The 67,115-nt window shown below is 43.0% G+C and overlaps 1 long non-coding RNA gene across 1 annotated transcript; it reads left to right on the forward strand.

Annotated features, from left to right (window-relative positions):
- Positions 1–29,043: 29,043 nt before the first annotated feature.
- On the forward strand, positions 29,044–59,926 carry LOC140116710 (uncharacterized). Its single transcript, XR_011852929.1, has 3 exons — positions 29,044–29,130; positions 58,964–59,061; positions 59,711–59,926. It is a non-coding gene; the product is annotated as an uncharacterized lncRNA (long non-coding RNA).
- Positions 59,927–67,115: the final 7,189 nt, after the last annotated feature.

The following is a 67,115-nucleotide window of genomic DNA, read 5'->3' on the forward strand; positions in this document are numbered from 1 at the left end:
TTATTCTGGCACACTGATTATTATACACGGGCAGAGCGCTTATAGTGCAGTTTCCCACATTCTTAGTAAATGTGCCCCAATGTGTCTATCGTGGCCAGGGCCAGAGGGTCCCTGCAAGATGAAGCACCTCATTCCGGATCCAGTTTTAGATAGGTTCATAAATTCATCCCGTTACTAAACCAATTCCAATTCTGGTCAAAAACAAACCAATAAATAATAATACCACCATACTGTTACCAAAGAAAGCTAACATAAGACTGTGCTCATACATATGCAACATCCCCCACCGGGGCCTAGCCTTTCCTGGAGGCAGCCGGGGCCCAGAATACCGAAGTGGCTGGCGGTTGCGGCCTAGGCACGCTAGTGTCACGGTGCTTGGTATGGGGACCGGAGGGCTGTCCCACAGCCTGGCAGGTCTTCAGTCGGTGGTGTGTGCAAGAAATGATATAGAGGGAGAGGCTGTAGTACTGGTTCTCCCTGGGGCAGTTCTTAGAGTCTGTAGTATGTGTCCCTGGTAGATGGATGGGGCGCCCTTGATGTTACAGCCATAGCAGGGACCAGTCGGAGGCAACGTTGTGCAAAAATAACTTACAGTTCTTTATTCGAACCAACAGCGTCAGCAGGCAATGTGCCCAACGATTCCTTACAGAGTTAGGATACTGGGAGTGCTCTTGGAGAGGGAACCACAGGAGTCTGTTCACCAGCCTGGATGCAGGGGCAGGCTGGGATGGAACTGTGTCCAATGTAGGAAGCTTCAGCTTTTATCCTGGAATGGTTCAGTGTTAGCCCTGAAGGTGGAGTGACACTCTATTGAGCTGCTCAGGCCTAGGGGCCTGTGGTCAGAGCACACGCTCTGAGGTGGTGCTTCTCAGTCAGAAGCTGGGTCTCAACTTTGCTTTCAACTGACTTCTGGAACTTTCCTGATCAGGGGTTTTGTTACACCTCCTAGTTAGGTGGTTGCTCACTCTCCAATTACACTCCAGTTCACAATTAAGTGCATTGAGGCATATCATTGGATGGTAACATGAAATAACATTTAACCCTTGCCTATCCAGGAAGAATCTATCGTTGCACAATGACCTAAATATATGTGTGGTGTCCTGCAGAGGAGCTGATCAGACTTTCTATGAGGGGAACACACATATTAGGGGCTTATTCGCAACAACTCCTCTGCCTTGCATTGGCAGGGATGTTGCACATATATATCATATATACCCCCAAATATATCCTATATACTCTTCACACCACAACTGATCATACTGTGCCCCCACATATATCACTCATACTAATAACTGACCATACTATAAGTAAGTAACTATACACATATGTGTCACTACACAAACTGATATCACAGTACAGGGGGTTAATACACACATGCCATAATACAAGGGGTGTCAAACACGGTAATGTCAGAATGCCGGGGGGTTATATACACACACAGTGATGTCACAGCACAGGGGTTGAATACACCGTGATGTCAAAGCTCGGAGGGTTAATACACAGTGATGTCACAGCACAGGGGGGTTAATACAAAGTGATGTCACAGCACAGGGGTGGGTTAATACACAATGATGTTACAGCACAGGGGGTTAATACAGAGAGATGTCAGAGCACATGTGGGGTTAATATACAGTGATGTCACAGCACATGGATGGTTAATACACAGTGATGTCAAAGCACATGAGGGTTAATACACAGTGATGTCACAGAACATGGGAGGCTAATACAAATTGATGTCACAGCACATGGGGGTTTAATACACAGTAATGAGGGGGGGTTAATACACATGGATGTCATAGCACAGGGAGATTCATACACATTGAAGTCACAGCACAGGGTGGTTAATACACAGTTATGTCAAAGCACAGGGGGTTAATACATAGTGATGTCACAAAACATGGGGGATAATACACAGTGATGTCACAACACAGGGGGTTAATACACACACCATGTTGATCTGTTCCTACTAGTGATGGATCGTTTGAGAACGAGCCAGCACAAAGAGCCAGTTCCTTAACGTGAATGACAGTAGTCGGCTCCCTACAGTGTGCCGATGGCTCACTTAACCCCACCCTTAAATGGCTCACCAATCCCCATTTAACTCGATAATATCGAGTTAAAAGTGGAACGGCGGGGGGAAACTGACTGGCCTGCGGCTCCCTGTTATATATTTAATAGGGAGCCGTTAAGGAGCCAGAAGAGCCGGACTTACCAGCACTAGTTCCTACTTTCTGGCCTTCCAAATGCAGATTACCACATGTGAGCTCCTCACTCACTCTACCAGGAAGGGGGAGGGGTGGAGTGATCAGTGAGGTAACATACCTAGCACTGATTGGCTAGGTTATGGCTGGCAGCCAGCTCAGCCAATCAGTGCTAGGTATTTAGCATGCAGACTGACCTGTAGTAGGGACAAGCGTGAGGGCCCTGTGCACCCACCCTTTAATCACTGCCACTATTGGAGCTCCAGACAGGCCACTCCTGAAATAATGCAGATTGAGGGGCCTGGCGATGATTTATATATATAGAATTTTGTACTGTATCTATGTAGAATTTTTGTTTGCAGTGGTAAGCTGCTTCTTTCTGGTACTACATCTATGTTGTAATATTGGTTTTGGTTCCATATCTATGTAGTAATCTTTGTTACTTGGCTGTATCTATGTAGTAAGCTTGGTTCCGATTCTGTAACTATGTAGTGAGATCCGTCAAGGTGCTGTATATATGTAGTAATGTCAGTTCCGTTGCTGTATGTAGTCTATTAAGTAAGATTGATTTTGGTACTGTCAGGCTTCTGGGATAGTGAACCCCCTGACCACCGAGGACGATGAGACAAGCTGAAACACCTGGGACCGAAATGTAAGTGGCACCCGGTTTTCACCAGAGCCTGCCGCAAAGCGTGTTGGTTTTGCTGCGATGTGGTGCCACCAGGTCGTTCCACAGGTGCGACTTGTCCATGGAGGCAGCCATGGTCAAGGTACAGAATCTCGTGGTCGGAAACAGGCAGATGGTCAAGGCAGATGGCAACGGTTCTAGGTCTGGGACGGAGCAGGATGTCAAGGCTGGCAGCGTAGGAGCAAAGTCAGGGACAGGTCCGGGGTCCGGAGGTCAGCACACAGGAATAACTCACAGGAATCTTTCTCTGAGGCATATAGCTCAAAGATCGGGTGGGGAAGTGGTGTGCTGGCCCTTTAAATTTGGGAGTGCCAGTGCGTGCGTGCCCTAGGGACGCGTGTGCTGGAAAGCTGGGACAGAAGCAGGAGTGTGGAGAGATGAGTGAGGATGGGGGTCGCAGGAGCACCTGTGACAGATACTTTCCCCAAATAATACGTTCAGTTACTTTATAGTTTCTTCTATTCTACATATATATGCACTAAACGTTGCAAAAACTCCTGTCCATTTGGGAGGCCACAATCTCTTATAGTCTTATAGTCTTATGTATGTAATGTGATGTTGTATTATAAGATGAGAAACTAATGTGCGGGGAGGGGGTATTACATTATTTTTTATTTCCCTTCCTAGAAATTCCTAAATCTTGGACACCTGTAATAAAGGTAAAATTAAGGTGGGCCCCAGGAATCATTTTCACTGGTGGGCCCTAGTCCTACACTGTTTATCTACACCCAGTAAAACTTGCTACCATGCAGTTACAGTACATGAATTCAGGCTTCTAATTTACAGTACAGCTTCTCTGAAGTTGTATATTCATTTCCCATATTGATTATTTTATATCTCCCAACATTTCAAGTGGACAACTTGGATTTTAGTAAATAAATACACATTTTTCGGCTCCTCATGCAGACTGGACATTGCTTCTACGTATTTGTCTTTTTCCCGGTGCTGGCGCTGCGGAGATGCAGAAGGCAACATGCTACACATATGGTGGGAATGTCCCCCGATATATGACCTTTGGCAGGAGATTTTTAAACTATTCAAGGACATTTGTCCCCCTGGAATCCCCCCCTCCCCCGAACTGGCCTTACTATCAATGTTTCCAGGAACTATCTCTAAATTAAAAAAAAGCCTGCTCCGACACTTCCTTGTTGCAGCAAGGCAGATAATTCCAAAGCTATGGAAATCTAATATCCCTCCTACTAAGGCACAATGGGTAGAAGCACTCAACACAATACTACACATGGAGGAGCTTAAGGCTAGTGATGAGGGCAAATATGACCTCTTCCACAACACCTGGAGCCCCTGGATCACCTTTAGATCCCTTCCAGCTATGGAGACATGGTTGACAGTTGGGACATAATGCTGGGACACAAAGCCTCTGTTGTCCTTACCGGCATATCCCTTCCCCATCCTACCTCACTGCCCCTTGTCTAGTATCCCTGCACTGTTTGTAACATGTTGGTAGCAATATTGTTTAAGGTACTTTTTGGTCTGTCGTAGCTCCTTGATTCAAAGACCTTTGGATATTATAACAGACCTAATAACCCCTCTATGGAGGCATAGGCTCTCACTTTCACAACCTAATTGCAACATTCCATCCTACCTAAGTGCATTACATACAATGCTAATTTAATATTATAAAGTAAACCTTTTCATGCACCTTCTCAACCAAAACATCTTCCCCACCAACCCCTCCACATCCTAACCCTCACTCCCTAGTATGTCTGATGTCTATTCGTCTTTTTGTTGCTCTCAAGTTCTGAGCATTAGTTGGCCATCGTTGGGCCACTTAATTTCTACAATACACCTCTTTTGTAGTTAATTGATTTAAACACCATAATGACTTTTGTGCAATTTGCCAACCACTCTACGCAACATATATGTGTTGTTTCTTTAGCGATGCAATGTTTGTGAAAATGTTCACCCTTAACATGTATTATGCGCAATACTCAATAAAATATATTGAACCATAAAAACTGTTCGTAATGTGCAGACTATTCTCTATGGGGACATGGGAAAGACAGAAAAAGACCTCCTGATGACAGGTTCCCTTAATACAGTGTAGAATTGCATATAGTCAGATGACATTATGGAAGTTAATAGGGGGTCATTGTATAGCCTATATCTATAAGACCATAAAGAAAGTAGGTAAAATATAGGCACAATGATTGCCTCATGGGCAATGGGCTTTAATCTTACAGTATAATCATTATATATGTTGGGATTATGTTTTAGCAGATATATGTTGTACTGGCATTTGTAAAACTGTTTAACATGAATGGAAGTTTAATAACACACTTAGTATACAACTATTGTGTGAACATATTGTGGGGAATTGCTCTGGTAGTTGACTGGTAGCAGTGCAGGAAGCAGTGACACACGCAGGTTTAAAAGTCCAACTTAAGTGTTTATTCACACTTGCAAAACAGAACACAAATTCAGCCTTGGCTTAGGCACATGCAAAAACATTATAAAAGTAATTCCTGCCCGGCTAGGCGCTGTCTAATACATTTTGAGGACCCTAGCTATCCGGGTACCAGGCTGCCTGGCACACGCTCTTGGCCAGCAGCCAGACAGGAGACCCTCAGTTACCTTTGCTGTGAGAATGCAATCTCGCTTTCATCTCTCCAGGTAGGGCCTCTCCTACTGCTTCTGGCCTGCAGACTAAATCAGGCCCTAACGAGGCCTGTGACCTGCACCTGTGGGCTATACAAAAGCCCAGGACCGAAGCCCGGGTGGAGTAGGAGTCCCACTACCAGCCTACCCCTACTCCATAATAAGCAGGCCCAGTACGGACATTACCAATGTGTCTGTGTTAGCTAGGCCAACACAGACAAAACAGACTATTCCTGCTTATCATGTCTGCATTAACCCTTGGGTTACTGCAGACAAACCCAGGGCTTTTACCACCAGCATTTCATCTGCCTGTAAGACAGATAGCGGTTTTCCCACACAACACCTCTCACTTTCTCACATACCCTCCCCCTCAGTTCAGACCCACCGGGGCGAACTCCTGACATTAAGCAATGCGTTCGGGACAAGGCATCCGCATTGCCCTGTAGCTTCCCGGCTCTGTGCTCCACCATGAAACTGAAATTTTGGAGGGACAAGAACCACCTAGTGACCCTGGCATTCTTCTCCTTAGTTCTACTCATCCACGTGAGAGGAGAGTGGTCAGTTATGAGACGGAACTGTCGTCCCAGCAAGTAGTACCGTAGGGACTTTAATGCCCACTTTATCGCCAGACATTCCTTCTCTACGATACTGTAATTTTTTTCAGCTGGCGTGAGCTTCCTGCTCAGGTAAGTAATGGGGTGTTCCTCGCCATTCACCTCCTGAGACAGGACAGCTCCCAGTCCTACATCTGACGCATCCGTCTGCACAATAAACTCTTTCTTGAAGTTTGGCGCAATGAGGATGGGAGATCCACACAACGCAGACTTCAATGCCTGAAAAGCACCTTCTGCTTGTTCATTCCACCGCACCATGACAGGCCTTTTACCCTTCAGCAGGTCTGTCAGGGGAGCGGACATGGTGGCAAAGTTTGGTATAAACCGTCTGTAGTACCCTACAATGCCCAGGAATGCCCCGACTTGCTTTGTGCTCACTGGTTGAGGCCAACCCTGTATAGCGTCAATCTTGTTGATCTGAGGTTTAATTATACCTCGACCGATCACATACCCCAAATAGTGTGTCTCCTCCATTCCCAGCGCACACTTCTTGGGGTTTGCAGTCAGGCCCGCTGCCCTTAGAGAGTTCACTACGGCCTGTACCTTGGCCAAGTGACTCGCCCAGTCTTGGCTGTAGATGATAATGTCATCTAGATAGGCGGAGGCGTATCTCCTATGTGGCTTTAACACTATGTCCATTAACCGTTGAAAGGTAGCGGGGGCCCCATGAAGCCCAGACGGTAATACAACATAGTGAAAAAGGCCCTCAGGGGTGATAAAGGCTGTCTTTTCTTTAGCCCTATCTGTCAGGGGTACCTGCCAATATCCTTTAGTTAGATCCTGGGTGGTGAAGTACCGAGCACCCCCTAGTCTCTCAATAAGCTCGTCCACCCGGGGCATGGGATAGGCATCAAACTTAGACACCTCATTCAATTTTCTAAAATCGTTGCAAAATCGCAACGTCCCATCCGTTTTGGGAATTAGAACAATTGGACTGGCCCACTCACTTTTGGACTCCTCAATAACCCCTAGCTTCAGCATCTTCTGAACTTCTTCTGATATGGCTTGTCTACGAGCTTCAGGGACTCGGTACGGCCTTAATCTTACCTTTACCCCTGGCTCAGTGACAATATCATGTTTAATTACAGATGTGTAGCCTGGCAACTCTGAGAACACATCTGTATTTCTTGCTACAAACTCTCGAGCCTCTCGCTGTTGCTCTTTGGTAAGGGTATCGGCTATTCGCAGTTCTGCCTCCGGCACAGGCTTATCTGCAGCCTGTGAGGGTAGCGCAGGAGGTGGACTAGCCAGAACCATCTCTGTATGCAGACTCTCTCTGTCTTTCCAGGCCTTCAACAGATTTACATGATAAGTCTGCTCGGGTTTTCTCCGTCCGGGCTGACGTATCCTGTAGTTCACCTCTCCTATTTTCTCTATAACCTCATACGGTCCTTGCCATTTAGCGAGAAACTTACTTTCTACAGTGGGGACTAGCACCAACACACGATCACCGGGATTAAAGCTCCTTACTTTTGCTGACCTGTTATAAACCCGGCTTTGAGTTCTTTGTGCCTCCTCCATATGCTCTTTGACAATGGGCATGACGGCTGCCACTCTGTCCTGCATATCTGCGATATGGTCTATTACACTTTTGTGGGGGGTGGGCTCTTGTTCCCATGTCTCCTTGGCTATGTCCAGGAGACCCCTGGGATGTCTGCCATACACTAACTCAAACGGTGAGAACCCAGTAGAGGCTTGTGGGACCTCTCGGATGGCGAACATTAAATATGGCAATAGTACATCCCAGTCCTTCCCATCCTTGTTTACCACCTTTTTTAGCATACTCTTTAAAGTTTTGTTGAACCGTTCTACCAATCCATCCATCTGAGGATGGTACACAGAGGTGCGTAACTGTTTAATATTAAAGAGCTGACATAGCTCCTTGGTGACTTTTGACATAAAAGGAGTCCCCTGATCTGTGAGGATCTCCTTGGGAAGTCCCACCCGGCAGAACATGGCAAACAACTCTTTAGCAATTAGTTTCGCAGAGGTGTGCCGCAGTGGGATGGCCTCAGGATATCGGGTAGCATAGTCCATGACTACCAGGATATGCTGATGCCCCCGAGCAGATTTAACTAAAGGACAGACCAAATCCATGGCGACCCTTTCAAAGGGTACCTCAATAATGGGCAGAGGTACCAACGGACTTCGAAAGTGTACCATGGGAGCATGCAATTGACAATCAGGGCAAGTTTCACAATACCTTTTTACCCTATCATATACTCCTGGCCAGTAAAAACGCTGCAAGATGCGTTCCAGAGTTTTTGTGGTACCTAGGTGCCCTCCCATCACATGCTTATGTGCAAGGTCTAACACCATCTGACGATATGGCTGAGGTACCATTAACTGCTCCCGGGTTTCACCGTGGACCTTATCAATGCGGTACAATAACTCCTGATTTACCACCACACGAGGGAACAACTTATCCGCACCTGGGTGCTGAGGTACGCCATTAATTTCTACCACATTTTCTCTGGCGCGGACCAGAGTGGGGTCCTGGAATTGGGCAGTACCAAAGTTGTCACGGGATACCTCCAAATCAGACAACTGCGGTCCTGTCACTACCTCCTCAGTTTCGCCTGCCATAACATCTAGGGGAAACATTACACTTCCATCTTCTGTGGCGGTCACCCCTACGGCAGGATCTGACCAGACAACACAGGAGAACAACCCCCCAACTCTTGATTTCCCCGCCATAGAGTCCAGAACATGGGGAAGTCCCGTCCCAAGATAAGGTCATGGGGCAAGTTCTTGACAACCGCTGCCTCATGTAGTGTCTCTCCACAAGAGGTCTGGAAGTTAATAACTGTGGTGGGGTAGTCCTTTACGTCCCCATGGATGCACAGGACTCCAATTGTGCGCCCTGTGACCGCCTTGGGGTCTGTGAGGGACCCATTAATCAAGGTCACCCGACTGCCTGAGTCCAGCAGGGCCAACGCTGGATGCCCTGCCACAGTCACCCGGCACAGGTGGCGCTCATCAGCAGAGTCGGGGCTAGTAGCTGTGTAGACAGGGGCAGCATAGAGAGAAACCCTTCTGGCGGAACTGCAGTCCATGGGCTCTGAGGAATTGGGGCAATGGGCTGCAATATGACCTGGCTCATGGCAGGTCCAACAGGTGGGAGCCTCCCCCCTCCTCCTCCCCTGGGGTACTTCCCGGACATTGGGCGTTGTCCTGCCCCGGGAATTTGTGGGTGACAAGACCTTCCGTGCCTTAAGGCCTGTCTTGGTATAAGGGGCTTTCTTTGTTAGGGCCTGAGTGGCACAAAACCTCTCCACCAACCCCCCCAGCGCATCGGCATCAGACGGGTCCCCGTGTCCCATTGTTGGATCTCACCCGGCAAGGCCCTCAGGAAACGGTCCAAAACAACCTTCTCGACCATCTGGGCTGGGGTGGATGTCTCCGGCTGGAGCCACTTGCGGACCAAGTGAACAAGTTGGTGCATCTGCCCCCTCGGTGGTAGCGCCTCCTGGTATCTCCAGCTATTCACTCTTTGAGCGCGTAGATGCTGATCCACTCCTAGTCGGGCCAAGATCTCTGCCTTTACCTTGGAGTAGTCCCGGGCATCCTCCTCGCTCAGGTCGTAGTATGCCTGCTGGGGATCAGCGACGAGGAAGGGGGCCAACACCTCTGCCCAGTGTTGCTGTGGCAACCTCTCTCGGGTGGCCACCCTCTCAAAGCCTGTCAGATAGGCCTCCACATCATCCTCGGCGGTCATCTTGGTCATAGCTTTGCGGACCTCTTTCCTGGCGTCCTTCACCGTCATTGCTGGGACAGTCCTTTGCTGAGCAGCGGTCAGGGCTGTTATCTGCTGGAGCAGCAATCTGTTTGTCTCTTGCTGCTGCACGTTGGACTGGACAAGCTGCTTGATTAACTCCTCCATGGCTGTGGCTTGCAGCTTCAGTGCTGTCAACTTCCAGGACATGCACTAGTGTATACTTCACTGCACTTTGCCCGCTCCAATCCACCATATGTGGGGAATTGCTCTGGTAGTTGACTGGTAGCAGTGCAGGAAGCAGTGACACACGCAGGTTTAAAAGTCCAACTTAAGTGTTTATTCACACTTGCAAAACAGAACACAAATTCAGCCTTGGCTTAGGCACATGCAAAAACATTATAAAAGTAATTCCTGCCCGGCTAGGCGCTGTCTAATACATTTTGAGGACCCTAGCTATCCGGGTACCAGGCTGCCTGGCACACGCTCTTGGCCAGCAGCAAGACAGGAGACCCTCAGTTACCTTTGCTGTGAGAATGCAATCTCGCTTTCAGCTCTCCAGGTAGGGCCTCTCCTACTGCTTCTGGCCTGCAGACTAAATCAGGCCCTAACGAGGCCTGTGACCTGCACCTGTGGGCTATACAAAAGCCCAGGACCGAAGCCCGGGTGGAGTCCCACTACCAGCCTACCCCTACTCCATAATAAGCAGGCCCAGTACGGACATTACCAATGTGTCTGTGTTAGCTAGGCCAACACAGACAAAACAGACTATTCCTGCTTATCATGTCTGCATTAACCTTTGGGTTACTGCAGACAAACCCAGGGCTTTTACCACCAGCATTTCATCTGCCTGTAAGACAGATGGCGGTTTTCCCACACAACACCTCTCACTTTCTCACAATATCCTTAACATGAGTATTATAGAAATTTCTCACCCCTCCCTTCTGCACTCGACTGTTTGCTTTGCCCAGGTATGGCCCAGGTGTGCAAGAAGTCTAAGGCTGAATAGCAACAGCCACTCAAGGTCAAATTTAATAAATATGATATTTTCTGCTGGAATTGGTTAGTGCAAATCTTTAATACATCTTATCATATATTATTGAACCACATTTTTAATAGCGACAGTTCATTTGCCTTCCTGTCATTCATGCCAATATGTGGTGTCATTTTTTAGGTAAAGCAGTAGACCCATCCAGCAAATTCCTTGTTTCCTGGGAAACCAGGTAAACCCTAGCATTGGCAATGCTTCAGCTGACATTCACAGGATACATCAGAACGCAGAGAGAAAAATCCAATATTCTCTGTTACCACACCAAACAGCTGATGACTGTAAAGAAGCTGTAAAGCGAATCTGAGGAATAGTTTCATAGCATAGTCAATATTTAGCACACAAACAGATAGTTGGTGGAAAACACATTTCGTTGTCTGATCAAAAAGGATTAGAAATAACTTATAAAAGCCCATAGTTTTGTGTTGAGTGAACGCTAAAAGGGGCTGGCCACTTTTCAGTAAATCTCGTCCATTAAAAATGTCTCAGCATGTATATTTACCTGTTCCTTTGCCTCCTTTCATAGATTCAGCCTTTCCTTTTTCTCACCATGCTGTCCTCTGCATACACAACTTCCCGTTTATCAGTCTGTACTGATGGCGTAACCCACTGTACCTCTTTCTCTCACAGTCTGTCTCACTGACAGACACAGGGAGTTGGAATGGGACGACAGCAGGGTGAGTCATAATCTCCTGCTGCAGTCCCTCCTCAGGGCTCAGACATGTAGACAAAGACTCATGGAGGGTTTGCAGACAGCACAAATGTAAGTATCAGGAATTCTAAATGACTTGAACATGCATGGATTATTATAAAGGCAGTAAAGGCACATGGCCAACTTATGTAAAAGAAAAGTGGCCAATGTATATTAATAAAAATGTCTTTTTTGTTGCCAGTCACATCCACTGCTTCTGGATCAGGAAGGAAGTAAAAGAATTGCTGGTATCCTCTTTTAAATCATCATGAAGCACCTATCTGGTTTTCCACATTCCACATTCAGGTCAGGTCAGGTGCATGTGCACTGTTTGTCAGGAGCATTGCCAAGTTGGTAAAAGATCTGGGGTAGGGGCCCCAATGCATGTGTATCGCACCTTAAGTCCTAATGCCCACTCCTGTACATAATCCCCTTACATTTGCTTGTGCCAATAACAACTTTACTGAGTGTATAAACAGCTACAAAAACCACAGGAGAAATTCCTACTTGTTACATCCAGTGACTGCAGGTGACTCGTCCTCCTTCTCCATTAGTCATCACCACGTCTTTTGTTCCTCATTGACCCTATATCTTGGTTCCCTGACAGTGGTATCTTGCTGCCGTCCCTAACATTCTCCCCAAATACTGTAAGGCTGCGCTCACACGTTTGCCAAGTAATGTCCCCCACACAGCCCCACAGTAAGTAATGTGCCCACACAGCACCCCAGTAAATAATGTGCCCACACAGCCCCAAAGTAAGTAATGTGCCCACACAGCACCCCAGTAAGTAATGTTTAGGAGTGACTACTAGGCAGTAAAAATGCTGCAAAAGCATAGTGGGTTGAGTACTACAAAGCATCCACAACAGAACGCACATAAACACTTTGCTGGAGGTTTAGTATCATTGTTACATGAACAGGGTTTGCAGTCTTCCCTCTTCCCCAACCTCATATGAAACGCTACTGACCAGCTGGAGCCAGCGCTGTCAAGGACTTGATAACAAACCCGCCTTCTCCTCTCTTCATTCATGTATCAGCCTCACCATTTGGAAGATCCTGTGTCTCCAGGCCATACATAACTTACATTAGCATGCACAGTCCAATGCAAGGCAGTAGAGCAAAAAAAAAAAAGGCCGTGAAAAATAAATGTGTCACATCTTCTCCGTATAGAACATAAATCTGCTTCTAATTGCCACAGGGCAAGAGATAAACAAGAGTAGTGGTGATGTGCATGCTCGTAAACCAACAGATACACAATGTTCGGCTGATAATGTTAGGGGCACAGGAAGGAAAGAACAAAAAAAACCTGACTGTTTATATAAGGAGAAAAAAAGCCATTGTGATCGGCGCTTTGAGGGTAAAGGTCGATTATTTCCTAACACCACTGATCATAAAGGATCAGAGTGATATACTTATTAGCATAATTATACAAAACAATAGAAAATGTTTCCGGGTCAAAAATAAGAGGAATACCTGCAGCAATAGTTGACATGTCACTTTGCGCTGAGGGTTTTAATAGCCGCATGCGCATTCACTATTCTATTTCTATTCAGTGGTCGTCTCTCAGAGCGTTTGTGCCAATGAACCATTCCGATTACTTTCCATTGTATCCCAATCATGGACCCGGCTTAACTAGTACAAGATATAAGAAGAGACCCACAGCAACATCTTTCATTTTGAGGCCTGCAAATAATGAAAGCTGAACTCTTTTGTAGGCTTGTGAAGATCATAGACATTTATTTCATAAAGATGATTTATCCATATGGATACGCCTTTAGGCCAACCTCTGCTGGCAAGGTCTATAGTAACTTTAAATTCACTATGATAAAGTGCCTCCCGAATCTGAGAGGGACTCTGTATGGCCTCCTTCTTTCTAAAATAAATGTTTGAATTATGCTAATGAGTCTAAAGGGCTCCTGGGGATGGTAAAAGAGCCCACTTGTGTAGCATCTTTGCAGGCTGTTAGATTGTCTCACCTTGCTTCCTGCTCCCTCAGGACTTGTGCTTCCCTCTGCTTGATCAAATCGCACTGCAGCACAAGAAGTTTCAGCACACAGGAAGTGCAGAGTGTTCCTACACAGTGTAACAGATTGAAAATGTACAGTATGGAGGTGCTCTGGCAATGCCCCCAGGAGCCCTTTAGGCTCATTAGCATAATTTTGAAAAACCATGAGTAAGTGTTCCTGGTTTATCATGCTTGAGGCCATGTAAAAACATTTATCTAGTACTGATTGTCATCACTGGTCAATAGAATAGATTCCCATCATTATGGATAATCTATGAGAAAATTGTGGGTAAAAACATCTTATTATGTAAATGGCCAGTACATATTTTATCAGAAGAATGTAACATATTTAGTGGATTGAAGATCACATCTTCCCTTGCAATGCGCTACCTGCAAAGAGTTAAGACCGGAATTCAGCACTTCCCGCTCATGGACACTGATAAAGACAAAAGACATCCCTGGCAACTGGAAGCGAAAGCCTTTCAGACATACAGACACATCTGGAGTGATAAAGCAATAGCAGTGATGTAGTATGGAGCCTGTAACCCCTTCAGTGCCTATTCTTACATACACCTCTTTTTATATGCAATGTCTTTAATGTTGCAGGCAGTTATTTTTAGCTTTACCACACCGATATATATCTCATTTCCTTGCACAACATCCTAATCCATATCCTTTAGATCCCCACAGTCTCTAGAAGCAGGCTGCAATATACAAAATGTATCTTGCTCTAGCTATGTATTATTCTGATGGTGTCATTGAAAGTGTAGCATCGAAAATATATCTGTTGTAAGGGATGATCAATGTTTGTATATCCTGCGGACACAAGGAGTCTCTGTTGTCACAAATTACCCGGAGACGTGACATTTATAGTTTGTGGACAGGAATCTTCATGACTGCTGGCTGCTTGTCAAACACTTAATATCTGGAAATTGTAAGGGAGGGGTTAAACAAATTGTCCTATTTCTTGGCGAAAGAACCCTTATGACAGATTGCTATATGACCAAGCAATTCTATTATCTGTTTACTTGATGGGGTCACTGGTGGCTTTCCAGCATTGCAATCCTATATAGGACTACTAAGTAATTGATTAGTGATTGTGGAAAGGAGTTTATTAGTAGATATATGTTCTGTCTATAAATATATATATTGCTAAATGACTACTTAATGCAAAGCAGATTGGTAAAATAGCTAATATAAATAAGTATACAAAATAAATAGTATATCAATTAACAGATAAAGTAATTGGTTTAAGAGTGCCCAATTTATTTAGTATTCTAGGAGGATGTAAATTGTGCCTGGCATCCAGCTAATTGGAAAGCTACACTGTAAGGTGAGCCATCTATCAGTTTACCAGGTAAGCAACATGGCAGAAAACCTCTATCAATGTTTAAGGATTGAAACCCGTTGACTGATATTCATAATGGTCACGATCAGTTTAATGTAATTGAATTTCTGGATCCTCTCATCCTGAAGCTGTGAAGTAGAAGTTCTGTAAAGTAGAAAACACTTTAGATGCCGGAAAAAGAGCTGTTTAGCTTCACCTAAGCTTATATACTTGTTTAAGAGTGTAGATTTTCTATGGGGAACAGATAATACAGATAATCTCTAATACAGATACATTAAGCAGACATTTCATGATTCCACTTTGCTGTAAGATGCTGTGTGCTGACAATGTGCCTAGATTATCAGGGTACAGGTGTATAAACACTTTCATTTAACTTCTGTACATTCTACTAATATCTGACATATAGTTAAGAGAAATGAGACAGATAAAAGTCATGAAATGGATATAAGACACATTAGCTCTGCTATCTCACCTATAAAACACACTGTCAGCTCTGTTATGGATCTCCCTTCCTCCCAGACCAAGACCTTATTATGTCTGTAGCTTGTAGAATACACTCTATATGATGCTGCTTGCTGGAAGAAAGTGCCTGTATCTGTAGTGTGTCTGTGTTGGTCTTGTAATGCAGAGGGGCAGAAGGCAAAGAGCACTGCAGTGTGCAGACAAGAGAAGCTATTCATGATAAGAATCCGAGTTTAGGGTCGGATCCATGTTTAAGATAGAGACATGTAAGTCGGAACAGGTATATTGTGTAAGTGTAACTACAGACGAAGTATTGCTTTTTTCTCTGTGACAATTGGTTTTTAATAATTTTGGTTTCTCATGGGAAGAAAGATTACCAATAAAGCTTCTTTTCAGACACCTTTGATAATTCTTATGTTGACCATTGCAGCCAGGACCAGAAGTCACATTATGCAGAGAGGACCATTTGTAGCTATGGGTCATCTGTAAGTTGGGTGTTGTTCAGTTGGGGACTGCCTGTACAACTTTTATTTTTCAAAATTTATGTATTTTATTATTTATTATAATATTTTGTATTTCAAACAAAATACCAAAACTACAGACCTAGAAACTGATTTAGACCCCTACCTACTCCGCGCCACCCTTTTGACAATTACTTTAAAGGGAACCTGTCATCACAAATTGGCCTAATAAACCACTACCAGTAGGTTGTCAAGCAGCTCAGCAGATTCCAGGACGTGTTTCTTTCAAGGCTCCATGTGGTGGCATCATCCAGAAAAACTGCAGTGAAGTGAGATGTAATTTATGAAGTCAAGGAGACAGAGATTTTAACACTGAAATCAAGTTTTCTCTGCCTCAGAACGCCCCTGTAATTGATGGTCCTGCGTCCAGAGACATTGCTGAATAGATCTAATGAAGTGCGGCGAGTTCTGTCAATCACGGTGGGGGAGGTGTTTAAAGGCAGGAAGAGCTTGACTTTAGGGTTGGCGCTGGAACATCAAATATGGCTCTAGATACACATGCAAACAACTGTGTTCATGATGATGTGATTCAGAAATTACTTTGTAAAGCAAATCGATGTATCTCCAATAGAAGGGACTTCAGAGCAAATTCAATGCCGTTCTAAATTTGTTATTAGCATGAGCTTCTTTCTAGAGCAGAAAAATTGTTAAAACGCCTGCAGCTTCTTCAATTGATAGCAAGCACAGCGCCATATATATTGAAGTAAATTGTATTGCAGCTTAGCCCTATTCACTTAGTAATGGAAAGACGGCAGTGGATGTACTATGGCACCATCCTGGTTTGGTGATGGCTGGAACAGGTGAGCCAGATAGCACCACAGCATGGCACCCTGGGTGGTCAGGCAGTGCTCATATGTAGTCACTGTCCATGTAACCGAGCTGTTACAACAGTTCAAAAACCAGCTGGGTGACCCAACAGGAACACAGATAAACAGTAAAACCTTAGCAGAACTCTAACATGCTAGGAGCCTTAGCTCAGACATCAACATGCTGGGACATCATACTTAAAGGACGAGTACAACAATAACGAATAATGCAATATTATTATTATTATAATTATTATTATAGTAAGTTGCATACAGGAAATATAACCAATGGATGTGACGATACAGGCCAGAAAATTGGAAAGTGACAACTGAAAATTGAAAACAGCAAATCTATGGAGATGCAGGGTCAGGATCAGGTATCCCCTCCAATCTAATATTGATTGCCTATCCTTCAACTAGACTATGAATATTTTAATCTTGGAAAGTCATTAAAACCTTACTGGTTGAAGGGGTTGTAAGGATAAAAAAAACCACTTTCTTTATGGTCATCAGTATTTTTTTTGGATCAAATAAATCTTTTATTGAAAACCAGCAAAATAGTTTTCCATTTTTTAACATTTAACAGTATAAACATTAAGCCAAAAAACTCCAAACCCTTGTAGGGGTGTGGAGACTTATAGCCATTGAGGTTCCACTGCAAATATGCAAATACATTTTCCATTTTAGGAAAAGGAAAACCACACCTCTTTTGCCCTTTTGTAAGGCAGTCTCCTTAACACCAAGAAGGACTTTCAGAAAGCCTAATGACATGATGGGTGATTAATACCAAACCAATATATCTATTCCAGAAGGAACCGATTCCCAACTGTAGACAGCACTATATACAGAATCTCTTAAGTACAGTTTAGGGAACTGGTTTGGCTGAGTGAGAGGCTTGTGACTAGGGTTGGGAAGTAAGATATACTGTTTTGGTTTTAATCCTGCACCATGTCATTAGGCTTCCTGAAAGTCCTGCTTGGTGTTCCTACTATGCAACTATGAATTGGCTCTAAAAACATAATGGCCTGTCCTCTTTTTGACATTCTATATTTGGAAAGTAGCTTGGGTATTAAATCCTAATGATGTAAAGGGCACTTGCCATTTTGACCAGTTAATCATATGTTGATTATTAAATTGACTAATAGTTTACTTTTATATCTGTGTCTTTTGTTGGATTGCCCCAAAGAAAACTTTTATGACCATTGTGGCCCCCACATATTAGAAAGTGAGCCAGTCTTAACCAACTTTGGAGGTAACAAAACTTTCATGCCATTTTTTTAATAGTTATCAATGAATGGAGAGAGAGTGTGCATTCTTGCAAAACAGATAAATCTATGGTCTCATGCAACATTGTTTAAGGCTACATTCATACAACAGTGTGCCAGCCGTACGGTAACACGGGGAGCACACGTCGGCACCCAGTAGAGGAGGAGGGGATGAGCGCTGCTCACCCCGTCCCTCTCCATAGTGATGTATGGTGTAATATCTTTCTCCCGGCAACAAAACGGTATGGTGCTCCCGTATGGCGCTGTGGGCCCTTTGCCATATAAATATCGTATATATGTCCCCCATATGGCCATGTGAATGTAGCCTTAGTCTGTATGCTATCTATTTATTTGACAAATAGCGCACAGCACATTCATTTTCATTTACTTACATGGTAAGTGTTTTCCATGAATCTGTCTGTGAGCTATTGGTTAAGGCAGCAAAACCCAAAGCAGGTGCTATTCCTGTATGTATTTGTGGTTCAGACCTTCAATTAGAACACAAGTAAGATAGATGTAAAGTTAATTATAGATATGTTTCTTGGCAACTCTTGGGGAGGGTATTATGAAGGTATTATTCTCTTTCAAGTCCTTACACCAACATGAACTAACTGAACTGATATACTAAACACCCCAAGCCAAACAACCCAAGCCAACCCAATGGATGCAATGGACACTCTCCTCAATGCCAAATACACAATTATGTATTCAGACAAAGTTGTACAGGAAAACACAGGCTTAGGTAACCAACTTTACTTGTACTGGATCAATATGAAGAGAGATATGGAAGACCTGACACCTGCTGCTTCCAATCCCAAAGGCACATTCAACAAACTGGGCCATATTTACTTATCCGGTCCTGACGCGATCCCGCAGAGCGCTGGCCGACGAGGATTTGGGTCTGGCGCGATTCACTAAGGTCGTGTGTCCAATTTCCCGCAGGTGTCGCTTCCACGCCGAGGTCCGTCGGAGTTCACCTTCTTCCTCCTGGTGCATGCGAGTGCGTGATCTTGGGACACATTTTGTTTTTTAATTGCGGTCCGTGGACCTTTAGTAAATGTGCCCCACTGTCTTACATGTGTGAATTGATAGTTAAAAATGAGCCATCGTTCATCGAAACCACATCTAGTAAATGGGTACAGCAGATAGAGGTCCAAAAGCTTCAACATACACAATGGCGAATGGTGTTAGAGGTCCTGAAGCTCCTAGTTCTTGTTCTTGGTTCTGGATGTTCAAGCTGATTTAACTGTAGCTATTTATCCATTCTTGAAGTCCTGAATATAGCAGCATCAGCAGAACTCTTTTAGGCACCAATAGTCACAATTATAAACCAAAGATTGATGTCATCCAAAGTCAACATCACCTCCAAGAAATACTGTTTATAATTCACCTGGAACCCCAAGTGAGGCGCTCTGTAGAAACCCTCAGCAGTAAGAAAGCCAGTCTTTTGTCATTGGGTATAGCATCACCCCTACTTATAGTTGTTGCCATATCAGTTTCTATGATAGATGATAAACACATGACGCACGGACTGTTTTCACACACATACAACTAGGACACAGATAACAACCTGATAACATGTGGACTGCAAAAACGGACCGGATATCGGTTGTTGAGCTAGAAAAGCACCCTTAGGATTTTTTTTCCTATTGCCAGCATGTTTCTCAGCAGAGCCATTTTAAATGGATTTTTCACGCCTCCCAATGACTTTGGGTATACAGTGTATAAATCAGGTTTTCGTATAGGATTAGAACCCAGCTCCAGTGTGAACAAGGTTCAATATATTATAAATTATTTTCTACTATAGCATAAACCAAATAATTTAACTTTCGCAACCAATATGAGTTTTACCAATAATAAAGAATTATCCTTTAAATTGTAATGGATCTTACATTTCAGATGATGCAATTATTAACAGAGATTTTATGGGGTTTATAAGAACCTTTCATCAAGCACATTTAAGCATTTATGCCGACTGTAAATGGAAGGGCCAGCAGCGAAACTGTTAAACCAGAGAATTACACTGGAAGAAAAATCCTTCTGGCAATTTGTAATTTTGCATGATCAGCTCAGCCATGGGATTAAGGAGATGGGGAGGCGGAGGGGCGGTGTTTGGGAGAGACAAGGCTCATTTATAAGGATCTTGCACATGAAAGAGAGCCAGCACAGACCTGCGAAAGTCTGCCTCGTATGAGATGCGATCAGATATACACGCACAGGAAGAGCTGTCAGGGGCTATTTATCTCTTGGCAGCCGGCGCAGGCTCCGGTTCCCACATCGTCTCTGAGTCACAATGGCAGCGATCAGCAGCTTTTCACTCGCTCCACTGAATGAACGGATTGAAGAACATGCCCAGGCTGTGCACGCTTAGCTGCCTTTCTGATTCATCTTTCCCTGGGGTGGACCACCTGGATCTACACCATTAAAGAGCCGACCACATGATCCTCCTTCTATAGGATGTATACATTATTATTATTTTAGTGATTGCAGTTAGCACTATTGAATTGTATATTGCCTAGAGACTCCAATAGACTTTTTGGTTGTTTATTTGGTCAGGTTACTTTTATACTTTCGTAGTGTAGTCAGTATTTTACATCAGTATTCGTAAGCCAAAACCAGAATTGAGTCTAAACTTGAAAGAGGGACACATTGTTCTATTATACTTTTTCCTTCCTTTCTGATTTTGGTTTAGATAACATTTTTTATGTGTGGAAGCTGTTTTTGTCCATTGATTGTATTTTCTTTAATTGTTGATACCGGATCAGTTTGTAGAGATTTATTTCACTGACTGCAGACATATACATTGGATTATAACCTAAAGGACACATTTGGCATTTGGTTTATCCAAGGATCTTCTGGTCTTCACCAGGAAGCATGGACCTGATGGCAGAAATACACATTGGGAATAATTTTAATTTTGATGACTTTCCCCAAATAGTTTGTTAAATTAACAAAAAAAAAAGTCTGTGGCTCAGTAATTATATTGGTCTTATTTGTTTAACCATATTGTGGGTACAATTTAAAAAAACAGGTTTTATATCTAACCTTGTAAAGCGTTTATAATAGGTGACATAATTTAGACAATCGTCTTATTTTGAAATGTAGGATTTCTTATTAAATTGTAAGTTTGTGGTTCTATATGATAGGAGGTCTGTACATGAGGGTAACGAATGAGATCGGGGTAGATGGAGTAATTCTGCATAGATGGAGAATCTGCATAGAAGAGGATCCAATGTATTGTATACCATGTAAGATGTATATAAGTGGGGTGTTTTTATTTTTGAGGTCTGGTATGAGGTTTCTAGACAGGGGGACTGGCCTGATATCTGTATGAATGACTAATATTCAATATCTCTAAAGGTCTAAGGTTTATAGTTGTAGTAAGGTCTCTATTTTTCAAGGTGTCTGTGTGTGTACTCAGTATGGCGTGTGGTGAAGTGGGCATACGTACTTTTTGTAATTCCCATGATATTGTTAGCTGGCATAGTAATGAATGGGTAATAGAGACCTAATTAGTCTCAAAATCTTGTAGTTGTCAATAACCTTTTTAGTTAGTCAATAAAGGTATCAACAAATGAGGACTCTCAACTTTTCTCAACTTTTATCTATATGAGTGGAAGATAGAAATTTTAAAAAAGTTGCTGTCTACACACGTACATGATTAGCCTTCACAAATGTATATGTAAGAGACTTATCACCAGAAATCTGCTTTATTTCAAAGAAAATCATAGATTTCCTAATATGAGTAACACCCCCCCCCCCCAAATAAAAAAACCCTGCTGTTAAGAACAAGTGTGTAAATGACCTGACCGGTCTTTCGTCTTTTCATTCTCTGAACCCTCAGCATCAGCATGTGGTAGGGTTTTAGAGATGTAATGTAGCTAAAGTGGTTTTCCCACAACACACATTTATGGCATATCTACAGGAACGTAGAGATGTTAAATAAACATTTTAATTCTGGATCACATGCTGCAAGAGTTTTTCTTTTTTTCATATTACATCTGGGAGAGCCTAAGAAGAAGTGTTCTTGATAAATAACTGGCAGTGCTGTTGCATTTGTGTAACGCCCCATAGGTATATAAATCATTGTGGATGATTTATTTGGGATTTTGCAGCATTACCGACACTCTTTTTTAAAGAAAATTTGGACTATAAAACAGGCATGGAGTTTTAGAGATAATAGAGAACATAGTGGATATATCTGCAAGTGAAGGAAACATTAAAACAAGTGCAAATAGGAAAAGGTGTTATATAGCTTAACAATTGTTTTATTTGAACAAACTTATGGTAAAACCCTTTTTAGTACATAACCAGATTCTGCAGACAGAATGAGCAGAATGGGTTATTTCCACTTTTGGACAGTCCCACCACTAAGTCAGGGGATTCCATCCCCATAGGAGGCCCTTCCCAGGGCTAATAGCAGTACTCGATGCAAACGCTTGAGTACTACTCCTGTAGCTCCTGTCTTTAAGATGCAATGACAATGAGTACAATGACAATGAGACTTCATCTGCATTCATTAGACTTAATGTACATCTACCATCAATTTACCTGATGGTTTATGACTATTACATACCTTCCCGTCCTGTCCCCATGTGTCTCAAGCTTCATTTCTTATATCTTTGCTTGGCTGCATTTCTGTAAAAATTGAGTTTAGACGATACGCAAATTAGCCTGTGGTGCTCTGCAGAGCAGCATCAGGCTCCATCGTGATATAATGCCATCCACCTTCAGAGAGTCGGTGAAGTTCTCAGAACGCGGCTGGCATGGCCTTGGGGCAAGCATAATTCATATTACAATGGAGTCTGGTGGTGCTCTGCAGAGCACCACAGGCTAATTTGCATATCATATAAACTTATTTTTTACAGAAATGTGGCCATGCAAAGATATAAGACATGAAGCTGGGGACACATGGGGACGGGACAGGGAGGTAAGTAATAGTCATCTACCATCAGGTTTTCTGATGGTAGATGTCCTTCAAACCCTGGCTGCACAGTTGCATGATGACATCATCACGCTGGCGAGCATTCTGTTCCGGTCAGTGCCACACCACATACAGTGACAGGTGGGGGATGTGGGAGCACCAGCATAAATAAAAACCTGATTTTTTTAATAGTGTGGGGATACATAGAGGTGGAAAGCAGAGTATAAAAAAGGGGTGGAGGAAGTATTTATACATATAAGGGGGTATTGTATATTATCTGTAATGAGAGTGGCCACCAGAATTTCAATGATGGACCCAAAGTACCTCAGTCTGACACTGGTTGTTGCAACTCAAACTACTGAGGACTAAAGGGATGGGTCTCAAATAGAAATGAACCCCATTGAAGTCAATGGGAGACTCGAGCATTTTTCAAGGGGACCAAGGGTCTGCACAGGGAAGCATGGCCAAACACCTGGAAACCTCAGAAAATGATGGGAACACCATGGAAATGGACAAGAAACAGCAGGGGCAGCATGCATGGATGCCTCTGAGGCTGCTTAATCGCACCATTATGCCAAAATTATGGGCAACAGCATGGCGATGACAGAGTGACCGAATGAGGCTAGATAGCATCTAAAATATCCAATAATTGACCCTGACACTATAGAAGACGGCATGCAGAGGTAGCGGCAGCAGCGGCAGGCTAGAGAGTGGCATGGCGACATACCCCAAATGGACTCAGGCTTCAAACCAATTAAAAAAATTCCTTTAGGCGAGGATAACGTGTAGCACTGTATGTATCAATATTTTGCCTGGTTAAGGTGGCAGAGAGGAACCAAAGGAGGTGAGCAAGAAGCGCTGAAATGATTTCCTATGTGAACAAAAGGTTGACGGTATATTTAGTCGATAACAAAGCATGATGGCGACATAGTGACCAAGTTCAATAACGTATCTGGTGAAATACCCGAAAAATGAGCCTGACAGCTCGTTTGATAAGGAGACGACATGTGGAGAAAGCCATGGAGACGACTTCCATGATTAAGAGCGACAGTATGGGGCATCCATATTGCGCTGCTATGATTGCAACTTCAGGTCTCCAGCATGGAGGCGACAGATGGGCTGAGTTCCATTATGTATCTGGTGAAGCACCTGAAAATTCTGCCTGACACAGCTCGTTTGATAAGGGGATGATGTGCTGTATTTACTCTCGCGCTCCAGCATCTGGGGTATAGACAGTTGAAAGTTGCGCATGGAGACATTGGTGGACGCTGTGGAGGATCATGGAGGCGAAATGGACAGGAAACAGCAGGGGCAGTATGCATGGATGCCTCTGAGGCTGCCTAATCTTGGGATGGAGCTGGCGGTCCGCTGCCAGGCGAGCTTTCGCCTGTCTAAGCCCCTCTCTCTCGACTCCTCCCCACCCAAAATGGACCTGGGGGCCAGAAGCGTTTACTTTGAAAAAATTTTCAAAGCAGGCGGGGGCTACAAACAGCACTACTAAGAACCTTTTGTATAAGATCAAATGTAGTACTGTTCTTATAAGTAATTGCCTTGGTTATGGCGGGTGAGGGGAATGTAAACAGATGCGCAAGAAGCGCTGAAATAATATCAGTAAATGATAAAAGTTTGCCAGTATATTTTGTGGATAACACAGCAGGGTGGCGACAAAGTTAACAAGTTTGATGTGGAAGCCATGAAAACAACCCAAAATTCTGCCTGACACAGCTTGTTTGCTAAGGGGACGATGTATGGAGGCAGCTATATGGACGACTTTGGGAGGCAGCTATGGAAATGATGTGTGGAGGTAGCAATGGAGACAACGTGTGGAGGCAGCTATAAAGACGACGTGTGGAGGCTGCTATGGAGACAATTAAATTTGGATAGTGCCTGTATGTGGCAGTCCAAAAAAGTTTTCAAACCAGAGTAACAGGCGGGTGGTCCTCCAGAAAAATTAAATACATAGAGTACTATAGCTAGAGCCAGTTGGCCCTGGCAAAAAATAGCCAGTTTACTCTGCTTTAGTGTATAAAGAGGAGGAGAAGGAGGAAAATGAGGAGGAGGAGTGCATACAATATTCAGGTTGAGCTTCTTTCACCTGGTGGAGAATGGAAATCCTGAGAAATCCAGGCATTATTCATCTTGATAAGCATCAAGTCAACAGGCGTGTGCGCTTATCGGTGATGATGCCACCAGCTGCACTGGATGAGAGTGGAAAGATTTTGCTTGTACCGTGGGTCCAGGAGAGTGAATCGGTGCTGGAATAAATTCTAAGCGAGGGTCACGGGATAGGCAGCCTAGCATGAAATCTGCCATATGCGCCAGAGTCCCAATTTGCAAGAATTCACTCCCCTCACTGGCCTGACTCTCCATTTCCTCCTCCTTCAACTCCTCTTCTTCTGCCCATACACGCTGAACAGTGAAGGAGTGAGCAATGCTCCCCTCTTCCGTCTCGCCAACATACTCCTCCTCTTCCTCCTCATCCTCCTCCACCTCCTCCGATATGCGCTGAGAAACAGACCTGAGGGTGCTTTGGCTATCGACAAGGGAATCTTCTTCCCCCGTCTCTTGTGACGAGCGCAAAGCTTCCGACTTCATGCTGACCAGAGAGTTTTTCAACAGGCCAAACAGCGGGATGGTGAGGCTGATGGTGGTGGCATCGCCACTGACCATCTGTGTTGACTCCTCAAAGTTACTCAGCACCTGACAGATATCAGACATCCACGTCCACTCCTCATTGTAGACTTGAGGAAGCTGACTGACCTGACTACCAGTTCAGGTGGAAGTTGACATCTGGCAGTCTACAATCGCTCTGCGCTGCTGGTAAACTCTGGATAACATGGTTAGTGTTGAATTCCACCTCGTGGGCACGTCACACAACAGTCGGTGAGTGGGCAGTTGGAGGCGGCGCTGTGCTGCCCTGAGAGTGGCAGCATCTGTGCTGGACTTCCTGAAATGCGCACAAATGCGGCGCACCTTCGTGAGCAAATCAGCCAGATTGGGGTATGTCTTGAGGAACTGCTGAACTATGAGATTTAACACATGGGCCAAGCATGCCACATGTGTCAGTCTGCCGAGTTGCAGAGCCGCCACCAGGTTACGGCCGTTGTCACACACAACCATGCCTGGCTTCAGGTTCAGCGGTGCCAGCCACAGATCAGTCTGCGCCGTGATGCCCTGTAATAGCTCTTGGGCGGTGTGCCTTTTATCGCCCAGGCTGTCGCGGTTAGGTGGTTATATGGACAACTGGTTTGTGGGAGCAGGTAGTAGGACCAGGGTAAGTATGTTTTATTTTTATATCCCTCTTCCACACCTGGACCCTAGAGATTTTAATGTACTTTACAGGTTCAACAACCACTTTAGAGGACATTTCTCAAATTATGGAAATCGGAATAAATTCTTGGTTCAATCTTCTATCTCTAAAAATCTAGAACTATTGAAATGATTGTTGTATTGCCCAATTATAGGCCTGCATTAAAATGAGATTGTCATGTAGCTGTGTCATGCACCTACTGCAGCAGTGCACATATAGAGGACTAAACCACAGGGTCTTTAAGAGATTATTGTCAGCCAACAGATTTGCCACAAATGCCTGGTGAGGCTTCTCCAGTGGATAATCCATAAATACCTACGATATTAAAGGGGTTGTCTGGGATTAACTAAGTATTAGTCATTAACATCTGTCTCTCCCCTCAGTTCCTGCCCATGACTCCTGTTACCGACAGTGTCGGTTTATATACAGAGTTGACCAATTATCCTGAATAAACCTTTTGATAAACTTTTAAACTGTATACATTTCTGACCCCAGACAATTTAGAGAGAAATCAAATGACCATGTTATGCAAGCACATAGGGAGATCTCACAAGTAAAGTAAGAGATCTTTGACCAGAATATGATTTCCAGAAATCTTTAAAACCCCTTAGGCCCAGCTCAGAGATTTCTGTTACTGAGAATATGACATACTTATTCAAGTCCAGGGTAGTGTAACTACAATAGTGTGTCACATTTCCAGAAATAGTCATGTCTGAGAAGTGCCACCAGGGTATAAGCACATGACAGACGCTTTGGTCTTGATATCAGAGGCAATTGGAACATCATCTTCTCACATATGACGTTCAAGGTCACGGATTTATAGTGTATACATCATTACAGTGGCAGCTATGTCATACTCTCAATGGTTATTGCATTAATGCACAGTGTTTCCTGCTTAACTCTTACCACCAAGCTCTGCCATGAACCTGACCTGCTAATTCCTGATTGTATCATGTGGTACAGTTTTCTTGTCCTATTTTATTTTTTTAATCTCAGGCATCAATGGTGCATGTAAGAAGGTTAAAACCTGACAGTCACTTATCTTATCTCTTTTTTTCAATCTGCTTCTTTGGTAATTTATCAATCTCACTTTTTCCTTGTGTTAAATGGGTTTTTTATTATTACACCTCTTTTTGAGACATTTTTGTTACAAATGTCTCAAAAATGTTTCACAAATGTCTCAAGTCATTTCTTTCCATTTTCTATGTTTTCCTTAAGTATGGGTTTCGTCTGGAGTTTTTGCACCAAAAGATGTCGAAAATTTTAGACAATTTGAAATGAAAAATGTCATTTGCCACATTTAGCACATCTAGAATAGAAGATAAATGTGTCTTACTGATGATAAACAGATGTCTGGTGGGAATTTCAAAATGTCCCCAAAAAGGAGAAACAATTGCAATGCGCCAAAAAAAGTCTCAAAAAAGACAGAAAAAAAGAAAGAAAAGTAAAGATAAATGACCCCCACTAATTCCTCCCCTATCTGAATTATAGGATCAGTGCAAACATTGGGCCTCTCTTTTTTGAGTTCCCTTTTATGTACATATTTAATTCTGTAACTGTTATAATGCTGTCAAATAAAATTTTCGGATTGGGGTTCCTTTGACTCACCAAATTAAATTTATTCTACCCTCCATACCGCTAGAAAATAGGATCTATAAGCCTGTACACGGAGTTGTCTTCTGCTTGACATTCAACATCCTGTAATGTGTTAGAGCTTGGGGCCACAAGTGGGCCTTTACAAAATTAACCAATGTGTGTGCCTTTCCTTTGCCTTATATTATATTATATTTTGTAGGATATTTGGGTATCAAAGGGACTTTGAATTTGCTGTAAATCTGTACTAGGAACTGCTGCCTCTCCATCAGGGATTTACAATCTGCTGCCTAAGAATAAACACCTACTTGGCCTCATGGCAGACATGTTCAGTCACTATACAAAACACTAAAACTTCATGTAGTTAGCGGGAACAAATGAGTGATTAACAGAGGCAGCCCTGACCCCTCTTCAGCATGTAAGGACTAAAGTAATATTTACCGACACAGACTTTCTAACAATACATAGTAGCACTTTATTTATAACAACTTATAGCATAATAATGCATCAACACAATGAAATAGTATTCTGATACTGAAGACAATTCACATAGTTTGAACATTTGGTTCCACACTGAAACGTACATGTAACCACTGAACCAATCCAGTAAGTTTAAGAACATAGTGACAATACGTGAATAAATTACATTAAAACCAAAATGTAAAAAATGTCGAAAAAAATGTTTATTGTGCAATGTACGTTTATTGATCAAATTATTATTTTTTATACGAGATATGTGGAGGACGTGTCTGTAATGGAGGGGAGAAGAGGATTCATTTGATACAATCAAAACAATATCTTAAACTATGATAGTCATCACGCGCAACAAACTTTTAGAGGGATATCAAAGAGCCAATTTAAAAGAACCTGACATATATGTAGTACAGATGAAGAATAAGACATTCAGGCCAAAAAGATGATAAGAAAGTTCATGATAGAGGGTATCCAAAAGAAGAAGTAGAAAGAACAGCAGCTGAGGTCCATAAAATATCTGGTGAGGAAATTAGAAGCCCAAAACCTAAAAAAACAGGAGAGAAGTAGTATTTTGTTTAAAAATATGATAACCATGCTAGATTGATTAAGAGTACTATTCTGAAGACTTGGAGTTAGAGATGGGCGAATTGATTCTAATGATTCTAAATTCGGTTAGAATTTCAGGAAAAATTTGATTTGTCACGAAGCCGAAGTTTATGCTGATTCACGGGAACGAAGTTGTTCTTTTTCCCCTCAGGTTTCTGCTAAATGGGCGCGAGAACAACGTGTTACATGGGGCAGCGAACTCTGGGAAGGAGAAAGGAACACCCCCGATGACATCTGCAGACCTGTAAGCCAATCAGCCATTTTCTATCTCAGCACTTCACACTTCATGTTGTAGCGTCCAGCTGCTGCTATTGTACTGTGCGATTCTTGCTGCAATCCCTCGCTGTTCTCTAAGGGGGTTCTATATACCCCAAATAGCAGTTCTATTTAGTGACAAAATCAAATAGGAAGAAATCTGTTTGACTTTCATGCATCTTCAGTAGCGATTGGTGGACCAATCCCTGGTTGTTCTTTAAGGGGGATCTGTATACCCCAAATAGCAGTTCTATGTAGTGACAAAATCGATGCATGCATCTGCAGTAGTGAGCTGTCAGTTGTGGGTTATCTGTGGGTCTCGGCTCCATTGCACATTGCAATACCTTTTAGGGGCTCTAGTTTACAGCCAGGTTTATGTGTCAAATCCACATAGTTTATACAGTGATTTTCGCTGAAATCACACTGTCAGCTGTGGGGTATCTGTATAACGCATATTGCCATACCTTATTGTGGCTCTAGTTTACAGCCATATTTACGTGTGAAATCCACATAGTTTATACAGTGATTTTCGCTGAAATTACACTGTCAGTTGTGGGGTATCTGTATACCGCACATTTCAATACCTTTTGGGGGCTCTAGTTTACAGCCAGATTTACGTGTCAATTCCACGTAGTTTATACAGTGATTTTCGCTGAAATTACACTGTCAGTTGTGGGGTATCTGTATAACGCACATTGCAATACCTTTTGGGGGCTCTAGTTTACAGCCAGATTTACGTGTCAAATCCACATAGTTTATACATTGATTTTCGCTGAAATTACACTGTCAGTTGTGGGGTATCTGTATAACGCATATTACAATACCTTTTGGGGGCTCTAGTTTACAGCCAGATTTACGTGTCAAATCCACATAGTTTATACAGTGATTTTCGCTGAAATTACACTGTCAGTTGTGGGGTATCTGTATACCGCACATTTCAATACCTTTTGGGGGCTCTAGTTTACAGCCAGATTTACGTGTCAAATCCACGTAGTTTATACAGTGATTTTCGCTGAAATTACACTGTCAGTTGTGGGGTATCTGTATAACGCACATTGCAATACCTTTTGGGGGCTCTAGTTTACAGCCAGATTTACGTGTCAAATCCACGTAGTTTATACATTGATTTTCGCTGAAATTACACTGTCAGTTGTGGGGTATCTGTATAACGCATATTACAATACCTTTTGGGGGCTCTAGTTTACAGCCAGATTTACGTGTCAAATCCACATAGTTTATAAACCACTATGTCAGACAGAAAGGTGGCAGGTGGAGCAGGTAGAGGTGGCAGCACAGTAAGGGGATGTCGCAGCAGGGGTGACTCTGTGAGGACAGAACTGCCATTGTCATCTAGTGGCAGTGTGTTGATCAACAACCCATAGGTTGTTGAATGGTTGACTAGGTCATCCAATTCCTCAAATATAACATCTGACAACCCCAGCCAAGAGTCCGTGGGTTCCTCTGATACAACAATTAGTTGGCATGGCCCAGGAGCAGGTCATCGGCCCTCACCTGTCCTCAACCAGGCTATGTCCTGTTCCTTTCCCGCAGCCAGAGAGCTACTAGGTGGTCTGGGCTCAGCGCCACTAATCAGCGAGGACGAAGTGTTTGAGGACAGTCATCAGCTGCTTTGCAGTGAAGAGGTGGGGCAGACTTCCGCTGCTTCCTGCAGTAGGCAGGCTGTGCATACTGACACCGGTAAGGAGAGTAGCAGTGACCAGGAAACGCAAATTGACGGTGATGTAGCCGATCGCACTTGGGAGCCGGGTGTAGCAGGGGATTCATCATCGTCAGGCGAAGAGATTGTCAGCTTGCGGAGCAGGCAGCAAGTCGCTACTGTGGCTGTGAGTCAGCAGGGTGGCAGCAGTGCGAGGACGGGAGTCAAATGTCTGCGGGGTACAAATCCCGATTCGCAGGCCCAAATAAGCAGTGGCACAGGGGTTCAGCAAGGCAACGGCGGTAGTAGTCGCTCAGTGCAAAGTGTTGGCGGCAAAATTACCACCTCAGCGGTGTGGCAGTTTTTTGTAAAGACAACAGAGGAGCCGAGCATGGGTATATGTCGTGGGGGCAGAAAGTGAAGAGTGGCCAGGGAGCTAACGTTTGAACCACGGCCCTGCGCCAACACATGCAGCGTCACCATCCAATGGCCTGGGAGAAACGGGTGTCAGATGCGGTCCATCCTGCAGGTGCAGCAACAGCAGCAGCACCTAGTGGCACACATGCTGTTTCAGCAAGTCAAGGCTCCAGCACCTCTGCCGAAGGGAACTGTTTGCCTTTGACATCATCTCCCAGTCCAGATGCTCCTGCTCCTCGCTACGCATGGCGCTAGCAGTCGTTGAGCGAGACGATTACAAAAAGAGAACTCTATGCATCCAGCCATCCTAAGGTGCAGAAGCTGACCGTGCTCTTGTCGAAGTTGTTGGTACTGCAGTCTCTCCCTTTCCAAGTTGTGGACTCTGCACCCTTCAGACAACTAATGGCTTGTGCCGAACCGAGGTGGAGAGTTCCAAGCCGCAATTTTTTTTCCAAAAAGGCTATGCCAGCCCTTTACCAATATGTACAACAGAAGGTGGGCCAGTCCTTGAGCTTATCAGTTTCTTCCAAGGTGCACGGCAGTGCGGACGTGTGGAGCTGTAATTATGGTCAGGGCCAGTATATGTCCTTTACGGCCAACTGGGTGAATGTGCTTCCCGCCCAGCCACACCAACAACTTCCACAAGAGACGGTGCTTTCTCCTCCACATTGTCAAACTGCTGCTCCTGCACCAGTGTCCGCCTCCTCCTCCTCCTTCTCCACCACCACCTCAGCCTCCAAAAGTGCTGCTCCATCATACCACAGGGGCAGGGCACAGCGGTGTCACACAGTTCTACACCTGGTTTGCCTGGGCGAACAAAGTCACACAGGGGAGGAACTGCTCCGCATCATGCAAGAAGAAATCAATGTGTGGCTTTCTCTGCAACAACTAAAAATCGGAACCATGGTGACAGACAATGGGAGGAACATGGTGTCCGCGCTGCACCGAGGAGGGATGGTCCATGCGCCCTGCCTGGCGCTCGTGTTCAATCTGGTAGTCAACAAGTTCCTGAAGTCTTACACCCATCTGCAAGACATTCTAAAAATGGCCAGGACACTGTGCACGCACTCCAGCCATTCTTACAAAGCCAAGCACACCCTGCTCGAGTTGCAGCACCAGAACGGCCTACCCCAACATAGTCTGCTATGCGATGTTTTCACCCGTTGGAATTCCAGCCTCCATATGTTAGACCGCCTGTATGAACAGAGAAAAGCCATTAATGATTTTTTGATGATGCAAGCGGACCGTAGTACTCCCCTGTGTAACTTTGATGTCAGCCACTGGCAGCTCATGCGTGACACCTGCCGTTTGCTCAGCCCTTTTGGAGAGGCCACGTTATTTGTCAGTCGCCAGGACTGTGGGATGAATAACGTCATTCCACTACTTCATGTCCTGGAACTCATGCTGCAAAATCTGTCTGGTCAGGGCACTGGAGAAGTGGAGACTACATCTCATGGCCACATTAGTCCATTGGGGGCTGCAACTGGAGGAGGAGGACATTGGAGCACAAGCAATTTGGTACAATTTGTGGTTTTTCTACTTCTACAGGAGAGGAGGAACAGGAGCATCCGGAGGAGGTAGAAGACGAGGCAGATGACCCAGAAGCACCGTGGCAGTATTCAGTGGATATGGAGACCGGGAGTCCCTCAGAGTCACTTGCGCAGATGGCCCGCAGCATGCTGCTTTGCCTAACTAGTGACAGCCGAATAGTCAACATCCGGCATAGGGATGACTTTTGGCTCTCCACCCTCTTGGACCCTCGCTACTGGTCCAAAATGGTTGACTTTTTTCCTGCTGCTGAGAGGAAGGAACAACTGGCATACTATAGAGAAATACTGAGCACACAGTTAGCTGCTGCCTATGTGCGCCATTGTCCATCCTCTGTCAGGTCTGACCAGGGGATTCCTGGCAGTCATTGCTCATGTACTACTACCACGGCTGCTGTGGGGAGCTGGGGGGGGGGGGTAGGAGCAGTAGCAGTTCCATCAACAGTCGCTTAAGTCTGGATTCCTTAATGAGCAATTTTCTTCAACCGCCTAGTGAGGAGGGTAGCCGCCACCAGCAGCAGCAGCAGGACATGAAGCAGACCCTGCACCAGCAGGTGGTGGCCTACATGGACAGCACTTTACCACCTGAGGTAGAGGATCCCATGGACTACTGGGCAGCCAAACTTAATGCGTGGCCGCAACTTGCGGAGTTTGCAGTAGAGAAGCTGTCCTGCCCGGCCAGTATTGTGGCATCAGAGCGATGTTCATTGCGGCGGGGGCCATCGTTACCCCCAGGAGAACCCGCTTGTCCACCTGTAATTTGGAGAGACTAACTTTTGTCAAGATGAATCAGGCTTGGATCGGCCAGGATTTCAACTTACCAATGCCTAATGCATCAGATTAGATCAGCCATGACTCCACCTCCAAACATTGAGAAATGAGTTGGGGTTCTAACTACCTGCCTCAGCTACTATTCTGATGCTGCCACCCACCTGATGCCACACATCTGCTGGTAGTTGCACCATCTGCCTCCTACCATCTTTACCAGGGACTGTAATTGTCCGCCACCTCCACACTATATCATGGTGCCACTCTGCAGGCTCCTGCTGCTTCTGATGCCGCCTTCACACTATATCATTGTGCCACTCTGCTAGCTCCTGCTACTGCTGCTTCTGATGCCACCTTCACACTATATGATTGTGCCACTCTGCGGGCTCCTGCTGCTGCTGCTTCTGATGCCACCTTCACACTATATCATTCTGCCACTCTGCGGGCTCCTGCTGCTGCTGCTGCTACTGATGCCACCAACACACTATATGATTGTGCCACTCTGCGGGCTCCTGCTGCTGCTGTTTCTGATGCCACCTTCACAATATATCATTGTGCCACCCTGCGGGCTCCTTCTGCTGCTACTGATGCCACCAACACACTATATCATTGTGCCACTCTGCAGGCTCCTGCTGCTTCTGATGCCACCTTCACACTATATCATTCTGCCACTCTGCGGGCTCCTGCTGCTGCTTCTGATGCCACCTTCACACTATATCATTGTGGCACTCTGCGGGCTCCTGCTGCTGCTTCTAATGCCACCTTCACACTATATGATTGTGCCACTCTGCGGGCTCCTGCTGCTGCTTCTGATGCCACCTTCACACTATATGATTTTGCCACTCTGCTGGCTCCTGCTGCTGCTGCTTCTGATGCCACCTCCACACTATATCATTGTGCCGATCTGCGGGCTCCTGCTACTGCTTCTGATGCCGCCTTCACACTATATGATTGTGCCACTCTGCGGGCTCCTGCTGCTGCTTCTGATGCCACCTTCACACTATATGATTGTGCTACTCTGCAGGCTCCTGCTGCTTCTGATGCTGCCTTCACACTATATCATTGTGCCACTCTGTGGGCTCCTGCTGCTTCTGATGCCACCTTCACACTATATGATGGTGCCACTCTGTGGGCTCCTGCTGCTGCTGCTTCTGATGCCACCTTCACACTATATCATTCTGCCACTCTGCGGGCTCCTGCTGCTGCTTATGATGCCACCAACACACTATATAATTGTGCCACTCTGCTGCTCTTGATGCTTCTGATGCTACCTTTACACTATATGATTGTGCCACCCTGCGGGCTTCTGCTGCTGCTGCTTCTGATGCCGCCTTCACACTATATCATTGTGCCACTCTGCGGGCTCCTGCTGCTTCTGATGCCACCAAAACACTATATGATTGTGCCACTCTGCGGGCTCCTGCTGCTGCTTCTGATGCCACCTTCACACTATATGATTGTGCCACTCTGCGGGCTCCTGCTGCTTCTGATGATGCCTTCACACTATATCATTGTGCCACTTTGCGGGCTCCTGCTGCTGCTGCTTCTGATGCCGCCTTCACACTATATCATTGTGCCCCTCTGCGGGCTCCTGCTGCTGCTTCAGATGCCACCTTCACACTATATAATTGTGCCACTCTGCGGGCTCCTGCTGCTTCTGATGCCGCCTTCACACTATATAATTGTGCCACTCTGCCGCTCTTGCTGCTTCTGATGCCACCTTCACACTATATCATTGTGCCACTCTGCGGGCTCTTGCTGTTGCTGCTTCTGATGCCTCCTTCACACTATATCATTCTGCCACTCTGCGGGCTCCTGCTGCTGCTACTGATGCCACCAACACACTTTATCATTCTGCCACTCTGCGGGCTATTGCTGCTTCTGATGCCACCAACACACTATATCATTGTGCCACTCTGCCGCTCTTGCTGCTTCTGATGCCACCTTCACACTATATCATTGTGCCACTCTGCCGCTTTTGCTGCTTCTGATGCCACCTTCACACTATATCATTGTGCCACTCAGCTCGCTACTGCTGCTTCTAATGCCACCTCCCCACACTATATAATTGTGCCACTCTGTGGCTTTCCCTGAAACTGCCACCATGTTGCTGACACCTGTGGACTCCTGCTGCTGATGCCACCTCCACACTAAATCATTGTGCCACTCTGTGGCTATCCCTGTTGCTGCCACCTGTGGGCTCCTGCTGCTGCTTCTACTGCCACCACCTCCACACTCTTATCATTGTACTACTTTGTGGCCTACCAAATTTCCGCCATCTCCATAATTTGTCATTGTGCCCCTCTGCAGCCTACTCATGCTGCTGCCAACTGACCGCTGTCTCCCTGGAATACCCTGTGATTTCCATAATGCTGTTTTCACCCTCTATCACTCTATGACGTTTCGCCTTCATTTCATCCGTCAGAAGGCTGAAAAGCTTCAGGATTCATAGCCAAAAGCAGGAGTGGATACAGAACACAGAGGACATGCAAGTATCCCATTTGCTGCTCATCTCTATTCTGGATCAACTCCTGTTTGTTTTTGGCTTTAGCAATACTGATGGATTATTGACCGATTGAAAGAGGACACTGACGCGTGAAAAGAAGGGCAAAATGATCAGTGACGTCAATGCAAAATTACTGCCGACATCCTCTACACTCTTTTGGGGGGCTTTCCACATGTATCCGCGTTTAACAGAACAGTTTCTGTCGTAATCTATGGAATCATCTGATGTCAGTGTAAAAAGAGTGCACTCTTTGATGTTATAGCGGTCCTTTTGAGCTGGCACAGACGTTGCCTTGTCAGGCTGCGTTCCCCCTTCGCTTATTTGGGGAAGTTGGCCTATGTAAGTGCACATGGAAGTGAAGAGTGAAGCGATTCTAAGAGCTGCGGCTGTCATGTGCGTGTCATACATGTTTGAAGACCAAACCACGCTCCCTATGCATATTTAAGCATGGCACAACTTTCTACAACACCCTACATGCTCTCTGCAGCCAGGAAATGCCTGTTTTTTAACGTGATTCGTTTTGATTCGATTCGGGTCGAATCAAATTTTTTCGAAAAATTTGGCGAATCGGGGCGAAATGAATTTTGACAAATTCGCCCATCTCTACTTGGAGTATATTACAACCCAATCCCATATTTTGGGATCCTGTTTAAAGAAAAACCCACTTTTATCTTAAAAAATCGATTGCTAATAAATTGGTTAAATCAGATATAGTTACTAAGAAGCTGTCTAGACAACAATTTCTGTGCACTCAAAAATGTGGGTCATTTGCATGCTTATCCTGTCAAGGCTGCTCCGCCATAATAAAAGGGGATTGCATCCTAGAAAGGGTATCCTATAGAGATTAATGGATTTTTTACTTGCGACAATCAGGACGTTGTTTATATGTTGAAATGTCCTCGTGGCGCAGTCTATGTTGGACAGACATCACAGAGTATCAAAACTAGATTGAAAGAACATATGTGTGCAATAACATAATTCCTAAACAAATAATATAGAATATAAATGATAAAAATAAAAAACATGAGTCTGGGGTCCTACGTCATTTTTAAGAGAAAGGGCGCCTATTGTATGAGCCACAGTGGCTTATACTCAAACGTGTAACTGACGTAGATGTTAGTACATCTAAAAGTAGGTTATTACAAAGAGAGGTGTAAGATAGACAAATTGCAGTTGTTACATCTATATGAGTTAAATAAGCAATATAACTTGTAGTAACATAGAGGAGGCTGTTGCTTGATTATCTTTGGATTACATTTACATTTGAGTTTTAATGTAATTTATACACATCTTGTTATGATGTTGTGAAACTTTCCGGATAGGGTTGGTGGTGTATTTATACTTAACTTTGTACTGCCAATACGCATGCCCAAAGAAGAAGGCAGAGCCTCTGAAACGTCGCTAAGTATGCTGGTGTCTCAGTTAATAACTACATGTATGCTCCAGTGTGGAACCAAAAGTTAAGACTATGTGAATTGTCTTCAGAACCATAAGACTATTTCATTGTGTTGATGCATTATTATGCACAAGATGTTATGAATAAAGTTCCTCTATGTATTTTTAGAACATGGAAACAGAGTCTGTGTCACTGAATACTACTTTAGTCCCATGACCATGTGTCTACATCCTGCTGTTTGTAATGGTATCCACAGCATAAATACAAACATCCAATCATAATACAGGCAGTCCCCGGGTTACATACAAGATAGGGTCTGTAGGTTTGTTCTTAAGTTGAATTTGTATGTAAGTCGGAACTGTATACTTTATCATTGTATCCCCAGCCAAATTTGTTTTGGTCTCTGTGACAATTGGATTTTAAAAATGTTGGATTGTCATTAGCACCAGGATTAACAATAGAGCTTCATTGTAGACACCAGTGATAACTGTTATAGCTCTTTATTGTAGCCTAAGGCATTATTGTAGCCTAAGGCAGAAAATTGCAAACAACCAGAGGTCCGTTTGTAACTAGGGGTGGTATATAAGTCAGTTGTTCTTAAGTAGGGGACCGCCTGTACTCAGTTTGCTAAATATCCTTGTAAGGTCTAATTTCAACTATCTATTCCCCTAACAACCATATTTATGGAAGAACAAGCTGAATATTGTTTGTTGTTTAAGAATTATTAATAACACTAATTATTGATAAATAGAGTACAAGGAAGGTAGGAAGTGTATATTTTCTGTTGAAAACAGAAGGCTTTTGCTAAGTTACTGATGAAGACCCCAGTACATGCTTGAATCACGTTTTATAGTATTTTTTACTGTCATGTCTTTTTATAAATGGTTAAAACAAAACCCATAGTTTTAGAACATTTTTTAGTATTCAGAAGATCCTTGCTGCACGCCAAAAGCTAATACCGTATATACTCGTGTATAAGCCGAGTTTTTCAGCACAAAAAATGTGCTGGAAAACGTCCCCTCAATACTTAAGTCAATGGGCTTAAAAAATAATAAACTTATATACTCATCCTCCGGTGGCCCCGATGTGCAGCGCTGCTCCCCCGATGTCCGCGCGGTTTGTCTTCTGGCTTCCCAGCTCCTCTTCTGTCTTCTGTAAGATCGTGCTGGGCGCCGCTATTATTCCCTCCTGGGCGGTGCCTAGTATGACGTCAGCAGCGGCGCGTCATACTATGCCCGGGAGAGAACAATGGCGGCGCCCAGCACGATGTGACAGAAGAGGAGCCGGGAAGCGCTGCACATCGGGGCCACCGGAGGGTGAGTATATAAGTTTATTATTTTTTTAAATTCTGGGCAGGCTGTATACTACTGGGGGCAAGCTGTATACTGCTGGGGACTGGCTGTATACTACTGGGGGAAAGCTGTATAATACTGGGGACTGGCTGTATACTACTGGGGACTGGCTGTATACTAATTGAGGCAAGCTGTATACTACTGGGGGCAAGCTGTATACTACTGGAGACTGTCTGTGTACTACTGGGGGCAAGCTGTATACTACTGGGGCCTGGCTGTATACTACTGGGGGCAGGCTGTATACTACTGGGGGCAAGCTGTATACTACTGGAGACTGGCTATATACTACTGGGGGGCAGTCTGTATACTACTGGGGGCAGGCTGTTTACTACTGGGGGCAGGCTGTATACTACTGGGGGCAATCTGGGCTGGCTGTATACTACTGGGGGCAGGCTGTATACTACAGGGGGCAGGATGTATATTATAGGGGGCTAGCTGGCTATATACAGGGGGGGGGGGGTCTGTGACCAATGCATTTCCTACCCTCGGCTTATACTCGATTCAATAGGTTTTCCCAGTTTTTGGTGGTAAAATTAGGGGTCTTGGCTTATACTCGGGTCAGCTTATACTCGAGTATATATGGTAGGTGACACACAGCCAAATATACAACTGCTGAAACATTTGCATTATTTGATACAGGCAGTTACATACAAGATAGGTTCTGTAGGTTTGTTCTTAAGTTGAATTTGTATGTAAGTCGGTACTGTATACTTTATCATTGTAACCCCGGCCAAATTTTTTTTGGTCTCTGTGACAATTGGATTTTAAAAATGTTGGATTCTCATTAGAACCAGGATTAATAATAAAGCTACATTGTAGACACCAGTGATAACTGTTATAGCTGTTTATTGTAGTCTAAGGCTAAAGTACAGCAAATTAGCAACATCCAGAGGTCCGTTTGTAACTAGGGGTCGTATGTAAGTCAGGTGTTCTTAAGTAGGGGACCGCCTGTATTCATAACAATAGTTCACTATAAAGTTCAAATGAAAGTGTAAAATAAAATGTTCTTAGTGGGGGGCCAGAGAGTTTTCAGGCATTGTGAGCACATGACCGCTCAATATTTTTAATGTGCAATAAATTTCAAAAATATCCCAGTGATCAGAAGGGTAATTTATAGTGATTACTTCTTTATTGTAAAGCACTACGTAATTTGATGGCACTACAGGCGGTCCCCTACTTAAGGACACCCGACTTACAGACAACCCATAGTTACAGACGGACCCCTCTGCCCCATGTGACCTCTGGTGAAGCTCTCTGGATACATTACTATAGTCGCAGACTGCAATGATCAGCTGTAAGGTGTCTGTAATGAAGCTTTATTGATAATTCTTGGTCCAATTACACCAAAAATCTTGAAACTCCAATTGTCACTGGGGCAAAAGAAAAAAATTGTCTAGAACTTCCATTATAAAATATACAGTTTCGACTTACATACAAATTCAACTTAAGAACAAACCTCCAGACCCTATCTTGTATGTAACCCGGGGACTGCCTGTATATAAATAAAGATTATTATTATTCCCTTTTATGAATAGTCACAGGTTGAGTGCCCTTTAGGTACATTGGGGCACCACCACACATTGGGGATTATTTTCATTTAATTTTTAATTATTTTAATTAACACTGCACTGCCATTCCTGAACATTTTGCTGTCCTTGTCTCAAGTAATGCTAATCCTCATGAGCTTTTACTATGCATTTCACCAGCCTACAGCACTGGCTCATCAGGGAGCAAAATACTGGGTAGTATAAGTGTTAAAAACAGGTAAATGTTAATAGAGGTGGCTATTGACCTCAGTGCCTAGCATCATCATAAATTGATGGTACCACCCACCTATGCATACAATGCTCACACTGCAGCCAATCGGCAGTGGAAGGTGTGGCTACCACTAGTTTCAATCCCACTGTCAGCAAGATGGAAGGGATTATGTGGGGGGAAGTGATGTTCTGTTTCCTTCTGCGCATCCCTGGCACATTCACCGCAGTTCAGAGGATGTCAGAACATAATGCTCCAGTAGAGTTCTTCAAAAACAATAAAGTGTTAAAACAATTAATAAAAAATAAAGGCTATCTTTTGAACTAACATTGAACAGTTCTTATCCCAGTTTAAATGCTTTAAAAATGTAGGAACTGTCCATAAAGGAGGCTTCATTTCATCATTTTATTGAAGAGTGGTCTACAAATTACCCTTCATCTTAGTGGAGGTGATTAGGAAATTGCAACACCAAGAAGTTGTTGCTTCGGTCTGAAAATGGTTTTTAAGCATCTAATCTGTGACATGTGTAAGGGGCATAACAGACAGATTAAAAGCAAGTTAATTCAGCCACAGGAAACTATGGAAAACGGATAATACCTTGATGTATGTTCATCGGCAGTTTAAAAGAATTATCCATAGAAAACCTTTCGGTATTGCAAGTGAAATTGGAAATCACATATGCATGGCTTAATAGATATAAGTTGAGAGTCCTCAGTTGTTGATACCTTTATAGGCTAACCATGGTACCATGCCTTATAAAGCAGTCTCGAAAGCTTTCAACTGTCATCATCTTTTATAGTCAGCCAATAAAAGGTATCAAAAGGTGGGGACTCTCAGCTTTTATCTATTCAACCACTGGCTGGCACCATACAAAGAATATTTTACTATATACATACTAAGAATGACAGTGTCTACACAAACCATGACATTTCACTGACATTTGCACCACTTTAGCGTTCTTTGGCTTCTTCAGGGGCAACTTTATGGTATGGAAATCTATTCCGTGATACTCCTCTTTTGTCTCAGACACAGTAAAAGCTGGATGCAGGCTTAGACTAGGACTATTAGTTGACATATTGGAATCCTGTATTATCAGGGGCCATTGTTCATCATGACACCACCAGGCTGTATGTTGCTTCTGTTTGTAGCCTGCATAGTCATAATATCTTACCATGGCCTGGGACATCATGGTTTGGTTTTGGTATTTTTCCAGAGTGGATTTGATGATTTGTGTGCATTCAACATAACAGCAATCATTAATAACCTCATTAAATCCTTCTTTCAGTTCAGAAGATCCAGGTCCCCAAGTTTATTCGTGAATTAGCTTATATTGCTAATGGGCCAGTAAACTATAATTTTCATACTTCAACAGGAATATCCAGAACTGTGGAACAAATCCTATGGTTCCCAGCCATGGAAATATATTTCTCTATGAGTTATTATGTCCTTATATCAAAACCTCTGACCAATGCTATGGCAGCCTCGGTACACCAACAACTGAAAGCCTGCCAGTCACATGATTCATTTGACTTTTCATTAAGCAATCTTGCAATCTTTTCCTGTCTTTTTGTTAAATTAAAAATGTTTGTTATAATAAATGTTTTTAAATCATAACATGTTTTATGTAAATTAACTGTTAGGATGCAATATCTTACACCAAGGTCAAGTTGTACTTCAGATCTTGAAGACCTTCTTTTCTATACTGTTCATTTTACTTTACATATCTAGATTTGGAGCACACCACAAGGAAGAGGAGGATCAGAGGCTGGTTTAACACAAGCGTTGCAAATATCAAAGTTTTATTAGAAAAATATTATGTTTTTTCTATAAGAGTTCAGTACATTTTTTGTCAAAGTTTGGTGTATTCAGTTTTGCAGGCATGAGGCTGGTCACATGGTCAGTGGCAGTGATGTCACCCCTGTTACCCCTCCCCTCTCCTCCCCCTGCTCATGTCTGTGTGTAATGTATAGTAAAGCATGGCTATTGTGTGTGCTGCATCTGCTGACATGCTGCATCCTCCTAATATACAGGTGAGAGACACAGACATCAGCTACACATGAATCTGACATGTTCTGCTGTAACATGGCTGCCTGGAGCTGCTGTATCTCTCCTACATACACACACACACATGCACACACAGGCTCCAGGGGGCTTGGCCACCAGCACCAGGAAGCACATCATTATACAGCCTCACATCATTATACAGGCTGTCAGTCATGCACTGGGGGTGTGGCTGTGCCTCCCACTCATGAATAGAGTAGACAGTTTGAATATGCTAATGCTTCATTGGACATTTCACAGGTCATTTGCATACAGCTTTAGGACCTCATTGCTTAGGTTTACAGGCATGTAGAGCGACAATAAAGGGATAGAGGCAATGATCTCTAATGGCAGTTTATGAAAATATATTTAGTTTAGGGGGGTTATTTTGCATGACGGGTTCTCTTGAAGACAGAAGAGGGCCTGCGGCGGTGTTGGAGAGGTGAGTACAAAGTTTTTGGGTTTTTTTAATGCTGGCCAGGGGGCTGCTGGCTATATACTGGGGGGCAGGAACTGGCTATATACTGGGGGGGGGGGGCAGGCACTGCCACAAACATCAGAAACCAATCAGAAATCGGCTTGTTTCCGATGCAAATAATGGAGCGATTTTGCCACACAGGAGCCAGAGCATATATGCAGGCAATACATAACATGTGCAGATAACCTTAATGTTAAGTGTGAAAATGGGTAAGTAAATTTGCCCCAATGTTGTGAATGTGACACACAGATCCGGACCTGAAAAAAATTGGAATGGACATGACTATATTGAATAACATTGAAACATGAGACTGCTGTATAAAATTTGGATATGACATACATCCGTGAAGCAATGTAGTGTGCATGTAGTCTTAAGACACATCCTGAAGGCTACATGCACATTGCTTTTTCATGGACGTGTCTCATCCATATTTTACACACAGTCTCGCGTTTCCATGTCAATCAATGTAGTCATGCTCAGTGCCATTTTTTTCACAGGTCTATATTTGTGTATCACATCCACAACTTTCTATTTGAAGCAGGTCCTATTTCTGTCCATTTCTGCAGCCTTTACCTTCCCATAGAAGCCTATGGAGCTGTTAAAAATCCTGATGCCACACATGTGAAATGCGCATGCCCCCTGTATTTGTGGATCACTTGCTAGATAACCCAAAATCAACAAGCCAAGGACATAATTTGCCAACCTACAGTATTTTTTACGGACAGACATACATAGTCCAAATCTATGTCAATAGAGAGGAGAAACTGATGAGAAAACAGGACACGTATGGAGGACAAACACGGGCAAGGGATCTGTTGTTTTAAAACTATGTGCTGTGTTCATATAGCCTAGGAAGCGTTATTTATCAGCGCTTCGGCACCATGCCAGTTGTGTGGAGACCCTGAAATAATTGCAAATGCTAGCTTATTACTACCATGTGCAATTATTTCCCCTTTTCTGCCACCTCCACGCCTGGGGGGCTTGGAGGGCCGAGAAGGGGGGATTGCTTGGCCGGTGAGGAGTAGGCTTTTTTGGGCATCTCAGACTTGAAAATTCACTGTCTCCACTTATTTCTACACCAGGTAGGGCCAAGCGCAAAAATAAACAATTTGTAGGTCCCCGTCGTATACATCAGGAGGCCAGAGCCTTAGACTCTGTAGACATATAACCATTTAAGACCCATTTATAAGACATTTAAAGTATTGCTCATGGTTATTTTATGTTTGATGAGTATTGTACATTGGAGAGCTGTTTCATCAATCATAAAACGTCTGCTAGAGGTTGTGAGCTAAAAAAATTACTAAATCCAAATGAACCTTTCATGGGTGCTCCTGCGAACCACGAGCCAGGTCTCATGGGCACTCGTGTTCCTATACTATCCCCTGGATCCCGCCATTGTTCTTACCTCTCGGAGTTCCCATGATGGCTCCGGCAGTCTGGCACGCGTGTCCTCGTCTCCTGAGGCTTGCGTGCCGGCTTCCAGAGATTTAGAGAGCCAGCGCAACGATAATTGGTGTTGGCTGGCTGCCAATTTCTGATAAATTTCTTTCCTGTCTTCCTTGCTGGATCTTCGTACCTCATTGCCATTGAGAAAGCCTTTTCCCATGTCCTCTGCGTTTCTAGTGATTTTCCGTTGTGACATCGATTCCGTTCCTGACTACTCTACTGTAATGCCTGTCCTGACCTTCCCCCACTTCCCTCACTCTGATTCCATGCTGCCTGCCTCAACCTCCTCCTGCCTGTCCCTGACCACGAGTTGCCTTTCGATTCTGAACTTCACCTTGGTGACCACCACAGACAAAGTCACGACCTGATGGTACCATGCCGCACCAATTCCAACCCTGGTACCACTCAGAGACTGGTCCCAGGTGTCGGCTTACGACAACTTCCCCGTTGGTCTAGAGGTTCCACTACCACTGATCCTGACAGTAAGATCTGGCCATGGATCCTGCCAAAGTTCCACTACCTGAAATGGCCGACCTTACCACCATCACGGTCCAGCAGTCTCAACAGATTGCAGCGCAAGGACAGCAACTTGCACATCTCACCGCCATACTGCAGCAACTGTGCATCCTAAAATGCTACCTACTTCCCCTGATCATGGAACTTTTGGATCATCTGTGTGGTGCCAAGGTTTTCTCCAAGTTGGACCTACAAGGGGCATATAACCGCATCTGCTTATGTGCAGGCAATGAATGGAAAACTGCCTTCAATACTCAAGATGGGCACTTAGAATACCTTGTTATGCCGTTTGGATGCACCGCGCTGGCGGTGTTCCAGGAGTTTGTCAATGACATATTTAGAGACTTTCTTTATACTTGTGTCATGGTCTATCTAGATGATATTCTGGTGTTTTCTGCATTGGGCCCATGTACGGCAAGTTCTCAAGTGCCTAAGGGCCAATTACCTATATGCCAAGCTCGAGAAATGCCAATTTCATCAGAAGAGTCTCCCATTCTTAGGATATATTATCTCAGACAAGGACTGCAGATGGATCCTGCAAAGTTGTCTGTTGTACTTCAGTGGCCACGTCCAGGAGCTACTGTCTATTAAACTTACTTTGGAAGAATGGCGTTATCTTCTGGAGGGTGCCCGTCATCCAGTCAGCATCTGATGACAAAATCCTCCTGTACTTCCATATTGCCCAGCGTCTCAATCTGAGACGGGCTTGTTGGCCTCTCTTTTTTTCCCATTTTAACTTTCTGATACATTTATGTCCTACAGAGAAGAATGTTAAGGCCGATGCTCTCTCTTGTGTTTCGGATGTTGTTGGGGAAGATCCTGCTCTGAGACATATAGTTCCTCCTAAACGGCTGGTTCTTGCTGCTCCAGTGGATCTTCAGCAACTTCCTCCTGGCAAGACGTATGTCCGACCTGACTCGGGCACATTGCTCTCGTGTGGCTGGGCACCCTGAGGTGCAACACTCTATCGCCCTCATTTCCTAGTTCTACCGGTGGCCAGATCTGGTCAAGGTTGTACAGGATTTTGTGGGCTCCTGCACTTCTTGTGCTCAAAACATCTAGTCTCAAACCTGCTGGTATTCTTCTGCTGTTACCAATACCCAGCTGCCCATAGACTCATGTGGCCATGGACTTTATCATCGATCTTCTATTTTCCTCGGGTAATACCATCATCTGGATGGTAACCGACCAATTCTCCAAGATGTCCCACTTTGTTCCTCTTCGAGGTCTAACGTCGGCTCCACGCCTTGCCTGCCTGTTCTTCCTGCAAATCTTCTTGCTTCATGGACTTCCCTTGCACATTGCCTCGGACCATGGGGTCCAGTTTGTTTCCCATTTCTGTTGATCCCTGTGCAGTCAACTACAATTGAAGCTGGACTCATCTGCGTACCAATCGCAGTCCAACAGACAAGGTGAGAGGGTTAATCAGACCCTGGGCTGATATCTCCGCCATGTTGTTTCCACCCTGCTGCCATGGGCGGAATTCTCTTACCACTCTCTGGACTCTGAATCTGCCGGCTCTGCTCCATTTTATATTGTGTATGGTCTACATCCTCATCCTCCTCTTGCTCTTGCTGAGATCCTTCCATGGAGGAACTGGTCCAAGATCTCAGATCCATCTTGGAACAAACATGTCAGACTTTGCTCCGGGTATCTGCCTGGACCAAAACCCATGCGGACAAGAAGCGCAGGTCTCCTCCAGTCTTCTCCCCAGATGACAAAGTACGTCTGTCCTTTAAGTATGTTCGTTTGAAGATTCCCAGTCATAAACTTGAAGTACTGAAGCGTTTCCTCGGTCCACTTGAAGTACTGAAGCGCCTGAATTCTGTGGCGTATAAACTTCGCCTTTCTCCATTTATGTGCGTCCCAAACTCATTCCACGTCTCTCTCATGAAGCCAGTCACCCTGAACCGCTTCTCTTGGCAAGTGCCTCCTTCTGCTCCCGAGGCTGATTCCACCAATATCTTCGAGGTAAAGGAGGTCCTGGATATGAAGACAGTTAGAGGGAAGCGGTTATTCCTTGTCGATTGGAAAGGGATCGATCCAGAGGATTCTCCATTCTAATAAACTAGAATTGACTCAAACTTTTTGTATAATGTATAATGTTATTCCTTAAAGGAAATCTATCATCAAAATCATGCATGATTAACCATCTGCAGCATAAAAGTGACATGTTACTTTATGCTGCGGGTCCTGATGCAGAAACTAATCTTTAGTATATGAGTGATCAAAAAAGAAAAGGTCCTGATTAGAAAATGCTATACTTTTAATGGATTGGTAACACGGTCTGTTAAAGTAATGGCCAAACAGAGTTAACTTTTGGCTACCGTTAACCCCTCTTCAGTAAGGGGTTGCTACCTCTTGGAACATCATAATAACTGAGGCAGTTGGTTCTAGTAAAGCTGAAGTTAGGTACCAAAGTAATTAACTAGAACAATCCAACTAGAACAATCCAAAAAATCAGAAGATAACCAAAAGGAACAATCCAGAGGAAAGTAAGGTCTAAGCACAGGCACACACTGCAGTAATAGAAGGCTGCAAACAGTAACTTAAGAAACTGATACGGAGGCAAGGAATAGAAAGCTTTTGCTTGTTGAAATTGACTACTTGGACATATGTGCTGGTAGTGCTATCGCCAATTCCATGGCAATAATGCACACCTGTATATAGCAGGCAGAGGAAGGCCTCCGGAAAAGGATTAATAGATAACAAATTATACCATTAAGTAATGGTAAGAGGATTCTGGGTATATGTTTGTGGAATATAACAGATAATCCCAGGTAAGTGTATGCAGTGCATTGCTACACCCATTTCAATGGTTTTGGGACATGTAATATGATGAATGGATGAAAAAACTTGATCATTTTTTTAGATAACAGAGCATTACATTGGAGAAGTATGGATGGCCACAAATGAGTCAGCAGGTAAGCTGCGCCAATAAAGCAAATCATCTAAAGTGGTGAGCAGAAATGAGATGTTCCCGAAACAGAGGAGACAAAATTATCTGCAAAGTGACTTGGCATTTAGCAGGTGTGAATGTGACCTAATGATGTGAGTCATAGTAACTGGAATCAGCTCTTTAGGGTTTTCATTCCAACAGAATTCTTTGTCTTTACAGAAATTGATAACGCATTCCCTGAATATACGCAGCACCAGGAAAATATACAATATGGGAATTAGAAGATGCTGCATTACAATTTATTTTCTACATACTGCATGGTATACAACACATTATCCAGTCTTTAAATTGGCTAATGTTACCATACGTGTTTTTATCTTCTCTAAACCGTGACTCATCTATTCACATTGCATCTATACTAAACAGCTTCCAGACATTTTTTTAAGTCCAACAACTCATCTCTATTCCAACTGCTCTCATCACTAAAGCACACATACTACATGGATACACATGTTCAAGAAAATAGCCAAAAGTCCTGAGTATTTCTTGCTAATTGGAATTTTTTATATAAATAATATGGGAAAAACAGGATCAACTTGAGTGAGAAGGATACATTTTATGTTGGACTGTATAACCAAAAGCAATTGAAAAATAGGAAAGAGGTTAAAGCTCGTAACTGTGAATTGTAAATTTTTATTATGTTTACCTTACAAAAATGGTCTGAATCTGCCTGGCACAGGCGACAATCTAAACCTACCTGGAGTACTGCCCAATGGCAGATATTGGGAAAATAACGATTGGAAAGGGAATTGGCCATAATGCCCTTTTTTGCCCTTTAAAAAAACCTACCACCATGGATCTACCTATTATCCCCTTACTGAAGCGTGCCATAGTAGTATGGCGCGCGTCAGGTCCCACTGCATGGAGAGGGCTCACGTGCTGAACCCTCTCCATAGCCGGTAAGTCTTAGCTGCATATCCCACCGATATCCGCTGGCGAAGCTGCCAACAGCTTCAAATAGATGGTGGTGCATGGGCATAACGGAACCCCTTAACGGAAAATAGCGCCCAAAGTCAAAAATGGCACGTTTTTGCCATTTTGAAAAATATAAAAACATCAATAAAAAGTGATCAAAAGGTCATACAGTCCTAAAAATGATAGCAATGAAAACGTAATCAAAAGTCTCAAAAAATTACACCACCAACAGCTCCGTAATCTGAAGTATGAAAAAGTTATTGGTACCAGAAGATGGCAAAATCAAAAAGAAAATTTTGGACCGATTTTAATTTTTGTAAATGTATGAAAACATTATAAAACCTATACAAATTTGGTATCTCCTTAATCATACCGACCCAAAGAATAAAGTAGACATGTCATTTGGGGCACCCAATTCATTTTGAATTTTTTTCCCGCTTCCCAGTACATGGCATGGAATATTCAATACCATCACTATGAAGTGAAATCACAGAACCCTTTTTACGTGGAAAAATAAAAAATGTTATAGATTTTTGAAGGTGGGGAGGGAAAAATGGAAATGAAAAAACAAAAAAGCCCAAGTCGTCAAGGGGTTAAGGTAGATCGGGTGGAAGGTGTCCTTATTGGACGCGAGGATAGCCCTTTTAAGGGCTAATCCTCACGTCCCCTGTATCTTTTTATAACTTTTATTTCCCTAATAAGCTAATTTCCTAAAGCGGCTACTGCGCCGTGTAGCCTCTTAATAGGTACATCTTAATAGGTAAATTCTTTTACACCAAGTGACTCCTTACTGGTTAGTTGTATACAGTTCTTTTTGTTTGTAATGCTGACTATATAGAAGGATATCATTGTTGCCGTCTTTGATCATAGGATGGTAAGACTGTGTTCACCTTAATACTCATTAGAGTGTAATATCAGTGGCAGCAACCTACTGGTTTTTCAATCATTGGCTATTCTTCTGAGACTAGCCCTTTGTATCTATGATTTTGTGTCATCTGTAGCTTATTGTCCTGTCTTTCCTTGCAAAGTCCAGAGTCCTCATTACATTATAACCAGCCCTAAAACTCATTGTCACTAGGACTTCCTGATCCAGCTTAGTACAAGATCCATTCCACGCATAGGTGCTGGCTCATGCTTTGTTACAGCTTCAGGCTGAGGCTGCTACAGCAACTCTTCCAGCCCAGCAACCTCCTTTCCCTAGCATATACAAGGTAAAAATGTTGCTCCCAGATTGTTTCTCAGAAGACCATAAGAAATTGAAATGTTATGCTGTATTTTCGGGTTAGTCCTCTAGCCTCACAAGCCCAGATACTCCTGGGCTTTGAAACTACCCCCAGCTTCTGAGGAATGGTCGTCTGTGGAGAATTTTCTTTCAGTCCTTGAGTGCTTTTTGTTCTGAGCCCAATCATGTCTGGTTTGCAGGATCCAAATTTCTCTTTTACAAGGTACACGCTCTGTGGAAGAATATTGTATGGAATTACACAACTACTGTGTGACGTTAAATTGGTGTAAACCTTCCCTGAAACAAACAAGGCCTATCTTAAAAAAATAAAGGATGCCTTGGTTGGTCATCTTGACCCTGGCTCTTTGGAGCAAACTATGGCATTAGCAGTCCGTATTGACTGACAGTTGAGGGATAGATACAAGTCTAGAGTAGACTTAAGTCATTCCTCAGTGTTACCTTCTCTATCTTCTAAAAAAATCTGTCTCCCTTGCTGTTGCTGAACAAGAGCCAATGCAACTAGGTACCTGCTTGTTGCGGCAAATTCTACGCCTTCAAGGGGGGGGGAGATTTGTTTCAAGACTCCATGTCCATGTCCATGCAAGTTGGTTTTATCCACACTTGTCTAGCAGTATTTTATGTCCTAAAAAACTGTCCTCTGATGTTATTTTGGGGTTTCCGCGGTTAACTTTACATGATCCTGTTTTGACTGGAGTACAGGGGTCCTACGTTTTCTTATAATTGTGCTGCTAGTTGATGTCTGAATGTCAGTTGGAGGAGGTAAATCTATCTGACCTTTTTGCTGATTTCTCTGATGTGTTTGATAAGAAAACCTCCTTACCAACGTATAGACATTATGGGGGAGATTTATCATTAGGCAGGATTTTGCGCAGATGTCTATATGTTAGCCTGGGATTTATAGTCTGGTGTATGTGCAGTGTTAAATGCCTTCTGATGTGACACATCAGCTGTGTGTGCGCTATACGAATAGACTGCACAAGTCGCACGTATGTTTGCAATCTGCACAGGAAATTCTCAGATACCTCAAACATAAAATTGAGCAAAAACTTCGAAATTGTGCACATTTGAGAACCTCCCCCCCTTAGTAGCAATGGACCCACATACACCACCTTCTATGTGGTATAGTTTTGCAATTACATTTTCTTTCTGTTGAAAATCCTCAGTTGATAAATGTGGTGTTGCATGGTGTTGCACACTCTGTGGTGTATTTTTTCCGCTATTGCATGACTTTAGAGTTGTGTTTTTTTCCTTGCTAAAATAACTGGCAAAAACAATGTTTGCGCAAAAATTTGTGAAAATAATACGCCAAGGAGTTACATAGGACTAACGATATATTTCCCCCTGTGACTTGGATCAATCTCCTCCCGGGTCTAAATATCTGTACAAAAGGATTTTCAATATGTCTCCTCGAGAACATGAGAACTATGCGTGAATATGTCTGGTACATAATATTTCAGAAGGGTCATATTGTCCCTCAAATTCTTCTATGGGGGAAGGTTTCTTTCTTTTTGAAAAAAGGATGGCGATTCTCCAAAACTGATCTCTGTGGGGCTTACAATCTGGTTTGCATCAGAGAAGGGGACAAATGGAAGACTGCATCTAATACCCCAGAAGGACACTTTAAGTATCTTGTGATACCCTTCAGGTTGTGTAATACACCAGCAGTCTTCCAAAAAATTTTTGTTAACAACATCTTGGATCAATATATAGGTCACAGCTATTGAGAATGTCCCACCAGCCTTAAAGCCCGTTTTCTGGGTTTCTATAACTACTACCGCAAGTTTATTAAAATGTTTCAGTTGTGACTAGGACGTTGACGTATTTTACCAATAAGGGTGCCGATCTAACCAAGTAGACTGAAGAAGCTGAATAAGCATTTGGGCAACTTAAGAAAAACCTCGTGAGGAGTGCACGATAGCCAGTATCATTTTCTATGCTGTTGTCTGCTGGGGAGGTAGTATGAATGGAGGAGACAAAACAAATAGTCCAAGATCATCAAAATGGCACAAAGCACTATTGGGGAGCCACTGTGCCCATTCAACAAAATATGGAAAGAAATATTCTTGTGCAAATTCAAGACGCTCTAAGTGAATAAACACCACCACCACCTTTCCTCAATGATTTTCCAGCAACACAGTAACATCAGCATTTGATACCATCATTCATGCTATTGCACTACCAAATTCCTTAACTTCTTTATCCCCTAACCAATTGAACTTTTCAACAGAGCTCTAGGACTAAGTGTTTGGATAGTCCACAGCACTAGTAACCCACCCCCCAGGATGTTGTATATCACTTGATTATGTATTTACTATGTTTCTTGTCTGTTGTTTACTATGCCTGGACCACTGTTACATAACAATTTCAACAAACCAGTGGATTCATAAATTTGTATCGTATTATCACCCCAGACTTGGTTCAATCCAATTTAAAGGGGTTTTCCCTAGTGATGTTTACAAAATAAAGAACATTTTTAACCCCCATACTTTACAATCCTACTAGTATCTGACACATAGAAAAAGAGATATGAGAGATGAAGAGATCCATGAGATGGATATAACACAACATGGAAACACTTTTTCTCTGCTATATCTCAGCAATAACACATACACTCACTGGCCACTTTATTAGGTACACCATGCTAGTAACGGGTTGCACCCCCTTTTGCCTTCAGAACTGCCTCAATTCTTCGTGGCATAGATTCAACAAGGTGCTGGAAGCATTCCTCAGAGATTTTGTTCCATATTGACATGATGGCATCACAAAGTTGCCGCAGATTTGTCGGCTGCACATCCATGATGCGAATCTCCCGTTCCACCACATCGCAAAGATGCTCTATTGGATTGAGATCTGGTGACTGTGGAGGCCATTTGAGTACAGTGAACTCATTGTTATGTTCAAGAAACCAGTCTGAGATGATTCCAGCTTTATGACATGGCGCATTATCCTGCTGAAAGTAGCCATCAGATGTTGGGTACATTGTGGTCATAAAGGGATGGACATGGTCAGCAACAATACTCAGGTAGGCTGTGGTATTGCAACGATGCTCAATTGGTACCAAGGGGCCCAAAGAGTGCCAAGAAAATATTCCCCACACCACGACACCACCACCACCAGCCTGAACCGTTGATACAAGGAAGGATGGATCCATGCTTTCATGTTGTTGACGCCAAATTCTGACCCTACCATCCGAATGTCGCAGCAGAAATCGAGACTCATCAGACCAGGCAACGTTTTTTCCAATCTTCTACTGTCCAATTTCGATGAGCTTGTGCAAATTGTAGCCTCGGTTTCCTGTTCTTAGCTGAAAGGAGTGGCACCCGGTGTGGTCTTCTGCTGCTGTAGCCCATCTGCCTCAAAGTTCGATGTACTGTGCGTTCAGAGATGCTCTTCTGCCTACCTTGGTTTTAATGGGTGGTGATTTGAGTCATTGTTGCCTTTCTATCATTTCGAACTAGTCTACCCATTCTCTTCTGACCTCTGGCATCAACAAGGCATTTCCGCCCACAGAACTGCCGCTCACTGGATGTTTTTTCTTTTTCGGACCATTCTCTGTAAACCTTAGAGATGGTTGTGCGTGAAAATTCCAGTAGATCAGCAGTTTCTGAAATACTCAGACCAGCCCTTCTGGCACCAACAAGCATGCCATGTTCAAAGGCACTCAAATCACATTTCTTCCCCATACTGATGCTCGGTTTGAACTGCAGGAGATTGTCTTGACCATGTCTACATGCCTAAATGCACTGAGTTGCCGCCATGTGATTGGCTGATTAGAAATTAAGTGTTAACGAGCAGTTGGACAGGTGTTCCTAATAAAGTGGCCGGTGAGTGTACATTGAGCCCTCTGAAACTCCTTCCTCTGCTATAAAGATATTATCTGTAGCTTGTAGAGTAAGTCTCCTCACACTGCTGCATGCCGGCACGAAGTGTCTGTGAGCTTGTTTTGGAATGCAGAGGGGATGAGCAGTGAGACACTGCAGCATGCAGAAAGGAGAAGCTATTCATGAGAAAAATCTGCCCTGCCCAGCTATAATCAGAAGATTCACGGTCAGAACCTGGGGCAACCAAAATTGTATACACCACAACTGATAGAGACAGGTTGGAAATATAATATAGTGGAATGCTATATTTTTGTTAATAACATAGAATTAGAGAATGTGTTATTTTGTTAACCTAGGTATGTTTAAGAATCTTGTCTTTGTGGGAATACCCCTTTAAGTTATCCGTTTGTAGTTGAAGTTGATGTGTTTGAGGTAGGAGTGGGTGCTTTCTTATCCTGGGAGATTAAAGTCTCTCACTAATGTTAAGCCTGTGGCTTTCTTCTCAAGAAAGTTCCCTACAGCCAAACGCAGTTATGATGTTGGCAACCAAGAGCTTTTGGGCATCAATTGGATGTAGAAAGAATGGAGACATTTCCTTGAGGTACTGCCTAACTGTAATTGCTGACCATAAATACTTGCTCTAAAAGGATAACACTACGTGACCCTCGTATATCCAGGTATGTCATTTTTAGCTGGTGACAGGTTCTAATAACCTATTCTATGATTTTCAAAATGCCTGTGTCAGCATGCTGAATCATTTTAGTAATTTATAACACTGTATCTCACATTACCTGGCTCCCTGTCAGCAGTGTGTTGTGAGTCCCAGGGGAAGGGGGAGTGGGCAGCTGCAGCAGCCTGTGTTTCTGGGCCTCAGTTTCCTCTCCTCCACACTTTTCCAGCTTCTTCCCCACTTCTTGTGCATTGAGCAAGTAGGGGAGGGGGATTTTGTGAGGTAGAAGAATAATGCATGAGGAGAGACAGGCACACAGGATGCTTGTTTTGTGTCCTCACTTTGGTGTAGGAAGGAAACATTTCCCAGTTAGGTTGAACCCAGCAAGAACACAGGTGACTGTTTGAAGGGGGGGGGGGGGGGCTCAGTTTAGGGCGCACTATCCATTCTGTCCTGAGTGAAAGGTTCTCATTAAAGACAGGTTGCCATTTACAACTAGAGGGCTATAGAAGAAGTCATCTCCATTTACAGCCCATTCACTGGTAGAGAATATCATACATGTGAATATGGGATTTGGGAGAGATAGTTGTTGGACAAAAAGTTATCAAGCCAAATGTTATGTCAGAAGCATGGGGCCATAAAATAGTATTGTTCATCTTCTAAACAACAAGGCAGGCTAATAATTTTCAGTAGAGGTTTGTTTTTTTTTGGTTAGGTATCTGTTATTTGTCTAGATAAAAAAAAATCTTCATTGATTTGGAGAAATTTGGGTTTGTCTCCATCAGAAATGTGACTTTTAATGCAAACTTACCATTCTGAGGACTCTTATGTGTGCCGAGAATCTTCTGCTTTGTGCTACCACCCATTTTCATCCCTCTTGTCCAAATGGAGATACATCTTAGCAGTGAAGAACATTGGTAACAAATATAGCACTAATGTGAATATTCACTAAGGTGAATAGGGCCAAATTCAGATTCTGACAGCCCCAACAATGCTTGCAGGAATCCATTGTTTCTTTGTAAAGTCGCACATTCTGTAAAGTGTGTAGCATTTGTAATATGCAGACGGTTACAGAGCAGAGTCATACAATTGGATAAAACGAAGTGGAGTGACAATCGACGATTATAGGGACAAAATTTGCCTTTGTGTATACTGAAGCTGTACAGTTATTGTTAAAGGAAACCTACCATGAGGGAACTACTATCAGAAGTAGATCTGATGGTAGATTCTTTCTGCCTGCCTATGCCCTAATCTGTAATGTAATAATCCTGGAACCTAACCTAACTTGTTAAATACTTTATTTTAGTAATATGTAAATTAACTGCAGAGACTACTTGGGCATGTATTAACCCAGCCAGGCACTGAAGCTAAGGCTACTCCACACAACAGTGGCCTCTGCTACTTATTTACATATTACTAAACTAAAATTTTAACAAGTTAGGTTAGGTTCCTGGATTATTAAATTACAGATCAGGCAGAGGCAGACAGGAGAAATCTACCATGAGGTCTACTTCGGATCTACTTCAGTAGACTCCTCATGGTAGATTTCCTTTAACTATTCTATAATAACAAGAACGACATTGGTTGGACCTCATAGCGGAATTTATGTGACTGTGGAGTACCTGTGTCACACCACTGGTGTGCCTGGGCACTAGATTACATATTTTTCCCTATAAATATAACGTGTTCCTCACTGTCACTGTCTTTCCATTGAGCCTGCAAAAAATGTAAATGTAATTCAAATTACTTTGAGCAATATAGTTTTCCTATTAGCTTTATTTAGGCTCAGGTTTTCTTTTTCCATCCAGGAAAACCTAGCATGTTCTCTTTCCCATAATGCTTAGTAGAGCATGAATGTCTTATCAGGCATCACCCCCAAAAACTCTATCAACAGGAACAGCATACCGTATATACTTGCGTATAAGCTGACCCAAGTATAAGCCAAGGTACCTTTTTTTCCACAAAAAACTGGGAAAACGTATTGGTTATAAGCCTAGGGTGGGAAATGCAGCAACTACTCTTTAATAAAATGTGCAGTAGCAGCCCCCCTTTACAGAAATGTCCTGTAGCAGTCCCCCTTTATAGAAATGTCCAGTAGCAGCCCCCCTTTATAAAAAATGTCCAGTGGCAGCCCCCCTTTAAAAATAATGGCCAACACTGTCCATTTAAAATAATAAACTTAGTATTCACCTCCGGTGCTCACACCCGGGCTCTCTTTTCAGCGGGGGAGATTATTTACTAGAGGCTGTGGAGGACATACTATACTGAGGGCTGCCGACACCTGGGAGCGGAGTCTAAGTGGCACACAGTTTTCACCAGAGCCCGACGATAAGTGGGTTGGACTTGCTGCAGTGTGGTACCACCAGGTCGCTTCACGAGCCTAACTTTGTCTGCGGTGGTAGCCAAGGCAAAGTACAGAGTTGTGAGGAAGAATGGTAATTAGGGACAGGCAGGAGGTTGAGAAAGGCAGCACAGGATCAAGGTCAGAGGCAGAGGAACACAGTCAGGAACAGAACCGAGTTCACAACAGGAATTCACCAAACAATGGCAGGATACAAGGAACAAGGCAAGGCACAAAGATCTGGCAGGGGCAGAGGCAGTCCATTTATTTGGGCACTCTGTGGGCTGCTGCTGACACTGTATCATTGTGCCACTCTGTGGCTCACCAGGTTTCCACCACCTCCACACTGTATCATTGTGCCACTCTGTGGGCACCTGCTGCTGCTGACGCCACCTCCATATTGAATCATTGTGCCACTCTATGGGCTGCTGCTGCTGACGCCACCTCCACACTGTTTTATTGTGCCACTCTATGTTCTGCTGCTGCTGCTGACGCCACCTCCACACAGTATCATTGTGCCACTCTGTGGGCACCTGCTGCTGCTGACGCCACCTCCATATTGAATCATTGTGCCACTCTATGGGCTGCTGCTGCTGACGCCACCTCCACACTGTTTTATTGTGCCACTCTATGTTCTGCTGCTGCTGCTGACGCCACCTCCACACTGTATCATTGTGCCACTATGTGGCTTACCAGGTTGCCCCCACCTCCACACTGTATCATTGTGCCACTATGTGGCTTACCAGGTTGCCGCCACCTCCACACCATATCATTGTGCCACTCTACGGCCTACCCATGCTGCTGCCAACTGACCGCTGTCTCTCTGGAACACCCTGTGATTTCCATAATGCAGTTTTCCCCCTCCACCGCTCTATGACGTAGCCACTGTTTACTTTTCCCCTTCATTTGATCTATCAGAAGGAATGAAAAGCCTCAGAATTGATAGCCAAAAGCAGGAGTGGAAACAGAACACAGCGGACATGCAAATATCCCATTTACTGGTCATCTCTGTTTTGGATTCACCCCTGTTTGTTTTTGGCTTTAGCAATACTGATAATGGATTATTGACCGATTGAAAGCGGACACTGACAGATGAAAAAAAGCGCAAAATGATCAGTGACGTCAATGCAGAATTACTGACACCCTCTGCCCTCTTTTGGGAGGTTTCTACATGTATTTGCGGTTAACAGAACAGGTTCTGTCGTAATCTATGGAATCATCTGATGTCAGTGTAAAAAGAGCGCACTCTTTGATGTTATAGTGGGATCTTGGCCCTCAGCTCGGTCCTTTCGAGCTGGCACAGACATTACCTTGTCAGGCTACGTTCCCGCTTTGCTTATTTGGTGAAGTTGGCCTCTGTAAGTGCACATGGAAGTGAAGAGTGAAGCGATTCTAAGAGCGGCGGCTGTCATGTGCTTGTCATACTAAAACACAGCATTGTCTGAAGACCAAACCACGCTCCCTGTGCATATTTGTGAATGGCACAACGTTCTACAACACCCTACAGGCTCTCTGCAGCCAGGAAATACTTGTTTTTTTAACTTGATTTGTCATGATTCGATTCTGGTTGAATAGAATTTTTTTTAAAAATTCGGTGAATCGGGTCGAACAGAATTCTCCCATCTCTAGTAGCCACAGTAGTCCTAAGAAGCAGTGGAGGAGTGTAACAGTTAAATTGAAAAACACTGCCATTTTCTTGATATACAGTAATGTGGGATTCTCTGCAGCCTAGTCTGTCCCTCTAACTACTTTATGGCGTCTCTCTTACTGTTGGCTGATGTTGAGCTGTTTCTCATAGTAGTGGCACCGTACATCATCTTCCAGGCTCAGGAAAGAAGCTACACTTCCACTGCAATAACTTGGGAGTGGTTTGTTTGCTACGGGAGTTGGTTCTGTTGTGTTTGTCTTTGAATGTGTCACTGTACATATTCCAGGTATCAATAACTGTATTGCTTATGTATTCTCTCATTTACTGTGGGAATGTTCTTCCAACAGTAGCTGTCTGCTTCAACCTCTTCAATCTGTGCATCTCTGGTACCTGTGCAATTGCTCATGTGATTATGGGGTTGTTTGGATGCTGACCTCTCTCAAGGGTAGGTCATTATTATCTTAATCCTTGATAACCTCTTTAATCTCAATAATATTGTATTGTTACAATTGTTTCAAACCTTCAATTGGTTGTAAAGCACTGTGGAATATGTAAGTAGTAAATAATTATTACTATTATTATTTATTGTGATGAAATCAGGATGTTGGAGATCACAAATAGCTCCCTTGATATATCCATTATCTCAATGTAACACGTCCTTGAAGCATCAATTAGCTCACTATTGCATTCACTTAATGAACCCATTAGGTCATTTTTTTCCTCTTACATAAATGGTGGTTAGCCATAAAATTCTGTGCCCCTGAGAGTAACCCTGCTCTCCTTAATACAATTAGATAAAAGCCTTACATTTTTATAATATGTTGTATGTAAAAAAGTGACAGATTTTAATTAATAAAAGCACATTTAGGGCTCTTTCACATTGGCATTGTTTTTCAAGGTTCAGTGATTTTCGCGGATCCTTTGGGTTTGGGTGTTGGTTGCTTTTTGGGTGTTGGTTGTTTGGGGTTTGGGTGTTCACTTTGTTTTTTATTCTCACAGATTTTCTGTCCACTGATTATCATTGATGCAGATCACGTAAAAGACAATAGAAGCCTTTGGGTCTGCAATGTTAAACCTTAATTTTTTTTTTGCAGACAAAACGGAAGAAAAATGGAGACACAACAGAGACAAAACGCAATGGATATGCAACGGAAACTGAGCAAAAACGGCAATGTGAAACGACCCTAAGTGTAGTAGTGTCCAAAATCACCACTTTCCAGCTGCTGTTTTGAGGGTGTTTTTTACACAGTCCTATGTATGACTATGAATTCCTGCTGGGATTTCAGTGACTGAACAACAAAAAAAATACAGTTGTGTTGTTAAAGTATCATTTCTGCCATGGTTCAGTATATATATCTATTGTACAAAGTAATATTAAGTGTCAGATGCATATCTCAAATCCCAATCAAAAGATAATTAAAAACTTATAATTAATTATTATTATTAAATAATTATAAGCTTAAGTATACAGCTGTCAAAATTGAACCATTTCTCAAAATATTTTGCAGCTGCTTTGATTAGTACATAGATGTACTAAAAGTGACCTACAAATACAAACAGGCAAAACGGAGGAATATATACAATAATTCCAGCTGAGGTTTCATTCACACATCAGCTGACAAAAGTGACATTGGAACAACTGTGAAAATATCACAATAACACAATAACTAAAATAATAAACTCCACGTGTAACTTCTAGTTTCAGCCAAAATAGTTCATTGTTTTGATTTAGAATTGCTGCTACTGTTTTTGTAAAAAGCCCATAAAACAACATGTAAAGCAGAAGAGCCAAGTTTTTTTTTCTGCCCAGTTTGAGTCTCATTGATTTGTGATTTGCCAGAATTTGGGGTGTATTGGGCAAATAAAAGTACCTAGTTTGATATTTGATACTTTTTAGGGCCAAAAAAATCTAGAACATACAAAAAAGTAAAAGAAAAACAATTACTTAATCCACAATTTTTGCAAGCTATGCAAAGAGTCGTAATCTGTAAAAATTCTGAAAAAGCCAGTTTTTAACCCTTTACCGCTGCTCCCATTTTAGTTTGGTTACTTCTTCAAACCTATGGGAAGCTAGATCGTTTTTAGAATGCAGTAGAATTTGAGAAAAAAGGATCTAAAGATTTAAATTGTCTGTTTGTTCCCAATCCCCAAAATGCTTCTAGAGGATGTTTATGTTCCTAACACACTCCAAAACATACTGGTAGGTTGATTAGATCGTGAGCCCCAATGGAGACGGGGACCGATTTGGCAAGCTCTGTGCAGCGCTGAGTGATCTGTGTGCACTATATAAATAAAGAATTATTATTATAAATAAAGGAAATATTATTATTGACATGAGGCCCCATGAAGATGTATAAAGTATCAAATAACACAATATAGACTGAAACTGACACAGGTATTGGTGTAAAAAATATTAATTTCTAATTGATGTTTAATAAAGCCAATTATTTAATAAATTGCACAACACCTGACTCACAGAGAGTTATCCATCAGCACTGAGGAACAGAAAACCCTCTATGTAGAAAACTTCTCAGAAACCATGGCTGGTGGACTGCCCTTCTCTTTGCATTAAGAGTCAGCAGTAATGCAATGTTTTTGTATCTGACACTTTTTTGGAATACCCCTAAGAGGTGTCCCCTACTTTACACTGCCATTCCTATTTCCAAACCTCCATGGACTAAATAAAGAGATGTATGGCCATCTCTCACATATATGCTGTCCCCAGATTGGGGTCAGAAGAAATCCCATTAAGTAGATGCTTCCCATCCAAAGTCTTGGCTGCTGATTCTACATTTCTGGCCCTACCTAAGTATTTTAGCTTTTTTTGTTCCAGTAGTGACTTTCCTAAACAATCTTCCCTAGTTTCTATAGTAACTGTTTTAAATAGCCTTATCCTGTGTCTGTCATGACTCTCTAAGCTTGTCGTCCTCAGTCTCTGCAGTGACTGCCAAAGAAAGTCTCCTTGTATATGTAGTGACTGTCCGAGACAGCCTTCTTGTGTCTGTAGTGACTCTCTAAAATAGCCTTCCCAGTCTCTTATAGACTGTGTATGTCATGACTGTCTAAGGCTCCTTGAACATATCTATGTTCTTCACTGTGCCTTATCTCAGGTGGAGAAGGAAGTGGTTCTCTCCCTCTCTCCACTCGACATGGAGCTGAGTGGCCGGATGGCTTGGGTACACATCTGCACATCATGCATACTGCATCTATGGCAGCTGTGAGCTAGCTGCTGTTTATTCAGCCTCTTTACTGACAGTCCTAGAGATCCTCCTTATATCTATAGTGAATGTCCAAGCCAGTCTTTCAATATGTAAGTTTTGACTGCCCAACACAGCTTTCATTCATGTTTTTCATGAGAGAGATGGTGGAGAGAGATGGGGATAACTGCAAAAGAATTGTGTGCCATAGTCCATGCTCTCCTACATCCCCCTCATATTGTGGCCTCCTGTCCTCCACCCCCCTCCTATTGTGGCCTCCTGTCCTCCATTCCTCTCATATTGTGGCCTCCTGACCTCTAATATCCTCACATTGTGGCCTCTATGCTAAATTTCTGCTAAATGATGTCTTGGTAGTGAGAGAGAAGTTCACAGAATTTTCAATTTACGAAGGGGCTCCATGGAAAAAAGTGGAGGGACTCTAATCGCAAGTCTGAGTCTGTGAAGAGGAGAGCTGTTCTTTTACTACTAATCGCAAGTCTGAATCTGTGAAGAAGAGAGCTGTTCTTTCACTTCTTTTATTTTATGGGTCAGTATCATCAAAGAGGTACCAAATTTACGGTATATAGGTTTCATTAAGTCTTAATAATTACATATAAATTATTTCTATATTTTGAGAGATCCAGCATTTTTATGCACGGATAGCTAATCTTAGAAGTTTATGTTTTTTGCGTATTTATTTTTTAATTTGTTCTAGGGAAAGTGTTGTGATGTAAACTTTATATTTAAAATAGAATTATATATAATTTTACAACATTTTTTAAGTTCACTAGACCCTAGGCTATTTAAACACTAGGGGACTGATTGCTCATACAATATGTTTTGATGCAGCAATTGTGAATAACTGCTTCCCTGTATTGTTAGGTTAAAAAAGAAATTGTCACACAGCTCTATTGATGAAGGAAGTTACAGCTATAACATGTTTTTTTTGCAAAAGTAGTCAAATATTTTAAATACCGAATATATTTGGAATTACACATAGCGCAAAATTTGATGGCAGAATTGTTGTTTTACTACTATAGTGTTACAGAAAAAGTTATTTATTTGTACCCTAAATGATTTGTACCCTGAACAACAAAAATACAAATAATCCCACAAAAAACAGTTGTGGCTATTGGAATGTGACAAAGAATTGAAAACATTATGGGGCACATTTACTAAGGGCCTAGTGCCAGTTTTCTGGTGGACTTTGCACATTCTTTCTAGTGTAAACTGCTTGCACAGGTAGTTAATAAGTGTCTGCACCACAAATGTCTCACACGTGACCCTTTAGTGGTGCAGCTGCACTAGGCATCGTGCCACACAAATTAGGGAGCGTTCCGGTGTTCAGCGGACCGTGCGGCAAGTTGGCAAGTCCGACAGATGTGTGTTGCACGTCTCATGTAAGAGATAGACCAGAAAAAAAGTTGGTGCACTCTGTCGGGCTAGTTCAGGGAGCACCAGATTCATGAAGAACGGGCGCCAGAGATTCTGAATCTGGCACACCCTGCATTATACACAGGCAAGCCACACTTAGTGCAGTTTGAACCATTCTTAGTAAATGTGCCCCTATGCTTTCCTTGCTCCTGCTCCCCATTTCTAATGTTTGGCCCTCTGGTCCATTGTTGATGCTTCAATATTGTGATCTCTGAGGCCAGTGGGACATCAGCATTCTCCCTGATTGACTGCTGACCACCAACACTTTCAGCCTAGCAGGAGGTGTCAACTACAGATTGTATAATGCACACTGCAGGAAAGGGGAGCAATAGAAAGGTATGGTTAATATATGCATTGAGCTGTGAGTCAACATCTGGGCTTGATGTAATACACTATTTTTCATCCAGTAAATGACCTTTAATACATCTTAATTCCCTATTAATTACAGGTTTGAGATTTACTGTAGAAATGAAGACATTAACTCCTTAGTAAATCAAGCCCTGTTGAGTTAATTAATTGGTTAATTAATTACATTTTCAAACTGGATCGTTTCATTTAAGTTTCATTGGTGCTTAGTGCTCAAGTACTTTTAGGTTATGCTGAATGGGTTTAACCATACACAAGAGAGTCACGCAAGGTTTCTATACAGGACTATAAAAATTTATGAGAATCTGAAACTTAACTATTTGCTTTACAATGATTACTATATATTTTAGGGTAAAAACTGAGAAAATTACATAATGTTCAATCGAGTCGGATTATATATTTCTCATTTGCTGTATACATTAAAATGTGAAAGCAGTTCATTTTAAACATTACAAGGATTTATTAAGGCAGATGGGTTCTCGTCAATTCTGAAATAAAAACATAATCTAAAGTAATGTAGTGCTTTGGTTAATTATCTCATGACGTGTTTACTGCTATAAGACTCCAGTTTGCATTGGACCACATTACAATAAAGAAGCCCAAGTGTTAAAGAAGAAGAAAAACATAGGGCCAGGTGTTAACATAGCTTATTAGGGTTTGCAGATCAGGAGAAATAATATGAGCTATCTGTCTATCCATGTTCATCTTCAGAAGGGTATATTGGTGCGCAGAATGTTAGGATATGAATAACCTACCCATAGAAAGTTGTCACAGAAAATTTAAGGTACCAAAAGTAGCAGAACATCTGGAAAAAATGTACCACTAATCAAATAATCCAATATTTTAAAATATTACATTAACAATAAATTAATTAATTCCCAATCTAATCAACCTACCAGTATGTTTTTTGGAGTGTGGGAGGAAACCCACATACACACAGAGAGAACATGCAAACTCTTTGCAGGGGTTGACCTGTATGGGACTCGAACCTAGTACCCCAGCGCTGCAAAGCTGTAGTGCTAACCACTGAGCCACCGTACTTCCCATCGTCATTAGGGCAAGTGAAAAGAATCCCTTGATGATCTTAATGAATATTGCCGTTTGGTCTAAGTTCTGAATGATAAACCTTATGTCATATTATATTATAATATTATATTAACACAATAGATTTTGGTGAAAAAAGAAGCAACATGCCATACAATGGAATGCATATGGATTCTACTAAAAAGTGCATGTTGGTCAAAATGTTCATCCAAAGACCTGACTTTCAAACTTATGAAGATGTGGTCACAGAATGGAATTTAACAAGAATCCGTGTCAGACTCAGGATACATGTAGCAATGTAGTTGTGTTGTTCTAATGTGAATTGGTGTTTTCTTACCGTAAAGGGTTGATCAAAGTATAAGTTGTCATCACTGTCAGATTGGGATAGGTCTGACACTCAAAACCCCTGATAATCTGGAATTGCCACCTGCCCCCATAACCTGGAATAACAATGGATTAAGAAAGTGTAGGATATTTTAATTCTAGTCCCTAAACAGTATCTAAGGTTCAGGTGGCTGGGGTCCTTAGTGTCGGACCACCACCAATCTAACATTGATTGGACATATCTTATGTCACATCTATGAATCAATCCCACAACTCCTCAAAAAGATTGTAAAGCATTTCTATGTACGGAAACCTACACGCCAAAGTACACGGTGTGAGGTTTCCTCTAGCACATAGGAGGGTACGCTGACTAAATGTTTCTTGGGTAGAGAAATCTTTCTCGCAGTGAGGGGATTAACTGGCAATTTACCTTGAGAGAAAAACAAGGCAAGACGCCGTATGATGAATGCTTTTCCCTGGTAACACACAAATGATTTCCTCCTGTGCGCTGCCACTTTGTGTGCGTCTCACTATTGTGTCTACAATACAAGGGAAAAATATATAATTCAACCAGGTTTCACATGCAAGGCACTAGGGGAATTTGCCGCCATTGAGTGCCTCTTTTTATTGTCCCTTATTCCTACTAAATCAAATGGCTTTTAACTTGTCACAGCTGCTCGGCACAAATGAGAACTGTTGACTTCTGCATGATTTTGTATACTCCTTGTCTATACACCACTGTAGTGTCTCTATGTGGTCACTAATCCCCACCAAACAACGTGTTCATTTATTATGGCATGTAAGGAGTTTTTATCAATCATAAATGGGAGGCCATCTAGACGAGGCACAGTGTTTAAAATCCCTATCAAAGGGGATCATAAATGTATACTTTTTTTATTATGTTTCCATGGTTTATGCTTAATGATCTCAAGTGCGTTTTAATTCCTGTGATGAAACAATTTTTTAAATTCATGAACTTTAACTTGAAAGGTTAATTCACTTTAGGTTCAAAATGTCAGAATTTTAAAATCCATCTGCAAGCAAAAAATCAGCGCACTGCTTGCCCATTTTACCTTTATGACGCTAGTGATTTATGCATTCTACAGATTTTAGTTACTGAAACTTGCCATTTATTGTTGTCTCTCACCAGCAGGTTGCGTTTGTGTAAAATTAGTAGTTTTACTGAATACACTAAGAGACTACAAAATAAACTATATATATCAATACTGTTATAAAGGTCAATTTCTTATTCAGTCTGTGTTTGTTTTTCCTTTACCAACTAGAGACTGCAAAGTAAAAACAAGGATTGTAGCCATATACACTCATCGGCCACTTTATTAGGTACACCTGTCCATCTGCTCGTTAACACTTAATTTCTAATCAGCCAATCACATGGCGGCAACTCAGTGTATTTAGGCAGTAGACATGGTCAAGACAATCTCCTGCAGTTCAAACCGAGCATCAGTATGGGGAAGAAAGGTGATTTGAGTGCCTTTGAACGTGACATGGTTGTTGGTGCCAGGAGGGCTGGTCTGAGTATTTCAGAAACTGCTGATCTACTGGGATTTTCACGCACAACCATCTCTAGGGTTTACAGAGAATGGTCCGAAAAAGAAAAAACATCCATTGAGCGGCGGTTCTGTGGGCGGAAATGCCTTGTTGATGCCAGAGGTCAGAGGAGAATGGGCAGACTGGTTCAAGCTGATAGAAAGGCAACAGTGACTCAAATCGCCACCCGTTACAACCAAGGTAGGCAGAAGAGCATCTCTGAACGCACAGTACGCGAACTTTGAGGCAGATGGGCTACAGCAGCAGAAGACCACACCGGGTGCCACTCCTTTCAGCTAAGAACAGGAAACTGAGGCTACAATTCGCACAAGCTCATCGAAATTGGACAGTAGAAGATTGGAAAAACGCTGCCTGGTCTGACGAGTCTCGATTTCTGCTGCGACATTCGGATGGTAGGGTCAGAATTTGGCGTCAACAACATGAAAGCATGGATCCATCCTGCCTTGTATCAACGGTTCAGGCTGGTGGTGGTGGTGTCATGGTGTGGGGAATATTTTCTTGGCACTCTTTGGGCCCCTTGGTACCAATTGAGCATCGTTGCAATGCCACAGCCTACCTGAGTATT

This window comes from Engystomops pustulosus, chromosome 2 (assembly GCF_040894005.1).
Source record: "Engystomops pustulosus chromosome 2, aEngPut4.maternal, whole genome shotgun sequence".
Taxonomy (NCBI): Eukaryota; Metazoa; Chordata; class Amphibia; order Anura; family Leptodactylidae; genus Engystomops; species Engystomops pustulosus.